Source organism: Entelurus aequoreus, linkage group LG04 (genome assembly GCF_033978785.1).
Source record: "Entelurus aequoreus isolate RoL-2023_Sb linkage group LG04, RoL_Eaeq_v1.1, whole genome shotgun sequence".
NCBI lineage: Eukaryota > Metazoa > Chordata > Actinopteri > Syngnathiformes > Syngnathidae > Entelurus > Entelurus aequoreus.
In genome coordinates this window covers 74,796,957-74,865,904 of record NC_084734.1, presented here as the reverse complement: position 1 = coordinate 74,865,904, position 68,948 = coordinate 74,796,957, and the positions used below count along the sequence as shown (strand labels likewise).

General features: G+C 38.9%; 2 protein-coding genes across 9 annotated transcripts in view; one reads left to right on the top strand and one right to left on the bottom strand.

Moving 5' to 3' along the window:
* Window positions 1-20,909: 20,909 nt before the first annotated feature.
* On the top strand, window positions 20,910-46,196 carry tnip1 (TNFAIP3 interacting protein 1). 7 transcript variants are annotated; one of them, XM_062045684.1, is made up of 18 exons: window positions 20,910-21,053; window positions 24,123-24,297; window positions 28,735-28,878; window positions 29,014-29,099; window positions 30,209-30,268; window positions 30,897-31,106; window positions 34,193-34,287; window positions 34,770-34,974; window positions 35,309-35,401; window positions 35,512-35,577; window positions 38,990-39,121; window positions 39,204-39,332; window positions 39,422-39,544; window positions 40,421-40,546; window positions 40,622-40,705; window positions 41,062-41,277; window positions 41,524-41,611; window positions 44,564-46,196. In XM_062045684.1, the coding sequence occupies exons 2-18, from the start codon at window positions 24,150-24,152 to the stop codon at window positions 44,797-44,799; spliced, it is 2,241 nt and encodes a 746-aa protein (XP_061901668.1). In that variant the 5' UTR covers window positions 20,910-21,053; window positions 24,123-24,149; the 3' UTR covers window positions 44,800-46,196. The 7 variants fall into 7 exon arrangements, with proteins under 7 accessions (XP_061901668.1, XP_061901669.1, XP_061901672.1 ...); XM_062045685.1 differs by having other exon boundaries at window positions 20,940-21,086; window positions 29,041-29,099; XM_062045688.1 differs by having other exon boundaries at window positions 20,940-21,086; window positions 41,152-41,277.
* Window positions 46,197-56,152: 9,956 nt separating this feature from the next.
* gpx3 (glutathione peroxidase 3) overlaps window positions 56,153-68,948 on the bottom strand; it is a 201,658-nt gene continuing 188,862 nt past the window's right edge. For both annotated transcript variants that reach the window (XM_062045681.1, XM_062045682.1), the window contains exons 5-8: window positions 67,448-67,598; window positions 65,333-65,450; window positions 64,906-65,005; window positions 56,153-56,625 (exon numbers count right to left, since the gene is read on the bottom strand). In XM_062045681.1, the coding sequence (XP_061901665.1) occupies window positions 56,404-56,625; window positions 64,906-65,005; window positions 65,333-65,450; window positions 67,448-67,598 (591 nt within the window). In that variant the 3' untranslated portion in view covers window positions 56,153-56,403. The remainder of the gene's footprint in view (window positions 56,626-64,905; window positions 65,006-65,332; window positions 65,451-67,447; window positions 67,599-68,948) is intronic.

The following is a 68,948-nucleotide window of genomic DNA, read 5'->3' as shown; positions in this document are numbered from 1 at the left end:
GGACTATAGACAGGAATTGTTGGCATCAGGAATCATCAGACCCTTGTCATGCCCCTCCTGGAGCTGGATTATTATTTCTTGAAAAGAAAGACAAGACCTTCGCCCCTGCATTGACTATCAAGGTCTGAATGATGTTACCGTAAAGAACTACCCTCTGCCACTCATCTCTACTGCTACTAAGCCCCTGGAAGGGGCCAACATCTACACCAAGCTGGACCTTCGCAATGCCTACCACCCCGTCAGGATTTGCAAAGACGACGAATAGAAAATGACTTTGACACCCCTACAGGCCACTATGAGTATTTAGTAATGCATTTTGGACTTACTAATGCACCAGCAATGTTTCAAGGTTTGGTGGCTGATGTGTTAATGGGCATGCTAAATGTGTTTGTTTATCTGGATAACATGCTATTTTTTTTCACAAGACACCCATGTCCAGCATGTAAGAAAAGTGCATTAAAGACTCCTTGATAATCAGTTGTTTGTCAAATCAGAGAAATGTGATTTTTATTTTGGCCGAAGGAGAGGTGAGGACCGATCCAAAAGAGGTGTCAGCTGTTGCTAAGTGGGCCACGCCCAAGTCACACAAATACGTTCAAAAGTTTCTTGGTTTTACACATGTGTATAGAATATTTACTAGAATTTTTTGTTCCATAGCCTTACCTCTTCACTAGCTCACTTTTCCCCTCAGGCCTTTCTTGTGGGCTCCTGAGTGTGATACAGCCTTTACGATCAAGGAGAATTTCCCCACTGCTCCAGTGCTCACTAGCCCCAACTCCGGTCAGCAGTTTGGGGTTGAGGTTTATGCCTTGGATGTTTAAATAGGTGCCGTGCTCTCTCAATTCAGTGCCAAGGATGGTAAGCTGCATCATTTGCATATCAGTCAAAAAAATGTGAGTGTATATGCACATGCACATTGTCCAGGGTGTGTGTGTTGTTGCGTCTATAGGCCTGGAGTCGTTCTGCAGGCGTTACGAGTAAAGTTCAACTCCCAGGTGTTGTTGAAGGAGGGAGGAATGTCAGAGCGGCTATCACTGTGATGTCCTCCAGGGATGTTTTCAGAACAGCTTTCTTCAAGGCCGATTGAGGGAGTCGAATTGTAGATAAAGATTGTTGTTTTCTGAGCGAGCAGACATTTTATTAGCTTGTCTGATTTAATCGTCCAATCTTTGCATTTCAGTAAGCCTTTCAATGATGTTGTCCAACTTACGGGCAGCCTTTGGGGTTCTTTAACGGCTGCCATCATATTCCGAATTTGTCGATACACACCAAAGCAATGCTCGGCCCAATCAGCAGATGCCCTGCAATCACAGTTCCAAATAGATGCTGTAAATGTCTTCCACGGAAAGCACAGAGAGGCACAGGACTCTCCATTTCTCCCATTAGTCCCTTACGTACCAAGCAGCAAACGTTACGTCAAAACAGCCAAATTACCCCGAACCTCTGCTCCTCATTGACGAGAAGATTTTGTCAATTGAGTCGAGAGTCCAGTTTATGAATTCCATGTTTAGGTGGAAAGAGGTAAGTGGGCAGAAACAGCAAGGGAGGGGATGCAACCGCCTTCGCCAAGTGCCAAGAGAGCCCTTCTGTCTGGTGCCAGTTCATTTGTACTTCATGTCACATATCGGCAGTCTCGTTCCTGATCATTCTCGTTATCGACCTCTGCCTGTTTTTGGCTTTTGTCTTCGACCTGCCACCTTTTTTGATACCTTTGCTATTTAGGACAGTCCTTTGTCTACCGACCTTTGCCTGCTAATAAACTCACCTCCATCTTGTCCCAACTGTGCTTTTGTATACTTCCTCTGTAAAGTCCCTAAATGTCGATCCTTGCATTGACATTTTAACTTTGGTAATACTCACGGGGTAAAACGTATGATATACAAACCCCGTTTCCATATGAGTTGGGAAATTGTGTTAGATGTAAATATAAACAGAATACAATGATTTGCAAATCATTTATAACCCATATTCAGTTGAATATGCTACAAAGACAACATATTTGATGTTCAAACTGATAAACATTTTTTTTTTGCAAATAATCATTAACTTTAGAATTTGATGCCAGCAACACGTGACAAAGAAGTTGGGAAAGGTGACAATAAATACTAATAAAGTTGAGGAATGCTCATCAAACACTTATTTGGAACATCCCACAGGTGAACAGGCAAATTGGGAACAGGTGGGTGCCATGATTGGGTATAAAAGTAGATTCCATGAAATGCTCAGTCATTCACAAACAAGGATGGGGCGAGGGTCACCACTTTGTCAACAAATGCGTGAGCAAATAATTGAACAGTTTAAGAAAAACCTTTCTCAACCAGGTATTGCAAGGAATTTAGGGATTTCATCATCTACGGTCCGTAATATCATCAAAGGGTTCAGAGAATCTGGAGAAATCACTGCACGTAAGCAGCTAAGCCCGTGACCTTCGATCCCTCAGGCTGTACTGTATCAACAAGTGACATCAGTGTGTAAAGGATATCACCACATGGGCTCAGGAACACTTCAGAAACACACTGTCAGTAACTACAGTTGGTCGCTACATCTGTAAGGGCAAGTTAAAACTCTCCTATGCAAGGCGAAAACCGTTTATCAACAACACCCAGAAACGTCGTCGGCTTTGCTGGGCCTGAGCTCATCTAAGATGGACTGATACAAAGTGGAAAAGTGTTCTGTGGTCTGACGAGTCCACATTTCAAATTGTTTTTGGAAACTGTGGACGTCGTGTCCTCCGGACCAAAGAGGAAAAGAACCATCTGCATTGTTATAGGCGCAAAGTTGAAAAGCCATAATCTGTGATGGTATGGGGGTGTATTAGTGCCCAAGACATGGGTAACTTACACATATGTGAAAGCGCCATTAATGCTGAAAGGTACATACAGGTTTTGGAGCAACATATGTTGCCATCCAAGCAACGTTACCATGGACGCCCCTGCTTATTTCAGCAAGACAATGCCAAGCCACGTGTTACATCAACGTGGCTTCATAGTAAAAGAGTGCGGGTACTAGACTGGCCTGACTGTAGTCCAGACCTGTCTCCCATTGAAAATGTGTGGCGCATTATGAAGCCTAAATTACCACAACGGAGACCCCCGGATTGTTGAACAATCAAGCAAGAATGGGAAAGAATTCCACCTGAGAAGCTTAAAAAATGTGTCTCCTCAGTTCCCAAACATTTACTGAGTGTTGTTAAAAGGAAAGGCCATGTAACACAGTGGTGAACATGCCCTTTCCTAACTACTTTGGCACGTGTTGCAGCAATGAAATTCTAAGTTAATTATTATTTGCAAAAAAAAAATAAAGTTTATGAGTTTGAACATCAAATATCTTGTCTTTGTAGTGCATTCAATTGAATATGGGTTGAAAAGGATTTACAAATCATTGTATTCCGTTTATATTTACATCTAACACAATTTCCCAACTCATATGGAAACGGGGTTTGTACATAACCGAGGCATCACTTTGAGTCCTCTCCTTTTTGGCAGTTGAATTTTTTTTGGTAGTGTGATTTATGTAACTAAGGTGTTTACTTCATATGCAGTCAGGAGTCATTTGTTCAACTTCTTCAGTTATACCTGTGGTGTTCCTTAACGTTCCATTTTAGGCACTGTCTTTTTCATCACTTAGGCTTTTCAACTGGTGGCAGACGAGTTCAGTTTAAACTTTTGCAGCAGATTCTTAAAACACCAGAATGCTGTCATGAAGATGATCTTTGACTAGCTGTTTTGCAGAAGTTCCTTAAAAACAGCAGTGCACTCCTGTAACTCTGATAAAACAAATAGACCACTATTAAATATTCACTTTAGAGGAGGCTGATTCAATGAATCAAATTATTGAATTTATATTTATATAGCCCTTAAGCACGATACAAAGTAAGACGAATTGTGAAGGGAGAAGTCCTGCCCCTCGGTCCATGGCTTTCCGGAAATGTGGCCCTCAAAATAGTTTGGTTGAATATCCCTGGATACTACTATAAGTAATGTAACTTGCATTGTAACAACTTTATGCACCTAATTTCATATGTTGACACTTCTGTTAATGTGTCAGTTCACTGCATCTAGATGTGTGAGTACAGCTGTTGTAGCCCCTAAAAAGAGGAAAGAAGAAGAAAAAAAACCGACACATGTGGCAAGGAAATCCCCTTCAAAATGCCAAAATCCAAGGCAACAAAAAGAACGCTGCAGCCAGTCACACTATGTTTTAATGGCACGCACAGCCTATGTATGCCACATTCAATAATCATTCTGAAAAGATCAGCAGATATCTTTATGATGCATTTCCCTCTGCCAAATCTGGCTTAATTTCTTCAATTTCCCCTTCTGGAAGGGATAAGTGCAATGAGACGTTCCATTGCAGTGGATTTTCACAATTTTATACAAAGTGATTTCATATTTTTTCTGAGTTGTGGTCACATGGTGTACGATGCATGTACAGTACAGTGTGTATATGATTTGTTTGTTGGACTTTTTCCTGGTCATGCACTTTTTAAGTGAGGCGCATCAATGTTTGCAGCATGGCATACAGGCCTCCAGCTAATACAAACAAGATAATTCAATGTTTTTCAATATTTCTCGTGTGTTTCACACAGTGTTGCATGCACACGTATACACACGCAAACACACACAAACACACTCGCACACACACATGCATACGCACACACACTGCAGCTCCTGTTCACAGTCTGAAGCCATTTTGCTTGGTTATGGGAATTCCCCAAGTCTCACCGTGAAATTGCTTCCCCTCTATTCATCAGTTTCCTTAAAAAGTGCATGGCTCTCCGACACAGGCCAAATTGAGTGGGTGAGTTTCTTGTATATACATGTTTTTTATTTGACTTTAAAGGCCTACTGAAATTAATTTGTTTTATTTAAACGGGGATAGCAGATCCATTCTATGTGTCATACATGATCATTTCGCGATATTGCCATATTTTTGCTGAAAGGATTTAGTAAAGAACAACGGCGATAAAGTTCGCAACTTTTGGTCGCTGATAAAAAAAAAAGCCTTACCCCTACCGGAAGTAGCGTGATGTCACAAGCTGGAGGGCTGCTCACATTTCCCTATTGTTTACAATGCAGCGAGAGAGATTCGGACCGAGAAAGCGACGATTACCCCATTAATTTGAGCGAGGATGAAGGATTTGTGGATGAGGAACGTCGTGAGAGTGAAGGACTAGCGTGCAGTGCAGGACGTATCTTTTTTCGCTCTGACCGTAACTTAGGTACAAGCTGGCTCATTGGATTCCACACTTTCTCCTTTTTCTATTGTGGATCACAGATTTGTATTTTAAACCACCTCGGATACTATATCCTCTTGAAAATGAGAGTCGAGAACGCGAAATGGACATTCACAGTGACTTTTATCTCCATGACAATACATCGGCGAAGCTCTTTAGCTACGGAGCTAACGTTATAGCATCGGGCTCAAATGCAGATAGAAACAAAATAAATAAACACCTGACTGGAAGGATAGACAGAAAATCAACAATACTATTAAACCCTGGACATTTAAATACACGGTTAATGCTTTCCAGCTTGGCAAAACTTAAAAATGCTGTTGCTAACAACGCCATTGAAGCTAACTTAGCAACGGGACCTCACAGAGTTATGATAAAAACATTAGCGCTCCACCTACGCCAGCCAGCCCTCATCTGCTCATCAACACCCGTGCTCACCTGCGTTCCAGCAATCGACGGAAGGACGAAGGACTTCACTCGATCATCCGTGCGGTCGACGGCTAGCGTCGGCTAGCGCGTCTGCTATCCAAGTCAAAGTCCTCCTGGTTGTGTTGCTACAGCCAGCCGCTAATACACCGATCCCACCTACAACTGTCTTCTTTGCAGTCTTCATTGTTCATTAAACAAATTGCAAAAGATTCACCTACACAGATGTCCAGAATACTGTGGGATTTTGAGATAAAAACAGAGCTTTTTGTATTGGATTCAATGGTGTACTAATACTTCCGTTTAGCTAGTGACGTCACGCGCTTACGTCATCATACTTAGACGTTTTTCAACCGGAAGTTTAGCGGGAAATTTAAAATTGCACTTTATAAGTTAACCCGGCCGTATTGGCATGTGTTGCAATGTTAAGATTTCATCATTGATATATAAACTATCAGACTGCGTGGTCGGTAGTAGTGGCTTTCAGTAGGCCTTTAAGGAACACCACAGGTATAACTGAAGAAGTTGAACAAATGAAATTTGGACTACAAACGTATATTACTGATAAAAAATGCTGCCAAATTTTAGGAGATGAAGTCATTTAAACTTAAATGTGCTCTTCTAGTTATTTCCTGGAATCTTCATCCAATGTTAAAGCAACCTTTGTGTGCTGTCGAAGAAACATCACGGATAATTCCTTTTAAACTATTGCGTTTAATATGCCAGTGGAACGTCATGTCCATGTTTACATATAGCATTGCAGTTTTTAACCCATTCCAATAATATGGAGGATCTTTTTAGATAACATAAAATGACATGAGGGGCCTGTTCAGTGAGGTTCATGTAACATCAGATTGTCTGCGGAGGACTAGGTACGAAAAGGTATGGAACAAGATATGTCAGATATACAGTGGTAGCAAATGTAGAGTGTCCTATCGCAACAAGACCTGCAGCTTGGACTTAAGGACGATCAGCTGCTGGTTTCTGCTGTTAGGAATCACATAAAAAAAACTGGCCTATTATATGTTTGTATGACACATAAAAATAGAATTCATACCATTCACTTGTTACCTTAACTGGTCATAGTATGATTTGTTTCTACATTTAAAATACTTCCTTGTAGTCTACATAATATGTAATGGTGGTTCTTTGGTCAAATACTTTGCATAGATTATGTTTTACAGACCGTTTTCAAGCTGCTTTCTGACCGTCTCTTAAGGATGTGCCGTTTTGTGGGCGGTTTTACTTACGTGCCTACATTTTGACATCGTCTTCTCCCCGTCAGCCATGTTGTAGTTTTTAGTGCTTCCATATGGGGTTTACTGACAGATATAAGTTAAAACTATACGCTACTTTGTATTAGAAATGGCAACAGTGTAGGATGCATGTGCATGTACGAGCCAGTCTGCCCCACAACAAAAGGATAGAGAAAAAGAAGGAGCTTATTGACTACAGTGTGGACCACAATGGCGGATTCGTGCAAAGCACCTTAGGTAAATTTATACAAATTCTTGATAATCCGCTTACGTCGGTGTGAAAAACGTCACAGGACAGAGGATATTCCAAATTGCTCGTTTAAAGGAAGTATGAAGAGAGGCCAGGTTGTTTTATAAATATCTCCGCAATGCCTCCATGGTTTGATTCCAAATATTCAAGACTTATGGATATCCCAAATACTAGGGGTGTGACGATTACCGGTAAAAGATATATTGATATATTGATTTATATGACTTAGATTCAACCACATTGATCTGTGCTTTGCAAGTTTGCCTTTTAAAACATAATTTTAAAAAGAAATCGATCGATTTTTATAGATAGTAGAAAAAGGAAAACATTGGATTTAAGAATGGCATACTTTATAAAAAAGTTTAACAAATTTAAAGATAATGACGTTAAACATTACTGAAGTCTGTTTGCCCGTCTGTGACATCATCGCCATCATCTGTCAGCAAACTAAGAATGGCTGATATCTAAGGTGGATCAGAAAGGTCACAACAACTGCAAACGCGAAAAGACAATATCAAAAATTGCGACACAACAACTTTCAGCTACAGCATGATTCCAAAAGCCACAACAAATACAAATGGCCCAACACAATAATATAAAGCTGCAACACAACTTTAAGCCTCAAACGACAGACGGAAGTGACAGCGGAGCAAGTTAAGGCGACAGACCAACTGCCTGAACATAATATATTGATATTATTGCAAATATAAAACAAGTAATTTATGACTAAAATGTAGTCACACTTCACTTACTTTTCCAAATTCGTTCATTACACCGTTTTCAGCTTTCCATCTCAGGAAGTCACTTTCGTTCCGTCTTTGTATTGTTATGTTTTGACTTATAGTTGCGTTATGACTTTATGTTGTTGGATTGTGACGTTTGCATTTGTTGTGACTTTTCTCTGCTTTTGTAGCTGTTTATCAAAGTGGTAGCAGGGTAGTAGCAGGTCAAACCACTGCGCATTAACCTGAAGAGATTTATTTGCACTCAATTTTTTATAATATTTTACATTGTATATGTATTATTTGTATGTCAAAAACAACAATAAACGTAGCAGGTGAACCTACTGATTATTCAACCTGCAGAGATGTTGGTTGCAGTGTTTTATGTTGAAAAACAAACGCAGAAGTAGCAGGTAAATCTACCGTTAAAATGTTGCTTACAGTACTTTTATTGAACATTTCTGGAATGTTGAAAATGAGAGCATAAAAGGTTTCATTTTGTTAATTAAGCCGAATGTGTTGGTTGCACGATATGTTGTGAATGCATTGGCCATTAATTGTTTATTTGCTTGTTTGTATCCATCATTTATTCATACTTAAAGGCCTGCTGAAATGACATTTTTTTATTTAAATGGGATTAGCAGATCCATTCTATGTGTCATACTTGATCATTTTGCGATATTGCCATATTTTTGCTGAAAGGATTTAGTAGAGAACATCGACGATAAAGTTCGCAACTTTTGGTCGCTGATAAAAAAGCCTTGCCTGTACCGGAAGTAGCGTGACGTCGCAGGTTGAAGGGCTCCTCACATTTCCCCGTTGTTTACACCAGCAGCGAGAACGATTCGGACCGAGAAAGCGACGATTACCCCATTAATTTGAGCGAGGATGAAAGATTTGTGGATGAGGAACGTGAGAGTGAAGGACTAGAGTGCAGCGCAGGACATATCTTTTTTCGCTCTGACCGTAACTCAGGTAAAAGGGCTCATTGGATTCCACACTTTCTCCTTTTTCTATTGTAGATCACGGATTTGTATTTTAAACCACCTCGGATACTATATCCTCTTGAAAATGAGAGTCGAGAACGCGAAATGGACATTCACAGTGACATTTATCTCCAGGACAATACATCGGCGAAGCACTTTAGCTATGGAGCTAACGTGAGAGCATCGTGCTTAAATGCAGATAGAAACAAAATAAATAAGCCCCTGACTGGAAGGATAGATAGAAGATCAGCAATACTACTATCAGGAGACACCGAACCAAACACTGGACCTGTAACTACACGGTTAATGCTGTGCCGTCTGTCGAAGCCTAGCAATGCTGTTGCTAACAACACCATTGAAGCTAACTTAGCTATGGGACCGCGTCAGAGCTATAATAAAAACATTAACGCTCCACCTACGCTAGCCCTCATCTGCTCATCAACACCCGTGCTCACCTGCGTTCCAGCGATCGACGGCGCGACGAAGGACTTCACCCGATCATCGATGCGGTCGGCGGCTAGCGTCGGATAGCACGTCTGCTATCCAAGTCAAAATCTTCCTGGTTGTGTTGCTGCAGCCAGCCGCTAATACACCGATCCCACCTACAGCTTTCTTCTTTGCAGTCTCCATTGTTCATTAAACAAATTGCAAAAGATTCACCAACACAGATGTCCAGAATACTGTGGAATTTTGCGATGAAAACAGAGCTGTTTGTATTGAGATACAATGTGTCCGAATACTTCCGTTTCAACCATCGACGTCACGCGCAAACGTCATCATACATAGACGTTTTCAACCGGAAGTTTCGCGGGAAATTTAAAATTGCACTTTATAAGTTAACCCGGCCGTATTGGCATGTGTTGCAATGTTAAGATTTCATCATTGATATATAAACTATCAGACTGCGTGGTCGGTAGTAGTGGGTTTCAGTAGGCCTTTAATTCCCTTACAAGAAATAACAGGAATATAGGAAACTTAACCTGCAGTGTCCAGTATCCAGTTTTTATTTCACAGTCTCACTATTTTTGGGGGTTTTTTTGCTAAAAAAGTTACTGAATTGATTTCAACTCACTGAGTCATTTCGGATTGTATCGTTCTAAAAAAAATTATATTGTCCCTAAATCATATCGGCAACCACAAATTCTGAATCAAATCGAATCTTTGTTCAAACAAATTGTTACACCTCTACAAAATACACAACAGCAGGTACAAATAGGTAAGAAAAGTCGTTTTTTTGAAGTGTTTTTTTAATTTACAAATTGTGGGGAATGGTAAAAATCAAGTTTGTTATGACCTTAACCATAATGAGTTCCTTTATGGACGAATTCATAAGTAGAAGTGGAACAAAAATAAGAGCGCTGGAAAAGAAACAAATACAGATCGACATGAAACACAAAACGAGGTCAGACCTGTACGACAGGTCATGACACTAACAATCAATAAGCACTAGTCTACAAATGTTATGTTTTATTTATACATGTAGCTGACATGTAAATAATGTAATATTTAAATACGGTATAATATAATGTTTAGATAAACTAGATCTATTAAAATCATTTCCACCAACTTAATAAAACTCAAGGAGAAATTATTTGAATGTTGAGGATCTAGGTACATATATTTGTGAATAATTCGTTTTAATGTTAATGTTAACTATAGATACTTTTTGACTGCAGAAAGATTTTTCTTGTCTAGTATTGGGATTGTATTTAAGTATTCATATTTCTGTTTCTGCCTGTGTGCATTAGGCCTTAAGATAAAATGCTTTAAAAAAAAGGCCCCGTATAGTTAAATAATAGGGATGAGTCCCATATCCTAAAGCTTTGTGGAACATTTTACGTGTAAATGTTCACAGACAAGTGGTTGTTTAAGGAAACATTTTATTGCATTTTTGAAGGATTCTGTATTAAATAGCAACAATCATTAAGCATTACAAAACCCAAAGGTCACCTGAAATGCTCAAAGATATTTGTCTTTAATTTAGAATGAATGTAATGGGGAAATCTGGGTTTTTCCAATTATGCTTATTCAATGACTCCTGGAAATACCGTCAACGTGTGGAAATGCAGTTATGAATTATTTACTCGCCAACTATTTCGACATATTCTATGATCACAATGGTTGCAATTAGCTTGTGGTAAAAACACCTTTAGAATCTGTCGTTCAATTGTATGCTGTGATGTGGTAGTCTGAAGTGCCAGTGGAATGAAAATGTCGACATCTGAACGAGACAGGGATATGAGCTGATGTGTTGTCACTGTTGCATGGAAAGATAAACGGTCACAATCGCATGATAGACAGCGCTGAAAAATCACATTGGAGCAGATTTTCAGTTTAGAACCCCGCTATCTAAAGGGGTTATGCTCCACCCCCCCACCCCTGTAAAAAATAGCGAATAACATATCAAAAGTCATAAAACACCCCATTTTGATGGTCTAAATCAGGGGTATTTAACTATGATTCAAATAGAAGAAAGTTTGTCAAGCCCAGGTTTTGGAACATCATGATGTCTAAGCTACGTTATAATTTAGTTGGCTATATACAGTGTTCACTTACTGCAGCCTCGGTGCATCGCCGGTTTTTAAGGTAGCATTGACTGCACTGTAATTTAAAAAAAAACATTTAAAGGCCTACTGAAATGATTTTTTAAAATTTAAACGGGAATAGCAGATCCATTCTATGTGTCATACTTGATCATTTCGCGATATTGCCATATTTTTGCTGAAAGGATTTAGTAGAGTAAATCGACGATAAAGTTCGCAACTTTTGCTCGCTGATAAAAAAGCCTTGCCTGTACCGGAAGTAGCGTGACATCACAGGAGGTAATATTCCCCACAATTTTCCTTTGTTTACAATGGAGCGAGAGAGATTCGGAGCGACAAAACGACGATTACCCCATTAATTTGAGCGAGGATGAAAGATTCGTGGATGAGGAACGTTAGAGTGAAGAACTAGAGGCAGTGCAGGACGTATCTTTTTTCGCTCTGACCGTAACTTAGGTACAGGTGCTCATTGGATTCCACACTCTCTCCTTTTTCTATTGTGGATCACGGATTTGTATTTTAAACCACCTCGGATACTATATCCTCTTGAAAATGAGAGTCGAGCACGCAAAATGGACATTCACAGTGACTTTTATCTCCACGACAATGCATCGGTGACACACTTAGCTACTGAGCTAACGTGATAGCATCGTTCTCAAATGCAGATAGAAACAGAATACATAAATCCCTGAATGGAAGGATAGACAGAAGATCAACAATACTATTAAACCATGTACATGTAACTACACAGTTAATAATTCTCAGCCTGGTAAAGCTTAACAATGTTGTTGCTAACGACGCTAAGGCTAACTTAGCAACTTAGCAACCGGACCTCACAGAGCTATGATAAAAACATTAGCGCTCCACCTACGCCAGCCAGCCCTCATCTGCTCCTCAACAGCCGTGCTCACCTGCGTTCCAGCGATCGACGGCGCGACGAAGGACTTCATCCGTGGGTTTGGCGGCTAGCATCGGCTAGGCGTCTGCTATCCAAGTAAGTAGTCCTTGTTGTGTTGCTACAGCCAGCCGCTAATACACCGATCCCACCTACAACGTTCTTCTTTGCAGCCTCCATTGTTCATTAAACAAATTGCAAAAGATTCACCAACACAGATGTCCAGAATACTGTGGAATTATGAAATGAAAACAGAGCTTTTTCTACGGGCTCCGAATACTTCCCTTGCCCTCGTGACGTCACACGCATACGTCAGCATAATAAAACGTTTTTAACCGGAAGTGTGGCGGGACATTTAAAATTGCATTTTATAAGTATTGGCATGTGTTGCAATGTTAAGATTTCATCATTGATATATAAACTATCAGACTGCGTGGTCGTAGTGGGTTTCAGTAGGCCTTTAAGTTTTCATGTTAACATTATGCATAGGTTTTAGAGTGTATGGACTGAGTGCATTGAGAGCAAGGGAAGTGTTTATAAGTGTGTGTGTGTAAGCTTTGTATAAAGACTTTAAATCTATGTAACACCATACTGGCCCCAGAGTTCAGTTCAAAACTTGGGGAACAATCATATTTGCAGCAAATTCTGTAAACACCAGTGTTCCTGTTGTATAGAGGAACTTGGAGCATTGTAAGTATATTAGCATACATTTTGTGGTCCAAACAACATAACTGAGGCGTTCCTGAAGGCACCCCTTTAAAGTCCTCTCGTTTTTGGTTGTTACAACTTTTTTTCAGTATATGATTTTTGTAACTAAGATAATGTTGTAGCTTGTTTATTTCAGATGCAGTCAGTAGTCATACGTTTCACTTCTAGTAGTGTTCATCAAGGTTCCATTTTAGGTCCTCGCTTTTTCATAATTTGGGCTTTTCAACTGGTGGTGGAGTTCAGTTCAAAACAACTTGTGAGAAACTCACATTTTTGCTGCAGATTCTTGAAAACACTAGACTTCTGTCTGACTAGACTTTTTTTTCACAGAAACTCCTTAAAAACAGCAGAGCGCTTCTGTAACTCTGACAAAATTAATAGACCAAAATAAAATGTCTGCTGTAGAGGACGCTGGTTCTCCGGAATATACAAAATAAGAATAATAGTGAAAGGAGAAGTCCAGTCTTTAGCTTTCTGGAAATGTGGCCCCCAAATCACTTTAGTTGAATATCCCTGTTTTAATCGTATGAATCATAAAATAAATAGCGTCCCTACTTTGCGGAAATCCACTTACCACTCGGGGGTAGCCCCCGTGATAATCGAGGGAACACTTGATATTGCTCGCCTTGTAGTTGTATTGGCGTCTGCATGTACAGTTAGGGCTGGGAATCGAAGACCGGCACTTGTTCAGAACCGGTTTCTAGTGTATCAGTTCCTTGGAATTGCTTGCCATTTTTTCCAAACGATTTCCTTAACGCAGAGGTGTCCAAACATTTTCCAGCGAGAGCCACATCGAGAAAAATGTAAGGATGCGAGGGCCAATTTTATACATTTTGTATATGAAAAATACTCAAACCAAAACAACGTAGGTGAACATATGCTAACATTTGAAAAACACTTCTACATCTTAGCTTTGTGTTACAGATAACAAAGCAATAAAATCATTCATGATTATTTTAATAATGATTTTATTTGCATTTATGTTAACTGTGCTCTAAAGCAGTGGTTGTCAACCTTTTTTCAGTGATGTACCCCCTGTGAAAATGTTTTTAATGCAAGTACCCCCTAATCATAGCAAAGCATTTTTGGTCGAAAAAAAAGAGATAAAGAAGTCAAATACAGCACTATGTCATCAGTTTATTAAATTGTATAACAGTGCCAAATATTGCTCATTTTTAGTAGTCTTTCTTGAACTATTTGGAAAAAAATATATAAAAATAACTAAAAACTTGTTGAAAAATAAACAAGTGATTCAATTATAAATAAAGATTTCTAATAGAGATCCATCTGGATTCATGAACTTAATTCTAAACATTTCTTCACAAAAAAATAAATCTTTAACATCAATCTTTATGGAACATGTCCACAAAAAATCTAGCTGTCAACACTGAATATTGCATTGTTGCATTGTAATGAATGGAATAGCCTACTTGATTTGATGTTCAGTTTATGAACTTACATTCATATTTTGTTGAAGTATTATTCAATAAATATATTTACAAAGGATTTTTGAATTGTTGCTATTTTTAGAATATTTAAAAACAAATCTCACGTACCCCTTGGCATACCTTCAAGTACCCCCAGGGGTACGCGTACCCCCATTCGAGAACCACTGCTCTAAAGTAAGCTTGTATTTACTAATATTGCTATTATACCGTCAACTGAAACGCTTTTGAGGGCTTTAGTAAACTCAAAAACATATCACGTCTCACAAGAAATGTGTAAACTTTTTCATCTTGACAGGACACACGGAAATCATCAATGACCTCATACAATAAGACGCTCAGGTTGTCGGCCATTTTGGTTTTCGGGTCCCATTTTGGGGGGATTTGGTCCCATTGAATTTTTCATACTTTTTTGTTCTAATTTGGGACCTGTTTAGTTTGTCTATAGAATGTGTCGCGGGCCAATAAAAATCGCGCTGCGGGCCGCACTTTGGACACCCCTGCCTTAACGGTTCCTTAGGGTGAGGATGACCTCATTACGCAACGTGCATGAGTCAGCAACATGGCGGTGCTCGGGCGGAAGAAGCACACCGGAGTTTGGCAACATTTTACAAGAAAATATTGCAACAGCGCTATTTGGAAAAATTCCAGGGTTGCTATTCCATCGAGAGGAGAACATACGAGCAAGGTGCTGAAACTTTTGAACATACAGCATGCATTAATGATGAATTAATTACGCGTTTTTGAACCGCGCAGATTTCATCCCAGGCTGCAGCCGTAAATACAACAGGTACTAATGTCGCCTATAATGTTAGCGCTATTACCTGTAAATTAAAATGAATGCCTTCTCATTTAGATGAGCATGAGGAGACATATTCTGATAGGTTTGGAGGCGGACAGTAATAGCTCCAGTTTACGTCTGCCACAAGTTTTCACCGCGGCAGGGAAGAGTGCCACTAGGCTAGGAACAAATAATATCACCGAGCAGTGACTAAGTTTGTGGTCAAAAGCTTACAACAATTTGCCACATAGATGCTCCTTCGGTAGGTGAATGTTCAATTGTAGTCAGAGAAAAATTGCATGTTTTTCTCCAACATATTGTGTAAAAGTATATTCATGTCAGCAATTCAACTTCAAATTAGTGTTGTCCCGATATCAATATTTTGGTACCGGTACCGGTACCAGTATGTATCTCGATATATATATAGGAGACCACAAAAAATTGCATTATTGGCTTTATTTTAACAAAAAATCTTACGGTACATTAAACATATGTTTGTTATTGCAATTTAGTCTTTAAATAAAATAGTGAACATACAAGACAACTTGTCTTTTAGTAGTAAGGAAGCAAACAAAGACTCCTAATTTAGTCTGCTGACATATGCAGTAACATTTTCCATTCTATTATTTTGTCAACATTATTAAGGACAAGTGGTAGAAAATGAATTAGTTATCTACTTTACTTACTGTTAATATTTGCTTACTTTCTCTTTTAACATGTTCTATCTACACTTCTGTTAAAATGTAATATTCACTTATTCTTCTGTTGTTTGATACTTTACATTAGTTTTGGATGATACCACAAATTTAGGTATCGATCCGATACCAAGTAGTTACAGGATCATACATTGGTCATATTCAAAGTCCAGTGACATATTTCCTGAGTTTATAAACATAATATACATTTTTAAAAAACGAAAGAAGATTTTGTTACGCTAAAAAATATAGATGTGATCATAGTAGTATCGACTAGCTGCACCCCTGTACTTGGTATCATTACAGTGGATGTCAGGTGTTTGTTTACATTCAGGAACGGTGTCATTAGTGGTGACACCAGTGAGCTATGGTGTGTAGTGCAGCATGTTTAGATAATCCTCGTCCTGCAGGGATGATACTTGTAAAAAACGTACTTTATTTGTCGCCATGGAGGCGAGGATTAGTGATTTAGAAGTAGCTAAAACACTGCAGACTGCGGATGGACTTTAGCCGCTAGCTAGCTAGCCATGTCTTCAAGCACCTCTTCCTGAGGGCGTTTTCAGCGTTATAACTTCACCTTTATTGTTAGTTTTTAAGCCAAAATGTGTCTGTTCTCCCTTTTCTGTTTACACACTGTGTCTGCTTGTAAGTACTCCTTGATTGTGCGCAGCCGAACACATACTTTTTAGAGGCGGTATAGTACCGAATATGATGAATTAGTATTGCGGTACTATGCTAATACCGGTATACCGTACAACCCTACTTCAAATATATAACTAATATACGGTATTAACTGATGTCAATCATTTATGTATTATCATTTTGATGATCATGGCTTACAGTTAAAAAAAAAACCCATATTTTCGGAGATTTTAAATTAAATGTCTTCACAAGCTGTAAGCCAGTAGTTCACAAAGTGTTTTCACCAAGTACCAACTCTGAAAAATACAACACTTCATTTACGTTCTGTAACCTGTATAATAATCAAACTGTAGCTTCATTGTTATTGTCTCTTATATTGTTCAAATTAGTAACCGGTAGTAAAACACCTGCTTTTCTCATGGCCCAAATAGTTCACAGTAGCACTATACATAATCACAATACCAGGGCATCCAGTGAGGGGCATTTTGTACTCCCTCGTCCCAGGAAGAATGCTTTGCGGAAATCTTTTATTTATACATCTTTATCGCTCTGGAATAACCTGCCTTAAATTCTCACCGGCATTGAAAGTAAACAGGTTTTTAAAAAGAGAGTAATATTTTATCTGAGTTTTTAAATTAGCTTGCTCGTTGATGATTTGTTTGGTTTTATATTGTGTAGTTATATTTATATGGTCATTATTATTCTGTGACTGTAAATTGTTTGCTTGTTTTCTTATTGATGCTTTTATTTGTATTTTTTTTTCTGTATTGTGTAGTTATAATTATATGCTTTTACTTGTAATTGTATTGAATTGTGGACCCCAGGAAGACTAGTGGGTTGTTGAGGCAACCAGCTAATGGGGATTCTTAATAAAAATCTAAATCAAATTGTAAGAGCGAACACTGAGGAACGGTTTTGCTAGCGTACTAACACAGCTAGCGTAGTAACACATCGGTGTGATACAGTATTAGCCGTAAAACCTAGCTACGGAAAGAGATAAGCTTCTACGTCAACACGAAACACGTTTGAGTTCGTAATGCACAACACTGCAAAAGGACACTAATTTGTACTGATTGAAAAGCATGAACAAACATATTACAGTATCTGTGAAGTATTTCATGTTTTGTTTGTACACAGCTAGCCAGACGCCGTATGCACTGTAGTTGTATTATGAATGACATTCAGGTGTGACTCACTCGACGGACAGTTTTGCGTTTGGTCCAGCTGGTCGGGGGACGTTTTTTTCCCGGTTTATTTGGGTAAGGTCTCAGTTAATGTCGAAATAGCATGGCTTCAAGTTCCAAATTTTGCAGCTTTGAGTCATGTGGACCTCACTCTCTTGGCTTTCGTCTGCTTCAACGTCTCCTCTTTCCTTCGGGCTCTCTTCTATAACACCATATATTCCATTTGTCCAAAAATAGTCGTCTTTGTTGTTTGCTACCGAGTCTACCAGGGTTAGAACATACACGGCTATGTTTCTGGAAGTAGGACACACATTTGTTGCCAGAGGGCAGAAATGCACTGCTATGGAATCGGAAATCAGTGTGCTGGAGAAATGTTAAAATGATAATTTTGCATCATATTATTATGAATGTGTTTGATACTACATTATTATATATACTTGCAGAGTGTATATAAAACGTTGATGGAGGGTTTTGAAGTTGTTTTAGAGGGCTTTGAAGGCTACTACTGTGACTCCAACTAGCCGCATCTTCCAAGCATTTATTTATCATCTTTAAAATCCATCCATCCATCCATTTTCGGGGTCGCGGGAGTGGCTGGAGCCTATCCCAGCTGTATTTGGGCGGAAGGCGGGGTACACCCTGGACAAGTTGCCACCTCATCGCAGGGTCAAAATCCTAAAAAAAAAAAAAAAAAAAGACGTGCTTTTGTCTCTCAAAATGATTGTGAACGATAGGCAAAATTAAAATGTAGAGATGCATTTATTACTATTTTGTTTATAAAGTCATAAAGCATGCAAAGACACAATAATGGCTCAAATTGTTTGATTTATTTATATGCACATTTTTTTTGCTAGAATCAATTAAATAGTCCAATGTAGTAATAGAACACAATTAAAATGCATTATTTATCAAATGCTATTATATTATTAAAAAAAAGTTAAATATTTTTCTACAGGGAATTTAATTTAAATTGCGCATGATTTCAGTTTATACAAATGCTGTTTTCTGTTAGGGATGTTATTAACCACAAAGCCGTTTATCGTAATTTGTTCAACGTTGACAACAGATATAATAAGCCGTGTAATTCAAACGATTTCCAAAAATAAAATATCCATCCATCCATTTTCTACCGCTGGTCCCTCTCGGGGTCGCGGGGGAGGCTGGAGCCTATCCCAGCTGCATTCGGGCGGAAGGCGGGGTACACCCTGGACAAGTCGCCACCTCATCGCAGGGTCAAAATCCTAAAAAAAAAAGAAAGATGTGTTCTTGTCTCTCAAAATGATTGTGAACAATAGGCAAAATTTAAAAAAAAAAAAGTGCAGTTTCTGTTAAGCATTAAAATATGCACCATGTAAGATGGATTTATTGCTATTTTGTTTATAAATTCATAAAGCATACAAAGGCACAACAATGGCTCAAATTGTTTGATTTATTTATATGCATTTTTTTTTTGGCGAAATCAATTAAATAGTCCAATGTAGTAATAGAACACAATTAAAATTCATTATTTATCAAATGCTGTTATATTATGTAAAAAAAAGTTAAATTAAAATTAAATTTATTTTGTTTTTTATGTTAAAACAAAAAAACAAAAAATTTATATATATATATATATATATATATATATATATATATATATATATATATACAAGAAATATAAAAAAAAAAATATATATATATATATATATATATATATATATATATATATATATATATATATATATATATATATATATATATATATATATATATATATATATATATATATATATATTTATATATATATATATATATATTTTTTTTTTAAATATTTCTTGTGCGGCCCGGTACTAATCGGTCCGCGGACCGGTACCGGGCCTTGGCCCGGTGGTTGGGGACCACTGCCGTAAATAATCCAAATTTGGAACACAGCATCACCGTTTTCACAGCTTTTTGCTTGTTAGAGGTAGAGAGTGTTTTAAAGGGGACAGCGTGGCGAAGTTGGTAGAGTGGCCGTGTCAGAATCAGTAATAGAACACAATTAAAATTCATTATTTATCAAATGCTGTTATATTATCTAAAAAAAAGTTAAATTAAAATTACATTTATTTAGTTTTTTATGTTAAAACAAAAAAACAAAAAATGTATATATATATATCTATCTATCTATCTATCTATCTATCTATATATATATATATAGATATATATATATATATATATATATATATATATATATATATATATATATATATATATATATATATATATATATATATATATATATATATATATATATATATATATATATAGATACATATATATATATATATATAGATACATATATATAGATATATATATATATATATATATCTATATATATATATATATATATATATATATAGATATATATATATATATATACAAGAAATATTTAAAAAAAAAAAATATATATATATATATATATATATATATATATATATATATATATATATATATATATATATATATATATATATATATATATATATATATATATATATATATATATATATATATATTTTTTTATATTTCTTGTGCGGCCCGGTACCAATCGGTCCGCGGACCGGTACCGGGCCTTGGCCCGGTGGTTGGGGACCACTGCCGTAAATAATCCAAATTTGGAACACAGCATCACCGTTTTCACAGCTTTTTGCTTGTTAGAGGTAGAGAGTGTTTTAAAGGGGACAGCGTGGCGAAGTTGGTAGAGTGGCTGTGTCAGCAATCGGAGTGTTGCTGGTTACTGGGGTTCAATCCCCACGTTCTACCATCCTAGTCACGTCCGTTGTGTCCTTGGGCAAGACATTTCACCCTTGCTCCTGATGGCTGCTGGTTAGCGCCTTGCATGGCAGCTCCCGCCATCAGTGTGTGAATGGGGGAATGTGGAAATACTGTCTAAGTGCTTTGAGTACCTTGAAGGTAGAAAAGCCTATACAAGTATAACCCATTTATCATTTATTTATTTATAAAGTAGAGTTCGAATTCTTTTTTAAAGGCACAAAAAAACAAGCCAGCTATTGAGAAACTTACATTTATGAATATAAAAATGAAAAAATATACCTCTATATATAGTTACAGACTTGATTACGTCCGTAAGGCACAGTGGCTCCACCCCTATGGCGCTGATTGGCCAATCCAACTGTCAATCATTGCTGTTTACATCAAACGTTGCAAGGTGGAATTTCCCATGTTACGGCATAGAGCAGCAGCAGACCACTTCCGCAGTAGATGTCTGGGCACACAGGCGAGAGGCCGCCGCTAGCGGAAAGGTATTCTGTCAGAGGACTGCGCTTTGTTTGCCGGTTAGTCCTACATATGTGCTTTGTGACGAGCGAACCGCTTCGGTAAAAGTGTCTGTAGAAATGGTTCAAACGAGAGGAGCGAGCTCCTTCCTGTCTCCCATTGTTATCCCGTGTTAGCTTGCCGACGGCTAACGAAATGTTGCTAGTCATTTGCGTGACAACAGCGCAAACTAATATTAGCCTTCTTCAGCCAATCATTGCAGCTATCATTGAGCTGGTTTGTACAATAGATACATGTTCGTTTATGCGCGTTAATGGTGTTCATATTCATTTTCTGTACCACTTGCATGTTTGAGTGATCCCTCTTTTTGTTGAGAGGAAAGATCAGCTTTGATACATGCAATGGTTTCATGGCATACTGTAAATAGTTGGGTGGCTTCATTAACAGATGCTATAATGTGTGTACAAGCAGCTAAGCTGTGCCTTCAATACATTACTAGTTAAAGTCAGTGACAACATGGTTATTGGTTCATCCTTACCAAACATGATTCATTCATTTTTATTTCATTATTTCAGACAATGACATAAAAAAGTACAAAGTTGACAACACATAATATCAATTAATATAGTGCAAAAGGTAATGTATAGTATGTAATGCATGATTGTCCAGTTTTGCTTGAAAGGGAGTGGGAAGAAGATAATGTATTTAATCCCACCCCCAGTTCTCCATTCAGTGATTATTCACATGAGTTTCACTGTTACTTTGTTCAAGGATTATAATACAGATGTTGTATCATAGTGGCATTACCACAGGTAACAATAATTATTACACTGTAACAATAATTTGTATCAACAATGTAGGAATAATGAACCTACCAACATTGGTAATAGACAAAATGCCAACAATGGTAATAGACAACATAGCAATAATGGTAAGGAAACATTGAACACATGTTAACACTTTGAGACAGAGTACAACAGCAGGTCAAATTAAAGACCCTCATCTCTATATTTGAACCAGACCCCATGTTTGTTTAAAAGTTTAAATTGATTAATAGTTTGGCATTGCTTGTGTTGTAAGTCCAGTTTGTTCCATAGTTTTACTCCGCATACAGACACACAAAAACGTTTACGAGTGGTTTGAGCTCTCGGCAATGAGAAATATCCAAAGCCTCTCAAGTTATGAGCCTGCACTCGTCTTATAAACAAACGTTGTAGATTAGGCGGCAATAATTGGTTAAATGCTTTATATAAGATTATTAATGTATTATATTTAACAAGGTCATCAAATTTGAGCAACTTTGATTGCATAAACAGATTATGAGTATGTTCCAAATAACCAACGTTGTGAATGATCCGCAATGCTCTTTTCTGTAATATGATCAGAAGATGAATTGTGTTGTGGTAAGTATTCCCCCATACTTCAACACAGTATGTAAGGTATGGGAGTACCAAGGTGCAGTATAGAGTACGGAGTGCATTTTCATTGAGGTATAGCTTTGCTTTGTTCATAATTGAGAGGCTTTTTGAGATTTTTGTTTTAATGTGTCTGACATGAGGTTTCCATTGAAGTTTACTATCAATTATTATCACAGCTATATCATTAAGTAAAGTTAAAGTACCACTGATAGCTGTGGTGAAATTACTCTCTGCATTTGATCCATCCCCTTGTTCCACCCCCTGGGAGGTGAGGGGAGCAGTGAGCAGCAGCGGTGGCCGCGCTCGGGAATCATTTTAGTGATTTAATCCCCCAATTCCAACCCTTGATGCTGAGTGCCAAGCAGAGAGGTAATGGGTCCCATTTTTATAGTCTTTGGTATGACTCGGCCGGGGTTTGAACTTGCGACCTACTGATCTCAGGGCGGACTATCACAACAGCAACGCGGTTGCAAACTGCTAGTTGCTTGTCTTGGGCTGCTTTTGAGTATGTGCACGCGGACAAAAGGGCCCGAAGTCTGAACGGCAGACAAATTCCTCGGGCTGACAAGACATTTTTATTTAAAACGTACTCACTGAAATCTGCGTTCCTCCCTCTTGTCCTCGGTTTTTACCGTCAATCCTAAGATCCCAGCCGGGGTGAAGTAAAGCAGCTCCTCAATGGGAGATGTTGCCATGGTCTTCTAGTTTTACTCACCCGGCTGGAATCGTCAGACGTGTTGGAATCTGGCTTCGAAGGACCAAGAAAATGTCAGGTTCAAACACTGATGACATCTATTAAACAGACAAGAAGCAAGGAATCATGCAGAGACAGAGTTACATTTTACTCATGAGGAGAGACGTATTGGGCTGTACACTTAGTTACAGTTCCAACCTACGCTCTAAGGTACAGTCCCACATGCTCCTCTATTTATTTGGGAGGTCCCTGGTTACATCACTAAGGCTGCTTCTGAAGGAAGGGGGTTAATTTCAGCAGCCCCAGTTAGACACAATATGATTATTCAGAAATGCAAATGTGCTGACACTCGTGGTAACGCCCTGTCTCTGCTTTGTCTGCGTCACGGTACTCGATGTTCGCCCTTGGCAGTCAGCCAAGGGCAAACATAGAAAAGTACATAGAAAAGTACAACTTCAGCACAATTGATAATAACTATAGCATTGGCCTTTAAGCATAAGAGTTGTGTGATAACTTATACATAATTATTCTAACATATTTAAATGGTAGCTTTTTGAAATATAGATATTTTAAATGTATATGTTCTGTTAAACCACTAAGGGTAAAATAACATAGCCAGAGCTGTTTTTAGATTTTTTGGGTTTAAAACATTTTACTTTGAACAAGTTGCAAACAGCCCCTTTAACCGACATATTATTTGGTCTGCTAACAAAAATACAAGTGTTATTGCAAACTGGACTGCACTAAAGTGTTTAAGTAACTTTTTATAGTATTTCGTCTTGACCAAAGTGCAACTACAAGTTTGAAGGTGCACACACAATCTAGTTTTGTTTTCAATCGGAGCTGAGTGAGACGAACTTTAAAGAAACCCTTTTTAAGTCTTAACTAATTGTTCTTCTGTCTCACAGGTACCATTGTCTGTAAAAATTTAAGACATAGATTATTTCCTAATGTGGTTTTCTCTGCTCTTTTTCATCTTACAGAACCATGTTTAGCAAGTGAACAAAACAATGGAAGGAAAGGGTCCGTACCGCATCTATGATCCAGGTGGGAGTGACGTCAAGACCAGGGATGAGTCTGGAGGAGGAAGCAGTTATCGACAGCTCCTGGAGGAGAACAACATGCTGAGGGAGAGGATGAAGGGTCTTAAGAGCCTGGGTAAGTCCTGTGGAAAGGGCTCCACAGCAGGGACACACTGTTTGACACATGTTTATGGTAGAGCCTCCAAAAGTGTCTAACAGCCAGGAAAATGTGTTAGATCTGTCTTTTTTTTTTTAAACAAAAGATGATCTAGAAAGGTTTAAATGAATCTTTAAATATAACAACAAAGTCACTTAGTTAGCATTAGGACTGGCGATATAGTGATATTGTTAATATATCTATATTTATTTTAAGCTCAATATAAAAAATAAAACAAACATCGTTAATTTCAATATAGATTGAGTTTGTGCTATCTTGAGGAGGAAGTCTCACTGATCAAACTCTCTGCACTTTGTGCTACGCCCCTCCTCCAAATTGTACAGAGGAAGCAACGTCTGGTTGTGGAACTGGTCAGTAAAAGACAGATTTTTTTTTTACCACCTTAAACTTAACATAAGGTGTGTGTGTGTGAAGCTGCGTGCTAAAGTGGCCCCTGCAGCACAAACTGCACAAAGCTCACTGCTAGCTTCTTTTTGCGCCGTTGCGTTCCATCTGTGTCCCATCACATTGCTAAAGACATGTTTCCAGTTGCAACAGTTTGAAAAAAAACACATTTTAAAAGCTGCTGGAAATAGTCAACTTGTTATATGAGCTTCCCAGTGACAATAAGCACTGACAAAACAAATGTACACAATCTGAAAGGGTGTTTAGCTTACTTACTGACTTGTGCCTACCGTCCAACTTTAGGCATAGGCCATGAACAAGAGCTCTCCAGTCATCACGGTCCTGGGCCAACTTCTCCAGCTGTCTCCATATATGGTCAGACCTCTTCACATCTGCATTTGGTCCCAGTGCCAGCTGTTCGTTAGTCTGCCTCTCCTTTAACTTTGTGGATTCCAAAAGAGGGCATGTCTTGCGGTGTTGGATGCAGGCTTGCAAAGAGTATGGCCAACCATCTCCACTGTCTTCTGAGGATTTCTTCCTCCACAGGCTGTGTCCTGTTCGCTTCCACAGCTCCAAATTACTGATAGTGTTCAGCCAGTGTGCACTTAAGATTTATCTGAGACATGTGTTGACAAAGGCCGGAATTTTCTTCAACATTGTTCTCCAGGTCTCTCTGCCATAGAAAAGCACAAGCTTGACCACAGAGTTAAAGATCCTGATCTTGGTATTTTGTGGCAGCTCAGATGATCCCCAAACATTCTCCAGCTGGTGCATAGCTGCCATGGCCTTTTCAATCCTAACCTTCACATCAGCATCTGTCTCCCTGATTATCGACTACACGACCAAGATAGGTGAAGCTTGTCCACTTCCTCTAATGCTTCTGCTAGCCTTTACTTTGAGAAACTTGCTCTTCCCTTTGTGTATAAAGAGGCCAAGACATGCTAAGTGACTTGCAGTGATAGTGGTCTTCTCCTGCATTTGTTGCTGTCTGTGGGAAATAAGTGTCAGGTCATTAGCAAAGTCTTAAGGTCATACAATTGTGTTCAATGGCCCTAGTGTGTGACTGTGAGTGTGAATGTTGTCTATCTGCGTTGGCCCTGCAATTAGGTGGCGACTTGTCCAGGGTGTACCCTGCCATTCCGCCCGAGTGTAGCTGGATAAGCTCCAGCAGTCCCTGTGACCTCGAGAGGGACAAGCGGTAGAAAATGGATGGATGGAAGGATGTAAATTCGATAACATTCCTCTTTTGGGCAGTTCATGTCTTCATTACCCAATCTATTGCCAACTGAAAGTGGAAGGGTGATAGTAAGCATCTTTGCCTCACTCCTGTTTGCACTTGGAGGGCATTGATTGGTAAGCTGCTGGCCATGACCCACTCTGCAGGTCATTCCTTCATATGAGTTCCTGATGATGTTCGTAATATTTGCTGTTACCCCGTAGTGTCTCAACATTCTCCAGATGATCTGCCTATCGACACTGTCAAACGCCTTCTCATAGTCAATACAATTCACATAGAGATGTAAGTTCCATTCCAAGGACTTTTCCAGGAAATCCCGCAGGGTTGTTACTTTGTCAATGCATGATCTACTCTTCCTGAAGCCAGATTGTTGATCTTGGATATGTGGGTCAACCGCAACTTTTATTCTGTTTAAGAGGACTCAATTGAAGATCCTAGTTGGGGTTGATAATCGTGTTATCCCCCTGTAGTTGGCACAGGAACTAAGGTCACCCTTCTTTGAGGCCCTCCTTCCACTCTGATAGAATGTCCTTCCCCCAAATGTTTTGGAATAGAGGATATGGAATTTTCACAGTGGTCACTTCATCTGCTTTCAAAACTTCAGCAGGAATGGTGTCTGGCCATGCTGAACTGCTGTTTCTTAATTGCTTGAGGGTTTTATACATTTCTTCCTTCGTTGGAACATCATAGACAATAGGGAGGTAACTATTTGCTGGTTGGATATTTACTTAACTTATCACTTCCTGAAATGTTGATGTTATTGCCTATTTAATGCTCTGCCACTTTTCATCCATGGTCTCTTCCTCGTTCTGCTGTTGCAGAATCTGGACCTTTTTTTTTTTAGAGAGTATTGTTTAAACTATGCCAGCCTGGCTTTTCCCAGGTGTGGCTTCAGCGAATTATCCATATATGGTAGAGATTTACCTAAAGTGTTTTGTGCAAGTCCACCACTTTTGTAAATAAACTCCTCCTTTTTCGCTATCTTCTTGTTATAGGGCAGACTGGCTCGTACTGTTGCCATTTCTCATACAAATTAGCGTATAGTTCGAACTTATATCCGTCAGTAGACTCGTTATGGAAGTGCTAAAAACTATAACATGGCTGATGGGGAGAAGATGCTGTCAAAGTGGAGGCACGTAAATAAGACCGCCCACAAAACGGCGCATCCTGAAGATACGGTCAGAAAGCAACTTGAAAACGGTCTGTATAAAATAATCTGTGCAAACATTTGACCAAAGAACCACCATTACATGTTATGTAGACCACAAGGAAGTGTTTTAGATGTAGAAAAAAATCATGATATGACCCTTTAAAGAAGATTGAAGATTGTTTCACTATTATATTTATTTTTAAAAAAAAAAGGTTTTTATTTCAAACATTTGTTATTTTTTTATAGCTTGCATTTATCTATGCATAAAACTGTAAAATGTCAAAAGTTACTCATGTTAAATATTTCTTTCAATAAAACAACTTGATACAACGCATAATCATAATATATCACCTAGCATTATGCCCCTTCTACACTAAGCCGGCTAAGATTATTCTAGTCTAGTCTCTATAACTGTTCCCTCCTGCTAGTATTCTCTAGCAGACCAGGTGCTAATGAGGTGTGTTATGATGCCATCTACTGTATGAAGTTGTAACAAAGAACTGCGTTCACATAATGTGTTTAACAGCCAGCGTATGAAGGGTATTTGTGGTAGGCCGTCACAAAAAAAGGAATGCAGGTGAAACACTGTCTATAGGCAGCAGCATAGTCAAAAATATGTCAAAATTGTTTACTGACCATAACAAAAATAATAGTCTTTATTTATAAAATGATTATATGCTTTGTATAGAATCAAAAGACAATCACTTGACACTTATTTGCACTGGCATGAGGAATTTTACCTTAAAGGGGTCTTGTAAATTTTCTTCCTGTTTTTTAAACACTTTATTTTGGTCTGCGTAACATGCAATGATGGTTCTTTGGTCAAAATGTTGCATAGATTTTGCTGTAAAAACCTATTCTTAAACCACTTTTTGGCTGCTTTTAGAACGGTTCGTTTTGAGAGGCGGTGTTGTTAGATGCAAACGAACCCATCCTTACCATGCCCCTTCACGCTGACTGGGCTTTCGTTCCCCGCCCCGACAGCCTTGTTTAGTAGTTGTTTTTTATGTTTAGCTAAGCCCTACTTCAGATGGGGTTGAACGTTTGTTTAGGGACTTGTGCTGGTTAAAGCAACCAACGGAGCTTTTTTTATTCATTGAGTTTTATTGTAGACATGTTCTACATAGATTAAAAATGGCTGTTTGGGTAAATTTCTACAATATTTGGATAATCCGCTGACGTCACAGGTCAGAAAACATCACAAGCACATTATGAAAGAACAAATGAAGGCATGATTGTTTTATAAATATCTCTGCCATACGTCCACGTTGTGAATTCACATTTTCGAGACTTATGCAGATCCCAAATACACATAAGCAGGTACCAGTAGGTAAGAAAAGTTGGTTTTGCCTAATAGGGCCCCTTTAACATATTTCCTCAGTCAAATTATGCACACACAGGAGCAAAATTGACTATGTACTATGTGATGTAGCAATACAATAAGAATCTAGCTAAACCTGCTTTACACCCAATGACTCATTGAAGGTGTGTTTCTTGTTCTTAAGAAATATTACAAATACTACTGATGCTCTACTTACTGTAGTTGTAGTGTTGTCCCTGTGTGTGTGTGAACCACAGATAATGATGCCAGATTTAGTGAAACTGATGCACCATCTCTATGCAGGCAGCTTGCTTGAAGAGTCCCAGCTGGAAGCTTCAAGGCTTCGTCTAAGAGTAGAGGAACTTGTCCGAGACAATGAGGCCCTCAAGTCCGCCAGCTTTGCAGCCAGTCTGTGCGTGGCAGGACCTGTTCGGACTGAAACACAAAGTAGGTCTCACTTAGTTGGTGATGTTTTGACACTTTTGGATTACTCCATCTGCTATGTGACAAGGCTTTTTTATGTATTCCACAAAACTCCTCCCAGATGGATTTGACTGTGTCTTTTTGTTATGCCACACACAGGTAAACCTTGTTTGTATCCCACCGCAGAGCCAAGGGAAGAAGAGGCGAGCTGTTTAGCAAAGGCCATTCAGCCCAACAGACTTAACGTGAGTGTAACTTTGAGAGGAGTAGAACATTTCAATTGTGAACAAATGTAAGCTGCAGCCTATGTTAAAGTCCGGCCGAATAAATTGGAGAATAATTTGTAATCAGCCTAAATTTGGACGATTGATACCGATAACACTTCATTTTTAGCAACTTTGGGGTTAATGCTCTATTTTCACTCTATATTTTTCTCTTCTTAGACGGCGCCATATGTATTTATTTTTCGTTGTATTTGACTCACTTGTCTATCTGTCCTCTCCATTGTTTTTCTTTTCTTGTATTCCTCCTCTATCATTTGTTTCTATATTTTTTCTTAGTATTTTTTTCTGGCTTTTGTCACATGCTTTTCTTGTCTGCTCTTTCGCCTCTATTTGTATGTTAATTGCCTGGAATAATTGGTGTGATGTGAATTGCTTACTTGAACACACTAGAAACAACAGCTTGCACCAAAATAGGTTCTCTTTTTATTTTCTTTAGTAGCATAACACCAAACTAATTAAATAAGCTTTGCTTCTTCCTACTCCTTTTCGGGCATGATGTAAAATGAAATGATATGAAATTGTGTGATGTATTATGATGTAAGTGTGTTCATGTTCGAAATAAACTAAAGAAAGGAAAGGAAACTTCTTGTACCTTCGACAACAATCTTGTATCTAATTTTCCTTCTGGTCTACTGTGCTAAGACTTTTGGGTAATATAGTAACTACATTTGCTGAGAGGGCATGTAAAAGTAAATGTCTTTAAAATATTATTTTATTTCTCAGAAGTTCACTGCTCTTTTGCATACTGTTTTGTATTTATTTTATGTTCAGATTATTGTATGCAGCTGCTTGTTCCACACAATTTCAGATACAATATTTGAAAATAGTTAAATATTCTCCCTTCACTTTATATAGTGTTAGGAGCTATATTTAAGCCATCAAAAGTAAATGTAATCCTTTTTTTTAAATAAAATTTTTTTTTTTTTAAATTTATTTATTTAATTCGCTATTATTGGAATGGGCATTGACCCGTAAAATCAGTCGGACACTAGCCCACATTATGAAATCCTGACGCTGTCAACTGGTGGAATTTGAATTGACAACTGCCTTTTTTTTATTGACATTTACAGAATGCCTTATCAGAGTTTGAAGTGGTCAATATGGATAGAAGGACTTCAGATGTGTTGACTGTATGTACCAACCATCTTTTCAAACTTCTATTAATATTTGTTTTACAACTAACATTTATGTTTCCATTTGAAGTAAGACTTAAATTCCCTTGTCACAATGTTGGTATGTCTCTTAGTCATCATTCTGTGTACCGGTACATGCGTCCTTTACTTAATTGCCTTTTCCTCAACTTTAGAAACCTATCTTGATGAAGTAAGTTGGCAACACTTTCAATTTTGGTGCTTCTAGCCTTTGTCAACCAAGGGAAAGTGCAGGATTATTACTGACTGGAATCATTGTGATGATTCAGTCACATGTTGCATCCAAAGGAATGTGGTCATAGTAGGATACTATGTCAGAGTATTATCGTATATTATTGCCATATATGATAGAAAAGTAGTCACCTTCTAAAATTAATGGTGTAAAATTTGACCAGTGTATTTGTGATCATTGATGAGTTCATTCGATATGGTTATTTTTCGTTGTTCTATACTTTGGATCCAACGAGGTCAACTGGTTTGACTTATTAGGCTAGACAGACATAGTATCACTATGACTGTTATAGTGTGACTGTCTTTCTTTTTGACATGTAATATCTTACTGAGTCACCTTGACTGACTGTCAACATGTGGGTGTGTGTTTGTCCAGACCAGGTCCATGGCAGGAGTAATCCCTCTGCTGCCTCAGGAGAACATTGAGCTGGCAAGCCAGTTGAAGAAATTGGAAAGCTCCTTTAGCATATTCGCAGAGGAGTCCAACCCAAACCAGCTTTTAGCTCACCTAGGTCGAATGGCTGTGGAGTTTCACCATCTTTCCTCTAAGGTCCAAAAGAATGAACAGAGGACTTCCCTCCTGCAGGTATGACGCAGTCCGATAGTTAGAGATAATAAACAATAATGAAGCAGTGGGAGCCAAGCAACGTTCCCTCTAAGGTGCGCGCCTGTGCAATTGCGCACTGCTCAAGCGTCCTCTGCGCACGGCAAATCTATGCCACGCACAAAATCAAATAAAAAAATAAGAGCATAACAATTTTCGACACACGGACACAACAGAGAAAACAGTTTTCGTCATCATTGTTCAAATATTGTAACGTCTGTTGAGACGCTTTGAGGACATGAATTCCATCCATCACTTTACTGAGCAAAACTCTTTATTGTCGGCCATAAACACATCACCAAAACATTAGTAAAAAAAATTATATGTAGCAAAACTGGTCATTTTCTGCAGTACAAACCAGACCAAAAGCAACTTTGTTATATCAACAGCAGCCGCTCGCTCTTTCTCACTTGCGCCAACACATGCACATATGGCACTTAGCTAGTGATGCGTTTACAGCCACACAAAAAGTCGGACAACTCCAACACGACACATAAAGTGTCATTCCAGGTCGTTACACTATGATTTACCAATCAAATGTGTGCTTATTCTAGTGTCATTTATTAGGAATCTTAATTTATAAATATTAATCATGAAATGCTGTTAGTATATTAATTAAATACTAATAAAAATATATTTTTTACAAACAGGAAGTTGCAGGAATGTACACATAATCCCCTGTTACATCTCATTGTGCAACATGTGAATGTTTTAATGGGAACTACAAACCCAGTTTCCATATGAGTTGGGAAATCGTGTTAGATGTAAATATAAACGGAATACAATGATTTGCAAATCCTTTTCAACCCATATTCAGTTGAATATGCTACAAAGACAACATATTTGATGTTCAAACTGATAAAAAAAAATTTTTTTTCAAATCATTAACTTTAGAATTTGATGCCAGCAACACGTGACAAATAAGTTGGGAAAGGTGGCAATAAATACTGATAAAGTTTAGGAATGCTCATCAAACACTTATTTGGAACATCCCACAGGTGAACAGGCAAATTGGGAACAGGTGGGTGCCATGATTGGGTATAAAATTAGATTCCATGAAATGCTCAGTCATTCACAAACAAGGATGGGGCGAGGGTCACCACTTTGTCAACAAATGCGTGAGCAAATTGTTGAACAGTTTAAGAAAAACCTTTGTCAACCAACTATTGCAAGGAATTTAGGGATTTCACCATCTACGGTCCGTAATATCATCAAAAGGTTCAGAGAATCTGGAGAAATCACTGCATGTAAGCAGCTAAGCCTGTGACCTTCGATCCCTCAGGCTGTACTGCATCAACAAGTGACATCAGTGTGTAAAGGATATCACCACATGGGCTCAGGAACACTTCAGAAACCCACTGTCAGTAACTACAGTTGGTCGCTACATCTGTAAGTGCAAGTTAAAACTCTCCTATGCAAGGCGAAAACCATTTATCAACATCACCCAGAAACGCCGTCGGCTTCGCTGGGCCTGAGCTCATCTAAGATGGACTGATACAAAGTGGAAAAGTGTTCTGTGGTCTGACGAGTCCACATTTCAAATTGTTTTTGGAAACTGGACGTCGTGTCCTCCGGACCAAAGAGGAAAAGAACCATCCGGATTGTTATTGGCGCAAAGTTGAAAAGCCAGCATCTGTGATGGTATGGGGGTGTATTAGTGCCCAAGACATGGGTAACTTACACATCTGTGAAGGCGCCATTAATGCTGAAGGGTACATACAGGTTTTGGAGCAACATATGTTGCCATCCAAGCAACGTTACCAAGGACACCCCTGCTTATTTCAGTAAGACAATGCCAAGCCACGTGTTACATCAACGTGGCTTCATAGTAAAAGAGTGCGGGTACTAGACTGGCCTGCCTGTAGTCCAGACCTGTCTCCCATTGAAAATGAAATGAAGCCTTAAATACCACAACGGAGACCCCCGGACTGTTGAACAACTTAAGCTGTACATCAAGCAAGAATTTGAAAGAATTCCACCTGAGAAGCTTAAAAAATGTGTCTCCTCAGTTCCCAAACGTTTACTGAGTGTTGTTAAAAGGAAAGGCCATGTAACACAGTGGTGAACATGCCCTTTCCCAACTACTTTGGCACATGTTGCAGCAATGAAATTCTAAGTTAATTATTATTTGCAAAAAAAAATAAAGTTTATGAGTTTGAACATCAAATATCTTGTCTTTGTAGTGCATTCAATTGAATATGGGTTGAAAAGGATTTGCAAATCATTGTATTCCGTTTATATTTACATCTAACACAATTTCCCATCTCGTATGGAAACGGGGTTTGTAAATGCAATGTCTGAAAGGGGTACAAATTATTTCCAAAGCAGGACCTCCACCCAGACAAACAATATAAGTACACAGTTCATGAAAAACAAAATTTTTTGTTATTGTCATTGTAAGTGGGCCTAAACACTTATATTAGAAAATAATCTCATAGAAATGACTGCTGTCATTTGATTATAATAAAAAGAGAATGTTGTCTGTCTATCTGTGTTGGCCCTGCGATAAGGTGGGCACTTGTCCAGGGTGTACCCCGCCTTTAGCCCGAATGCAGCTGAGATAGGCTCCAGCACCCCCCGCGACCCCGAAAGGGACAAGTGGTAGAAAATGGATGGATGGATGGAGATAGAACTTGTTATTTAGTCAGGTTTGGGACAGGTGTGCTGCTGGTGTAGCCACAGTGTGCACGTCTGATGTTGCTCACATGGGCTCCACTGAATGCTCAGGGAGTTTTTGCGTTTGCTCACACACATGAAAAATTAGAGGGAACATTGGAGCCAAGTGGTTCACAGTAACTGTCAAGAAAGTAAATGAAACCAAGAAGGGTTAGGGTTTGTATAATAAGGTGCTTACCGGTACATGAACAGGGGGTTGTTCATTCTCATTGAATAAATTATATTTTGTAGTTCAATATGTGCACAAACAAAATGTCATATGGCATTTTATAACAATTCTTTTCAAACATAATTTCATTGCTTTTTGTCCTTTTTAGAACAAACTGTACAATGAAAAGCATGTATACATTAAATTCTGCCTAATATAGTTTTTTTGGGGTGGGGAATTGCAGACTCTGTGTGAGCAGCTCAGACAGGAGAACAATGAGTTGCGGAAGAAAATGGAAGAGGATCATCATATCAGGAATCGGGACTTAGAACAGCTGAGGTAATGTTTTTGTTTCTATTTGAACATGGCAGCTCTTCGTGGTGTTTTATTGGTTAAAAAAAAAGTCCTCAGTGCAGCATGAAATGCTAGTCAAAAAAACAAATCATTAGGATAGGTAAATTATTAAGCAGTTTAATGAATACAGAGTCAAATTACTGTTCATTATTTTTGCTTGTATTTTGATACGTGCCAGCTACATTGAGCTTTTTGAAGGGAAAAATCAAAATTGAACAATATCCAATCCTTCAAAAATAAAGGATATGTGCGCTGCAGCTCTTATCATGACTCCTCCCTCATATATATATTTTTTTTGAGGGTGTTGGCAGTTGCACATTCTTTCACTTTAGGAAGGGAAATATAGTCGCACCATGTGCAGGCGTTCTACAACGTACTGTAGGGTTTCCTACATCCTGGAGCTGGACCAAACTCTGGAATAAGTCCTTCTTTACTAATCCAATCTAGCACAATGTTAACTTTTCTAGGCAAGAGAATCAGAAACTGAAGGAGCTTGTAACTGGAGGAACATCAGCAGCATCAACTTCTGCAGTGGTAGCTGCAGCATCGTCGTCATCATCATCATCATCTATGGCAGCGTCTGACACTGAAGCTCCCGACACCAAAGATGAACCAGTTAAAGAGGACTGTGCGATGGTGAGACCAAAAATGGAAGCCACTACGCCGCAGAAGGTATTTTGAAAATGAAACAACCATATTTTGTACTATATACAGTAACTGTCCATTAAGGACTGCAAACTTATAATGAACAGGACAAATAAGTTAACTAAAATTCTTCAAGTGAAAAATGTTTTCAAAACAATGTCAACTCATTTGTAGCTTGAAGAAGTGGGACTCGAATGTATATTTTTGTAAATGCCTCTTATCTTATCAGATCTACTATTTGACAGTTTTCTAAATGACTCGATCACAATTTTCTAAGCTAACTTGTGATTTTAAATGCTCAGTATGAAGCCTTCCTACCGTTTTTGCTGCGTAATATTGGGGGTGTTCCGTGTGCCCCCAGAGTGGAAAAGCTGCAGGGAAAAGCCCAAACAAACCTTGTGATGTTGAGTTTTACGAAAAGAAGATCAAGCTCCTGGAGAAGCAGAGGAAAGATGTGAGCCTCTTCCCCTTTTGAAAGTTCAAAACCATTATTATCAATTATACTAGCATGTCATATTTATTTTCTTATATGCCGAGATGTTTTACTCTGTGTGCTGCTCTCAGGTACTTGAGGTGAATAAGCAGTGGGACGTTCAGTGGAACTCAATGAAGTCGCAGTTTGAACAGAAGGTACGGTAATGACTAAGTTTGTTACAAGGGTTTAAGGAAGCATTATGGTGCCCTCTATTGAATAGCCTGTTACTGCAATATTTATTTGTTATTCAGAGTATTTTACCCCGCTCCCAAGTAGAAAAAATATTAGTGACTGTAAAATTTACGGCTGTAATGAAAGTACATAATACTGATTAAATTAGTGTATTGTAAATGGATAGGAGTTTTGTACAGCCTCGTCTAATGAAAGCTAAATAAACAACTAAAAGGTAAAAGCTACCTTACAACAATAGATTAACTTCATTGGCTTGTCAACAATATTTAATTTTAAACAACGCAAGAGTCTTATTTAACATTATTAGTAATGTCATAGTGCTCGATATAGAACAGTTAAGTGAATAAATGGCGCACTGTTAAGATAACAAGTGGCAGTGGAGTGCTTATAGTGTGAAAAAGATGCAGTTTTGCAAGCTCGCTATCTAAAGCATCTTTACCACAAGGGTTGTCAGTGAGAATTCCCCTCACCACTCTGAGTACCTGCTGACCTCCTGCTGTGGTGCAGCCAGTGGGGTAGCAGGCACATGCACCAACACACAGCCCACACAATCACAAACATAAATTTTCTCCACGATTAGGACATGATGTTACCTTGGGTTAAACCACAAAAACCTAAATATACCTATTTGCGTCTACGGACTTGCTGTTATTTCACACATACATCTAAATGGCATATTGTATGTTTGCAACTGTTCTCTTCCTGTGGTTTTATTTAAATAACAAAGTCGACTACTTAGCTAATGTTCCTCTATTTCAGTAGCGCAATTAAGAATCAACCATGATATGACACGTGCCCCTCACAATAAAATTTTTCAAATCAGGAGTGATTTTTCCAAAAAAATCTGCTTTTCTGAACTGAAAATAAGTCTTTTGTGAATCATGACTATCCTCTTTTTTTGTTTGGCAGAGGTGGGGGTTTCGCAAGAGCGCATTTCAGGTGCACGGGCCCTTGCAACTTTATACATTTATAACGTCTTGACATTTGTCTACTGAGATGGTCACTCGTAAATTGCTAACTTTGTTAGTGTTGCCAGGTAACGCCACTGCTCACTAAAATGTTTTGTCATCTAATTTTTAGCACAATACCATCAAATTATTGAATACAGGCTGTAAAGTGACAACACGCTGAGTTGTCAGTGAGGCACTAAGCTTGTGTATGTGTTGTATTCACCTGACGTCACGTCCGGCTGGCTCATTAACTATGCGAGGCTCGAAGTGGTGGGCTGTTGTCATAGCGTTCTGGGTGGCATTTTGCATTTCTTGAAGAAAAATGCCCCATGCTTCCTTTGTTTGGCTCTTAAAACCGTTGAAATTGCAAAAAGGATAAACTTTTCTTCTAAGTTCCTTGAGAGGTAATCAAGAAGGGCGAAAGAATGCACATTTTTCCTTCCAAGTTTTCATCGGTTTTGCCGTGTTGAATGACGTCTCGAGCATAGTTCGACATGTCTGAGAACGCGACTGACTGATAATGCTTGGTCACTGGACAAATCTTTTTCTGATAATGTATAGAGATAGATTTCATTGCATAATCAGTTTTTTTGCTCATCTTCTTTTAGTAGTAAGAGGGAGACCCCTTGCGTACTCAGATAGGTCGCACTCTGTTTGCTGCAAAGTAGCCATATTGGTTTGGTGGCCCACAAAAAGTCACGTGACTCGATACAACCTATTAAACGTGAAAGGTATCACTCCTATTTATTTTTGTCGGCCAAACTATTGCACTGATCCACATGGTGTTGTTGGAGAGGAATAAAGCATGTCTATTAGATTTGTATCTTCATTGGCCAAACTGCTTTTATTTTTTAAATTGACATTAAAGAGTGGACGATTAGTTTCTCACCTTATTTGTGTTTTTTCATGTCAGAAAGTGGTTTCTGTAATATTTATAGGAGTGACATATAAAATATTTATTCTACTAATTTTTACAACATTGGAAAACATTAGTAAAACAGAGGCTTCTCAGAGGTTGAGCTAACTATTGGAAATTAATTGCTTAGAATGGCCAAAGGTATAGATGTGTGTGTCCAACTTCTTCTAAAAGATTTATTACAACTTTTGCAAGCTGGGTAATGTTTGCTGTGGACTGTCTGGAACAACACAAACTATCAGAAATGCAGCCAATATTACTTACAGATAAAGTGTCATGAGACATGCACATATAAATTAAATACACAGAGAACATAAGTAAAATAAATTTAAATGAGCTCAAATATGCTTAATAAACAATGAATAATGATGCAATATGTACATACAATTAGCCTAAATAGCATATTAGCTTCGATTAGCTCTCAGTCATGCACTGACCAAATATGTCTGATTAGCAGTCCACACAAGTCAATAACATCAACAAAGCTCACTTTTGTGCATTTACTCACAGCATAAACGTTTGGTGGACAAAATGAGACAAAGAGTGGCTTACAAACAATTTTTTTGGCAGCGTTGGAGAAAGTTCTACATGTAAACAAACTGTTGGTTGCGTCATAGTCCACACACTACTATTAGTTGGACAAAACGGCGCTCGCCAAATACTCTCAACAGTGAAGTATTAATACAGACATATTAAACAGTGGGCTTTCTAACAATTAGGGCGGTTTGTGTCATGTTTGTCCTCCTATAGAAACCATATTAAAACAAAACATTTAGTTTTTTCCCCATCTTTTTCAATTTTCACACATTTTTGAAAAAGCTCCAGGGAGCCACTAAGAGGGCGCTAAAGAGCTGCATGCGGCTCTGGAACCGTGGGCTGCCGACCCCTGGCTTAGCAGTAAGCAAGCTATGCTAAATGGTAACCAGCTCTATACATTGAAGTTCAATAGCGTGAGCTGGATTCTCAATAAAAGTCATGGAGTCTAATACAAGTCATGGAGTCTAATACAATCCTTTTTTCAATTAATTTATTGTAAACACCATTGAACATTTTCTTGAAACATTTGTTACGCTATAAATGATGTTGGTTAAGGGCTTAAGCCATTCCACCCATCTTAAGACTAGACCAAATATGTCAGTATGTGTCGAGGCTGCCTCAGACTCAACTTGGGCCCAGAGCAGAATTATATTTTGAGGCTCCAAGGCCCCCATAACAAACTATTTTCATAGTTGTTTTTTTTATGTTAAAAACTATTTTATACTTTTTTAGTCAAACCTGAATTTATAGTTTTGTACAAACATTTTTTGAATTAAATAGTTGAATATTTTGTTTTTAGTGCTAAATAACAAATTTGATCAAAAACAAAGTTGCACTTGTTTCTGGCACAAGCCCGACCGGGATTCAATTCTGAATATGAAATGACCAGTCCAGCACTATAACGGTGCGCCACTTGAGACGCTGTTAATTTTTGTACTTTTTGTCCTTTGCCAATTACACCTATGAACTTAGATCACAGATCTTAGACAAAGGCTTACTGAATCCCAGAAGTCAGTGCTTGAACTGGAAGCCGAGCGAGAGCAAAGGCAGCGCGACTACGAAAAGAAGCTGTTGCTGGCAAAGTCCAAGATTGAAAATGTGCAGGTGAATATGCCGTCTAATCAATTCAAAAGATGAACACAAGTGGAAGTACAGTCAGTTTGAGAATGATGGGGACATGTTTCAGGGTGAGAAAGAGTGTCTAAATACCGAGAACACTGAGTTGAAGCAGAAAGTTCGCTACCTGCAGGACCAGCTGTTGCCACTGAGCAAGCAACGAGAATACCAGGAAAAGGAAATTCAACGCCTCAACAGGGTGAGTGAAGGCAACACTCCGAGGTCATTGGTTTCTGTGTTAGAACCTTTTACTTGATTTTAATTAATTATAATTTCTTATAATTCTAGGCATTAGAAGAAGCCTTAAATCTGCATGCCCCTTCATCTTCCCAACAACCGCCTGGTCAGGACGCTGCCAATAACCTGAGGAAACAGGAACTACTCACGCAAATTGCTGTTTTAAAAGAGCAGGTCAGACATGTAACAAAACACGTATAGTGGGTCCTTGGGTTATGAACAAGTTTAGTTCCTTATTCTGAATGAGGTGTTGTCGATAATCCAAAACCACTAAATGACGGCAAAGGACAACTGGTTTATATAAAAATATAATACATAATAATATAATATACATCCATCCATTTTCTACCGCTTGTCCCTTTTGGGGTCGCGGGGGGTGCTGGAGACTATCTCAGCTGCATTCAGGCGGTAGAATATATCAGTATATAGTATATACTGTATATATAATATGTAAATATTACATATGTTATATTTTATATTGCTACTAAGGTACTTTTTTAGTCTACCTTTTGTTTTCGCCCTCTTTTCTTTGCCCTTGTGTGCATTATATTTTCCATCCTTATCCTTTCCATCCTTTGTAACTGAGCTACTGTGTGGAACAATTTCCCTTGTGGATCAATAAAGTTTGTCTAAGTCTAAGTTAAATCCTCAATCTTTGACAAAGCAGCTCAATTCGACAGAACACCAGCATGCAGCCATTGTTGATTTCTTTTCTGACCAGTTTTAAAATGTTAAATCTCACTTCACTTTTTACTTTTACTCTCATTTTGTTTGGCACGATGCCCCCAAAAAGTTAACAAATTATGTGTTGCTGTGGTAGAATAGTGTGTGTAATGGATGGGCACAATGTATGCTAGCGCCGTGTATTGCGCACACAGGCTGGTGTATTTTTTTCGCTCCAAAATTATGTTTTTTAAACAATTCTTGGATTTGCTTTTGAAACCACGAAAAATAACACAGAACATCGTAAACCAAGGACCACCTGGGTACAAAACTGACGTTTTGTGGCAATTGTGATTTCATTTTATAAATGTTTGTTTTGTAAACAAGGTAAAAATATTTGAAGAGGACTTCCGAAAAGAACGCAGCGACCGGGAGAGAATGAATGAGGAAAAAGAAGACTTGAGACGGCAAGTGGAGCGATTACAGATTCAGATTACGAATATGACCAATCAGGTAAGTGGATTGATGAGGGTGCTAAATCCCTATATTCTGTATGAATTATATGAACTGGGTTTGTATGTCTTACAGCTTCATCAGGCACAAAATGAGTGTCAGCGAGAACACACAGAGAGATGCAAGCTGGAGAGACTACAGATGCAGCATCACAAGCAGGTACTAGGATTGTGTGCGTCTTTGTGTGAATGGCAGTGCTTAATGAAAGCATTGGGAGCTGATGCAGTATTTTCAAACGGTGGAAGAATTAGCGGATAATTGATGGTAAAACTAGCATACTAGCACCCTCTTGTGACCAGAGACTACTGGTACACATTTTGTAAGTTTACTGAGTCTCGACAAGAGCCTGACTCCAGTGCATCCGGGGATCAGCAGTGGACCATATTGTCTGCTCAGTGGGGTTAAAGGTCAGCTGTGTGCTATGCCACGCCATAGCCTGGCCCTCCTCTGTGCTTGCTGAGTTAAGTGTCCGTGCACTAATTAGGGATCGCATGTGTACTTGTGGACCCTCGTAGGGGCAGCAGCAGAAAAGACGTACCTCAGACCCTACGTCAGGCTCAATGAACGGCCCGCTGAGCCCCCCCTACTGTGGTCCCTTTGTGCAGGTGGGACCGCAGGGCCTTGAGGGCCGACGCGTATACATCCCCCCCCGGATGCCCAATGCAGCAGGGGCCACAACCGCAACCGCCGCGGCACCACCCCCTGTACGAGACTTCCAGCCTGTTACCCCGGTAAGGGTCCTCCAAGGTCCCTCTGTCTCAGGAGTGTTGTCTCTGATTCCCTGACAGAACCAGACTGTTTTTTGTGCTTATACACCCTTTTAAGTTAGGAGGAACAAATGGATGTAATTAAGTCCATCTAATCAATTCTGAATAACAAGCTTATGCAGACATCTAATAATGCATTCCAATATAGACCTAGGGCTTTGTGTTTGTCGTCAATATTCATATTTCTAATGGCGCTTTGTCTCTATTCAGGGTTTTCCATGGCAGTCTTCATCATTTCTTCAACCTAGAGGACCTAGAGCAGTGGGCGAGAGTTCACGACCAGCAGCAGATAATGCAGGTAAACATTTTTCACCAATGTTTACCTGCTCATAGGTCAAGCACATTCCTCGCCCCTTCACTTTAGAATTGAATCTGTAAATCAATATGCTCTGGGTTCAACCTGAAAAAAATGAAGGATGTTAAATTAAAGCACGATTTTAGAAGCTGTTTTGCTTTCACAGCATGATTAGCGGTAATCCAGCGTGTACTACATTAGACATCAGCATGTGCTCTTACTGGCTGATATTTTTTTAATTAGAAGATAATGCCACACAATGGTAGTCTTCATAATACATTACTACCTCCGCTTACTAGCTTGATTGGTTGTGTTACTGAACTCTTAACTCAAAACGCTTGTATCTCAAATCAACGTCTCCTTCAAAATTGGTGCTTGTGCCCCCGCCCCCCAATTTTAACGTATAACATGCCTTTTTCTAACAAAACTTTTATATGAGACATATTGTAGTAAAATAATACAATAAAATGTACTGTAAACAATTACAGTTGTTTTATAAAGTAATGTAGTAATACTAATAATGTACAGCATTTACCTTGAAGAGTGAACATCTGTCTTTTCTTTAGAGCGGTTTCCCCGTCAAACACAATCAGCATCTTTTCCATATTTGCATGAATAAATGTCTGCTGTTTAGATATTATTTCACATTCTTGGCTGGTGTTCGACTCATTCTGCTTCAGAATGGTGCAGACGAGCAGTTATACTCAAGAATTAATTCGCCAAGTTGGCCGCAGTGCACATCTGATTTCTGGCAACAAACGTTTGTTCTTACCCTTGAATCAAACACACGTGTGTTTTGTAATCATGGCAGACTTAGTAACAGACAAAAACAATGGCTATTTTGGGATAAATAAGGATTCCCTACCTCTTACTTCAGAAGCTAAATATACTGCTTCTTATAGAAGCCAGCATGAAGGAAGAGTGAGACGGAAGCCCGGAGAGAGAGGTGAAAGCGATTTTAACGCTGTACATATGCAACTTGGAGACGAGGTATTTCGACATAAATGGCGTGCTTACCCAAAATCAACAGGAAATGTCCCCGGCCAGCTGGATCAGACAAACAACTGTCCATCCAGTGAGTCACTTTATTATCGATCATGAAACACGAAGCACGTAATGCGTGTTATTACAACTACAGTACATACGCTGTCTGGCTAGCTCAGCTGTGTACAAACAAAACATTAAATGTGGGCTAATACTTTACAAATACTGTAACATTTCAGTCAGTACATTTTGGTGTTCTATCGCAGCGTTGTGCATTACAAACCCGAACGTGTTTCGTGTTGACGTAGAAGCTAGTTTATCTCTTGCCGTAGTTAACTTTGAAGGCTAATACCGTAGCACGCAGATGTGTTACTACTAGGGGTGTAACGGTACGTGTATTTTGTATTTGTACGGGGGTTTCCGTTCGGTTCGGAGGTGTACCGAACGAGTACACATGCTAGCAGCGACCGGGCTACGACAACATGTAAAAGCCAGAGCTGGAAGACCCTCCTGCCTTGTTAAGATCTCCCGTTTGGGAACACTTTGGCTGCGCGATACAACAATGGAGGACGGAGGTTTGCCGACATTGTTCAGCAGCTGCTTCTGACAACACGTCAAACATGTGTTGTACCTTTCCTGCTTCCGGCTCCCAGACCGTAGTCGCGGAGCGCAGGGGAGGCACTCCTCCAGGGCCGATGTATTCTCGGGGGCAACACCCTTCACTCTACCCGGCAGTGGGTCTCCACAGCTCCGGACTCCAGGGTAAATGACGAGTCCGGCGATTAGTTGCAAATCGTGGCTTTATTGAGGTCTTGCACACAGCCAATCCAACAATACACTAGCCACTCATGCTACCGCTCGCTCACCTCGCTCGCCCACACACTCACCTCACATGCTGTCACATATTAAAGGACCACACAGACACATACGCTTCTCTCATAACACATGCTAACCCATTTGAAGCGTCACCACCGCATTCAAGCAGCCTCTCCTCGGCGAGTCAGGCAGGGCTAAAGCAATAACAAATGTTTTTATAGCAGCAGATATAAGTCCATATTGCATTAAAAACTAGATTTTGACCCACTTCTATGGTGGAAGAACAATAAGCCCATATATCCTCTTACTGCCAAGTTAGCCAAGCTGGGGGGGGGAGTTAATCTGAGGCTGAGTTGACTTGAAAGTGTTTAATGTTGCACTTTTTATATGTAGAACAAAAGTTTTGTCATTTTATTTAATCTGAGCAACAACTTGAGGCAGTTTAATGTTGATTAACGTGGACCCCGACTTAAACAAGTTGAAAAACTTATTGGGGTGTTACCATTTAGTGGTCAGTTGTACGGAATATGTACTGTACTGTGCAATCTCCTAATAAAAGTCTCAATCAATCAATCAAAAAAAGCACTTTATATGTAGAAAGGTTTTGTTAAGAAACCATTCTGAGCCTTATCTTATTCAGTTTTTATTTTATATATGTTGACCACATTAACCCTGGCAATGGATCCCGTGTGTATATGTATGTTATGCCATTGTTTACAAATTTGGTAAATAAATAACCAAAAAATTTATATTTTGTTGTTTTCTTACTGTACCGAAAATGAACCGAACCGTGACCTCTAAACCGAGGTACGTACCGAACTGAAATTTTTGTGTAGCGTTACACCCCTAGTTACTACGCTAGAAAAATAGTTCTGCAGTGTTCGCTCGTACAATAACAATGTCGCTACAGCTTTGTTATTATGCAGGTGGCGGAACGTAAATGAAGTATTGTTGACGGTTTTTTTTAATGCATTTTTAAAGTAATTCAGAGGTAGAATTGATTGGTCCCATTAGCTGCATTGCTAGCCACCTTATGTTAGAAAGCGGAAAGAAACTAAACAACTTTTGTCTCTCATAATGATTGTGAACAATAGGGAAACATTCCTAAGAAAGTGCAGTTCCCCTTTAAGTTTAGGTATCCGTGTACTTCTGCAGATCAGTCTGCAGCATCTTCAGCAGCAGCAGCACCCTCAGCAGCAGCAGCAGCAGCAGCAGCAGCATCACCATCATTATCATCCTCGGCAGCAGCAGCATTAGCAGCAGCTTCATCGTCGTCGTCGTCAGCAGCAGCTGGAGGAGGAGGAGGAACAGCAGCAACAGCAACAGCAGCAGCGGGAGGAGCAGGATTTGGAAAAAGGGAGCGACAGAATATAGATCCTGGAAAGCACTAAAGTGTCACCACCTGATGTAAATTGGGTTGTAGCATGAAACCAGTTTGTTTTGATTTGAAAAGGTGTTATTTGATCTATAATTTTCCTACTGAACTGTAGATATCCTATTGTAATGTTGTTTATACTTGCGTTTTATAAGGCAATTTGTGGAACACTTGGCTTTTCTGAATATAAACATGGACTATTTAGATTTTTTTAATACCATGTGGATCATCAGACACTTATACACTTTGTATCCAGAAAATACACCTTTTTGTGTTCCAATCTGCAACAACTTTGTTACTTGTAAGGCTACAGGAAGCCATTCCCCACTATGCCTATTCCCATTCCAACAATGGCTAAAAACTCCATGGGTAAATCCAATGAAGTGAATGTTGATTGACTCACTGAGAATTCCACAGTATGTTGATGTGATAAAAGCGTCCCATTTGTGTAACTGGTCAAAATGTGGTTGTTGCATACAAACATTATTTGGGTGGTGGTCAGGGTATTTTGATGGTATCATACCAAAAACATAATTGTGATTGATAATTTATTTATGATCTGCTGTTTTGATAGTTGCATTGACTAAGTGTGAATCATTGTCTTTTAGTAATGCTGCTCTATGTTGTTATAGTAACCTGATATATTGTAGCTACACATTGTATGTTTGTGTCCAGACACAGTACACGGCGTGCGAACAGTACACAACCTTTTACTTTTCACCATGATGATGGACCTAATCTCATTAAACACCGCACTCAGACAGCTTATTTGACCCCTTAATGTCGCCGTATCTTGTGATCTCGCGTACATTTTACCCCGGCGCAGTATTTAGCAGTTATGCCATTCGGATAACATTGTCATGACGCATCGGATCTATCTTTAATCAGACGGTGTCACAGCAGTGCAGCTGCCTCTGCTTTTTCTCAGAATCACCTGCCTTGCCAGCTGGCCTGTGAATTGCTGTGACCCCAGCTCAAGAGTCCCAATATCACACATAGGAGACATAACTTTAGATCATAACAATGTTACATTTTTTTCCTTTGAAGTCACTCAGTCTCAAGTCACACACACACACACACACACACACCGATGTCTGAACTGAATACTCGCTAGGGTCTCTTATTTATAGGGTGTAAAATGTAGTCAGATGAAGGGCTTCTAAAAGTGGTGCATAATCTGAACAAAAAAGGCTTCATTCCGAACTAAGTTAACCAGGAACCAAATCCTATCGGTCGGAACTGAAGGGAGATGTTGGTGAAACTGCACTTTTTAAAAAAAAAAAAAAGGTTTTCTTTGATTCCTAGCAGTTGTATTTCTTTGGTTTGCAGCCTTTTTTTCTGTTTTGCTGTAGGCAAAAGCACATGTGAGACTTTTGTATTTGACTGGCTTAATAAATCTATTCTAAATGTTTAGATTGTATGTCCACATATTTTGTGGTTGAACTACTGAAAGGCCCCCGTGTTACACGTATTTATTTGACTAATTCAAATAAAGTGTCAGGTGTTTTAGTACATTCTACCGCCAACACACTTATGTGTCTGTAGCTTTAATGCTAATGACCTATGTTTGTATCAAGAAGTTGCAATTATCCACTTTTTACATACATATGGCTGTTCAACTGGCGGGCAGTTCAAAAACTTGGAGGCAAAACATTTTGTCAGCAAATTCCTAAAAAGCATTAAGAGTGTTCCTGTTGTTCAGAGCAGTGTTTCTTAACCATAGGGCGCCCCCTAGATGGCCGTCAAAAAAACATGTGTTTCTCAGTTGTAATACACGTTTCCACCACTTGTGGCGGTAATGACAATATCAAACAGGAAATGTGGAGCTAAAATCGCCAAAATTATGACTAAAGTAATTAAACTATTTTAATTTTACAGTTTATTTAAGAAACATTCTTATTTACCGTTAATTCAAATGTATTTATGTTAGCACCGTGTATGTATGTAGATTTATTTTTTATCAGTTTTTATGAGTCCCTTCTTTTGCAGTATTAAACTTAGCCTGACCTACTGTAAACTTGATCATCTCTGTGATTGACACATGCTTTCGTAACATTTGACAAGGTTGTAAACCGCAAGTACGTTAGATATAATCATTAAATGCGATTAATATCAAGAGAAAAAATTCTAGGTCAACGATAATACAAACCCCGTTTCCATATGTGTTGGGAAATTGTGTTAGATGTAAATATAAACGGAATACAATGATTTGCAAATCTTTTTCAACCCATATTCAGTTGAATATGCTACAAAGACAACATATTTAAAGTTCAAACTGATAAACTTTTTTTTTTTGCAAATAATCATTAACTTTAGAATTTGATGCTAGCAACACGTGACAAAGAAGTTGGGAAAGGTGGCAATAAAAACTGATAAAGTTGAGGAATGCTCATCAAACACTTATTTGGAACATCCCACAGGTGAACAGGCAAATTGGGAACAGGTGGGTGCCATGATTAGGTATAAAAGTAGATTCCATGAAATGCTCAGTCATTCACAAACAAGGATGGGACGAGGGTCACCACTTTTGTCAACAAATGCGTGAGCAAATTGTTGAACAGTTTAAGAAAAACCTTTCTCAACCAGCTATTGCAAGGAATTTAGGGATTTCACCATCTACGGTCCGTAATATCATCAAAGGATTCAGAGAATCGGGAGAAATCACAGCACTTAAGCAGCTAAGCCCGTGACCTTCGATCCCTCAGGCTGTACTGCATCAACAAGTGACATCAGTGTGTAAAGGATATCACCACATGGGCTCAGGAACACTTCAGAAACCCACTGTCAGTAACTACAGTTGGTCGCTACATCTGTAAGTGCAAGTTAAAACTCCTATGCAATGCGAAAACCGTTTATCAACAACACCCAGAAACGCCGTCAGCTTCGCTGGGCCTGAGCTCATCTAAGATGGACTGATACAAAGTGGAAAAGTGTTCTGTGGTCTGACGAGTCCGCTTTTCAAATTGTTTTTGGAAACTGTGGACGTTGTGTCCTCTGGACCAAAGAGGAAAAGAACCATCCGGATTGTTATAGGCGCAAAGTTGAAAAGCCAGCATCTGTGATGGTATGGGGGTGTATTAGTGCCCAAGACATGAGTAACTTACACATCTGTGAAGACGCCATTAATGCTGAAAGGTACATACAGGTTTTGGAGCAACATATGTTGCCATCCAAGCAACGTTACCATGGACGCCCCTTCTTATTTCAGCAAGACAATGCCAAGCCACGTGTTACATCAACATGGCTTCATAGTAAAAGAGTGCGGGTACTAGACTGGCCTGCCTGTAGTCCAGACCTGTCTCCCATTGAAAATGTGTGGCGCATTATGAAGCCTAAAATAGCACAAGGGAGACCCCCGGACTGTTGAACAACTTAAGCTGTACATCAAGCAAGACTGGGAAAGAATTCCACCTGAGAAGCTTAAAAAATGTGTCTCCTCAGTTCCCAAACGTGTACTGAGTGTTGTTAAAAGGAAAGGCCATGTAACACAGTGGTGAACATGCCCTTTCCCAACTACTTTGGCACGTGTTGCAGCCATGAAATTCTAAGTAATTATCATTTGCAAAAAAAAAAAAAGTTTATGAGTTTGAACATCAAATATCTTGTCTCTGTAGTGCATTCAATTGAATATGGGTTGAAAATGATTTGCAAATCATTGTATTCCGTTTATATTTACATCTAACACAATTTCCCAACTCATATGGAAACGGGGTTTGTATTTTGAGTGGGCTCCTGGCCCTTCTGTAGTGGACAAGTTGCGCCTTGAAGTCTAAAAGGTTTAAGAGAAACCTGGACCACTAAACATATATTGGCTGATCGATTTTAACCATTTTAACCTTGAAAGCAAACATAAAACGCTGGGGTCCAAACTAGTGATGTACACAACTGAGGTGTTCCTCAAGGCACCCCTTTAAGTCCTCTCCTTTTTTTTAATCAGGGCTTGAGAGGGCGATGTAGAACACTGTAAGGGCCCTATTAAAACTGCTTCTTTTTTTTTCAATTCTTCTTATCCACGTTTCGACGTGTCCCCAAATTTCAGGTATGTCCAAAAACATTTATGTAGTATACTAGGTACTACACATATATAGACAATGATAAATTGCACACAGTTTTTGCCATAATACATTCAACTCTTAGCTGCCCGGGGTGCACTCAACTAGGGGTTCCTAGACTTTTTGTCCTCTGGGGCCCGACTTTTCCACTACAGGGGGATCCGAGACTCAAATGTTAACACTGATAGCTCAATAACTATAGCTAACCTGCTCACAGTTTACCCGGATAGACCTTGTCAAAAGTTTTGAAAGCATGTGTTGATGACAAAGAAAGAATTAGGTCAGGTTGATTACAAAAATAAATACTAATCAAATATACTGCAAAAGAAGGCACTCCAGAAAAATGATAAAAAATGTATTTACATTCTACTCCGCAGTGCTAATGTAAATACATTCTAATTCAATTAATACAATAGGTTTGTTAAATAAACTGTCAATAACATTTAATTGCTAATGAAAACAATCATTACTGTTATATAAGTTTTGTGCTATTAGGTCCAGACTTCTTCTGTTTGTTTGAGATTGTCATTACTGCCACAAGTGGTGGGAAAGTGTATTGCAACTGAGTGCCGCTATGGCCCATACAGACCACAGCTAAGAAATATATTTTGGGCCCCATGGTTAAGAAACAAAGCAGTAAACTACACTAAACTATGAGGTGAGGTAAAGTAATATTGTACATGGTAATTGAAATTTGTTATATATTGTATATATTATATACAAATATAATATATACTGTATATATCAGGGGTCCCCAAACTACCGCGGGCCGCCAGCGTCCAAAATCAGGCCCGCGGGAAGTCCCAAGTATAAAAAAATAAAATAAAAAATAATTAAAAATAAAATTATTTTTTTCTGTCTTTTCTTATCCACTTTGTACCGCTTAATACTCACAGTGTCTCCTAGCCGCTCAGGCAAACCATATTGTCTAAAAATGCATTTTCTCATCGATAATGTGACATCATCGCACGGAAAGTGCGCTATATATATCTAATATATATATATATATATATATATATATATATATATATATATATATATATATATATATATATATATATACATATATATATCTATATATATATCTATATATATCTATAAATATAGATATATATATACATACATATATATCAATATATATATATACATACTGTATATATAGATATAGATATATATGTATGTATGTATATATAGATATATACTGTATATATATATATATACTGTATATATATATATATATATATATATATATATATGTATATATATATATATATATATATATATATATATATATATATATATATATATATATATATATATATATATATATATATATATATATATATATATATATATTTTTTTTTATATATATACAGCCCGGCCCCCGGCCAAATTGTTTTAACCCAATGCGGCCCCCGAGTCAAAAAGTTTGGGGACCCCTGGTATATACGCATAGTATGTAAGTATTACATATATGTTATATTTTCTATTGCTACTATGGTAAATTTTTTTGTCTACCGTATTTTTCGGACTATAAGTCGCTCCGGAGTATAAGTCGCACCGGCTGAAAATGCATAATAAAGAAGGAAAAAAACATATATAAGTCGCACTAGAGTATAAGTCGCATTTTTTGGGGAAATTTATTTGATACATCCCAACAACAAGAATAGACAATTGAAAGGCAATTTAAAATAAATAAAGAATAGTGAACAACAGGCTGAATAAGTGTACGTTATATGACGCATAAATAACCAACTGAGAACGTGCCTGGTATGTTAACGTAACATATTATGGTAAGAGTCATTCAAATAACTATAACATATAGAACATGCTATACGTTTACCAAACAATCTGTCACTCCTAATTGCTAAATCCCATGAAATCTTATACGTCTAGTCTCTTACGTGAATGAGCTAAATAATATTATTTGATATTTTACGGTAATGTGTTAATAATTTCACACATAAGTCGCTCCTGAGTATAAGTCGCACCCCCGGCCAAAATATGAAAAAAACTGCGACTTATAATCCGAAAAATACGGTACTTTATACCTTTTGTTTTCACCCTCTTTTTGTGCCCTTGTGTGCATTATCCTTTCCATCCTTATCCTTTCCATCCTTTGTTACTGGGTGGAACACTTTCCCTTGTGGATCAATACAGTGTGTCTAAGTCTAAGTCTCAAAAAAGGGAGGTTGCAGGTATTTGAAAAAGTTGCAAAATAATACACATGAAAACAAATGTAAAATAAATTTGTGCAGCCCTTTGAGACACTTGTAATTAAGGGCTATATAAATACATTTTGATTGATTCATAGCCTTTCCGAGGTCACGCATACTTTGCGGGGATTGGCTGAATTTGCGTGAATTGTGGCGGTCCTGGAGGGACTGATTAGACTCCTTTTTAACATGTTAGGTTAGCATATTTCCAGAGACAAAACTAAATGATCAAACCTACAGCTCCCACGTCTGCAGCTGACTCTAGACTTTTTTTTAAAGATTCGGAGCTAAGCTTGCTTTTTCACATTTTGTCCTTGTACGGATAACAACAGGTGCTCCGTGTGGCTTTTTTCGTGGTAGTTTGTCGGTGAGTCACGTGCCTGAATCTCCGAACCAGAAATGAAGCATACATACAGTCGTGGTCAAAAGTGTACATACACTTGTAAAGAACATAATGTCATGGCTGTCTTGAGTTTCCAATCATTTCTACAACTCTTATTTTTTTGTGATAGAGTGATTGGATTACATACTTGTTGGTCACAAAAAACATTCATGAAGTTTGGTTCTTTTATGAATTTATTATGGGTCTACTGAAAATGTGACCAAATCTGCTGGGTCAAAAGTATACATACAGCAATGTTAATATTTGGTTACATGTCCCTTGGCAAGTTTCACTGCAATAAGGCACTTTTGGTAGCCATCCACAAGCTTCTGGCAAGATTCTGGTTGAATTTTTGACCACTCATCTTGACAAAATTGGTGCAGTTCAGCTAAATTTGTTGGTTTTCTGACTTGTTTCTTCAGCAGGTGAGGCCTTTAATCCCGGGAACACCATCCCTACCGTCAAGCGTGGTGGTGGTAATATTATGCTCTGGGCCTGTTTGCTGCCAATGGAACTGGTGCTTTAAATGGGACAATAAAAAAGGAGGATTACCTCCAAAGTTTTCAGGACAACCTAAAATCATCAGCCCGGAGGTTGGGTCTTGGGCGCAGTTGGGTGTTCCAACAGAACAATGACCCCAAACTAGGGATGTCCGATAATGGCTTTTTTGCAGATATCCGATATTCCGATATTGTCCAACTCTTTAATTAAGTTAAAGTTAAAGTTAAAGTACCAATGATTGTCACACACACACTAGGTGTGGTGAAATTTGACCCATCCCCTTGATCACCCCCTGGGAGGTGAGGGGAGCAGTGGGCAGCAGCGTAGCCGCGCCCGGGAATCATTTTTGGTGATTTAACCCCCAATACCATCCCTTGATGCTGAGTGCCAAGCAGGGAGGTAATGGGTCCCATTTTTATAGTCTTTGGTATGACCCGGCCGGGGTTTGAACTCACAACCTACCGATCTCAGAGTGGTTAGAGTGTCCGCCCTGAGATCGGTAGGTTGTGAGTTCAAACCCCAGCCGGGTCATACCAAAGACTATAAAAATGGGACCCATTACCTCCCTGCTTGGCACTCAGCATCAAGGGTTGGAATTGGGGGTTAAATCACCAAAAATGATTCCCGGGCGCGGCTACGCTGCTGCCCACTGCTCCCCTCACCTCCCAGGGGGTGATCAAGGGGATGGGTCAAATGCAGAGGACACATTTCACCACACCTAGTGTGTGTGTGACAATCATTGGTACTTTAACTTTAACTTTAACTTAATTAAAGAGTTGGACAATATCGGAATATCGGATATCGGCAAAAAAGCCATTACCGATACCGATATCAACCGATACCGATATATATAGTCGTGGAATTAACACATTATGCCTAATTAGGACAACCAGGTATGGTGAAGATAAGGTCCTATTTTAAAAAAATAATTAAATTAAATGAGATAAATAAATTAAAAACATTTTCTTGAATAAAAAAGAAAGTAAAACAATATAAAAACAGTTACATAGAAACTAGTAATTAATGAAAATTAGTAAAATTAACTGTTAAAGGTTAGTACTATTAGTGGACCAGCAGCACGCACAATCATGTGTGCTTACGGACTGTATCCCTTGCAGACTTTATTGATATATATTGATATATAATGTAGGAACCAGAATATTAATAACAGAAAGAAACAACCCTTTTGTGTGAATGAGTGTGAATGGGGGAGGGAGGTTTTTTTGGGTTGGTGCACTAATTGTAAGTGGATCTTGTGTTTTTTATGTTGATTTAATAAAAAAAACAACAACAAAAAAACGATACAGATAATAAAAAAGACTATACCGATAATTTCCGAATTTACATTTTAAAGCATTTATTAGATATTATCGGACACCTCTACCCCAAACACACGTCAAAAGTGGTAAAGGAATGGCTAAATCAGGCTAGAATTAAGGTTTTAGAATGGCCTTCCCAAAGTCCTGGCTTAAACAGCTCAATTTTTGTTTCATCTGACATCAATCAATCAATCAATCAATGTTTATTTATATAGCCCTAAATCACAAGTGTACAGAGCCCACATACGGGCATAGGACAAAGATAAGACCTTCTATACAAGTATAACCCATTTATCATTTATTTATTATTCTAGAGGAAAGTTCTGTGGTCAGACGAAACAAAAATGTAGCTCTTTGGCCACAATACCCAGCAATATGTTTGGAGGAGACAAGGTGAAGCCTTTAATCCCAGGAACACCATCCTACCGTCAAGCATGGTGGTGGTAGTATTATGCTATGGGCCTGTTTTGCTGCCAATGGAACTGGTACTTTAAATGGGACAATGAAAAAGGAGGATTACCTCCAACTTCTTATGGACAACATAAAATCATCAGCCTGGAGGTTGGGTCTTTGGCGCAGTTGGGTGTTCCAACAGGACAATGACCCCAAACACATGTCAAAAGTGGTAAAGGAATGGCTAAATCAGGCTAGAATTAAGGTTTTAGAACGGCCTTCACAAAGTCCTGACTTAAAGGCCTACTGAAATGAATTTTTTTTATTTAAACGGGGATAGCAGATCTATTCTATGTGTCATACTTGATCATTTCGCGATATTGCCATATTTTTGCTGAAAGGATTTAGTATAGAACAACGACGATAAAGATTGCAACTTTTGGTATCTGATAAAAAAAAGGCTTGCACCTACCGGAAGTAGCGTGACGTAGTCAGTTGAACATATACGCAAAGTTCCCTATTGTTTACAATGATGGCCGCATGAAGTGAGAGAGATTCGGACCGAGAAAGCGACAATTTCCCCATTAATTTGAGCGAGGATGAAAGATTTGTGGATGAGTAAAGTGCAAGTGAAGGACTAGTGGGGAGTTGAAGCTATTCAGATAGGGAAGATGCTGTGAGAGCCGGGGGTGACCTGATATTCAGCTGGGAATGACTACAACAGTAAATAAACACAAGACATATATATACTCTATTAGCCACAACACAACCAGGCTTATATTTAATATGCCACAAATTAATCCTGCATAAAAACACCTGCGTGTTTGTTACGCTAGCTCCTAGCTCCTATGCTAGCTCCTAGCTCCATAGAACACGCCAATACAATTCAAACACCTGATCAACACACACAATCACTCAGCCCAAAAGACCGTTCACCTAACCCAAGGTCCATAAAGCCTATATATTTTTAAAAAGTTACGTACGTGACGCGCACATACGGTCAAGTTATCGAATGTTTAGCAGCCAAGGCTGCATACTCACGGTACCTGATATTCAGCTGGGAATGACTACAACAGTAAATAAACACAAGACATATATATACTCTATTAGCCACAACACAACCAGGCTTATATTTAATATGCCACAAATTAATCCTGCATAATAACACCTGCGTGTTTGTTATGCTAGCTCCTAGCTCCTCTGCTAGCTCCTAGCTCCATAGAACACGCCAATACAATTCAAACACCTGATCAACACACACAATCACTCAGCCCAAAAGACCGTTCACCTAACCCAAGGTTCATAAAGCTTATATATTTTAAAAAAGTTACGTACATACGCAAAAAAAAAGCCAAAGCTGCATACTCACAGTAGCACGTCTGCGTCTTTGTCATCCAAATCAAAGTAATCCTGGTAAGAGTCTGTGTTGTCCCAGTTCTCTACAGGCGTCTGTGTATCCAAGTCAAAAGTCCTCCTGGTTAGAGTCTCTGTTATCCGAGTTCTTCCATCTTGACTGCATCTTTCGGGAATGTAAACAAAGAAGCGCCGGCTGTGTACTGTTGTGGCTGACTACGTTCGAAAAATACGTCCATTTCGCACCGACAACTTTCTTCTTTGCTTGCTCGGCTTCCTTCTCCATAATGCAATGAACATGATTGAAACAGATTCACGAACACAGATGTCCAGAATACTGTGGAATTATGAAATGAAAACAGAGCTTTTTCGTATTGGCTTCAATGTGGAAGGCATACCCGTGTTCGCCGGTTTACGTCACGCGCATACGTCATCCTCAGAGGCGTTTCGAACCGGAAGTTTAGCGGCAAATTTAAAATGTCACTTTATAAATTAACCCGGCCGTATTGGCATGTGTTATAATGTTAAGATTTCATCATTGATATATAAACTATCAGACTGCGTGGTCGGTAGTAGTGGGTTTCAGTAGGCCTTTAAATGTGTGGGCAATGCTGAAGAAACAAGTCCATGTCAGAAAACCAACAAATTTAGCTGAACTGCACCAATTTTGTCAAGAGGAATGGTCAAAAATTCAACCAGTAGCTTGTGGATGGCTACCAGAAGTGCCTTATTGCAGTGAAACTTGCCAAGGGACATGTAACCAAATATTAACATTGCTGTATGTATACTTTTGACCCAGCACATTTGGTCACATTTTCAGTAGACCCATAATAAATTCATAAAAGAACCAAACTTCATGAATGCGTTTTGTGACCAACAAGTACGTGCTCCAATCACTCTATCACAAAAAAAATAAGAGTTGTAGAAATGATTGGAAACTCAAGACAGCCATGACATTATGTTCTCTACAAGTGTATGTCAACTTTTGACCACGACTGTAGGTCATGCAGTTTGCTGCTGCTGAGACAAACTAAGAATGAACGTTTAGTAATATGTGTGCATGATTTCAAGATAGGAAACAATCTGCCACATCCTTCCTCACCCTCATCTCACACATCAATCAGTCAGTCCAGTAAAAGATTGCAAGCAAGTGTGCATTTCGCATGGATTTATTAGAAGTCATCGACACTGAGACTGTAAATGGCAGCAGATGCTTTGAGAAGACAACATGATGCTGGGGGCCTCACAGGACAGCTTGAATGCACTGAAGAGCTGAGGCCTGGAGGCCCAGACTCCAAAGAGGCTCCACAGGGTTTCTGTTTTCGAACCTCTTCTTCATTTAAAATGCTATCTTCACGTGTCGCAAACTGCTTCCATATACGCCTCGGCAACAACTGCATCTGTCTAGTTGAACACTTCTTGCGTGTAACGCTGGCGAAGGTATTTGCGAACGTCCGCTCGCACTTGGGAGACATCGATGCGCGGGTGCCATCTCATCACCGGCTTCCCGTGTGGGCCCACCAGGAACTTTTCAAAGTTCCACTTGATGTCGTTGAGCTTGAGCGGCTCCCAGAAGAGCCTGTTGGTGGGGGTACCAAAGCTGTCTCCTACCGCAGGGCAGGAATTCTATAGGAAAGTGAAATGGGACTTTGTGTTTAATTATGCACCTCTCGAATTTACAAACCCCAAAACCAGTGAAGTTGGCACGTTGTGTAAATGGTAAATAAAAACAGAATACAATGATTTCTAAATCCTTTTCAACCTATATTCAATTGAATAGACTGCATAGACAAGATACTTAAAGTTCAAACCGGAAAAATGTGCTATTTTTTGCAAATATTATCTCATTTGCAATTTGATGCCTGCAACATGTTTCAAAAAAGCTGGCACAAGTGGCAAAAAAGACTGAGAAAGTTCAGGAATGCTCATCAAACACTTATTTGGAATATCCCACAGGTGAACAGGCTAATTGGGAACAGGTGGGTGCCATGATTGGGTATAAAAGCAGCTTCCATGAAATGCTCAGTCATTCACAAACAAGGATGTTGCGAGGGTCACCACGTTGTGAACAAATGCCTGAGCAAATTGTTGAAGAACAACATTTCCCCAACCAGCTATTGCAAAGAGTTTAGGGATTTCACCATCTTCGCTCCGTAATATCATCAAAAGGTTCAGAGAATCTGGAGAAATCACCCCTCAGGCAGTACTGCATCAAAAAGTGACATCAGTGTGTAAAGGATATCACCACATGGGCTGAGGAACACTTCAGAAAACCACTGTCAGTAACTACAGTTGGTCGCTACATCTGTGAGTGCAAGTTAAAACTCTATTATGCAAAGCCAAATCCATTTATCAACAACACCCAGAAACGCTGCCGGCTTCGCTGGGCCCGACAAGTCTACATTTCAAATTGTTTTTGGAAACCGTGGACGTTGTGACCATAGAGGAAAAGAATCAACTGGATTGTTATAGGCGCAAAGTGTAAAAGCCAGCATCTGTGATGGTATGGGGGTGTATTAGTGCCCAAGACATGGATAACTTACACATCTGTAAAGGCACCATTAATGCGGAACGGTACATACAGGTTTTGGAGCAACATATGATGCCATCCGAGCAACGTTATCATGGACGCCCCTGCTTATTTCAGCAAAACAATGCCAAGCCACAAAATTCAGTTTCTCAGTTCGAACATTAAATATCTTGTCTTCACAGTATAAATTGAATTGAATATACGTTGAAAAGGATTTGCAAATCATTGTATTCTGTTTTTATTTACAAATTACACGTGTCAACTTCACTGGTTTTGGGTTTTGTAAAAGACATCCAACATTTCTCAGACATATCTTCAACATTAGGAGTGCATACTGTAGATGCAAAACAGCAGTTATGGACAAATTGCATATGCGACACTAACCGAGTGATTCCCAACTACTGTGCCGAGGCATTATCCGAGTCCAATCAAACTAGTCCAGAGGTCTTCAACGGGTAGTGCAGGATGGTCGTGGGAATTTTTGGTTGGTTAGACTTTTTTTTAATATAAAATATTTCTCGATATTCCCCCCCGCAATTTTTCAAAACACTTAAAAAGGTCTTTAAATTTTCATGAACATTTATTCAACACACACTGCAGTGTCACGGCCATCCTACTTACCGTACCGTGTAAGTTTAAAATAAAAACATAATTTAAATAAATACTATATTCATGCTTGCATTTCAGGTAGCTAGTGACTATCAGCGTTAGTTTCCAGCTAGCCATTAACAGTGCTATACTGTATGGTTTAAATATCTTAGTATCGCACAATAGCAAGGTATAGGACAAGTTTAATTTAAAAGACAATTTTATATAATGTAAGAAGAGCTGGCCTTCCCAACCCATGGCTCCCGGTTTCATGCGGCTCTAAAGATTCGACATCCATCCATCCATCCAGTTAGTGCTGCAAAGGGTTTTGGGTATTTGTTCTGTTGTGTTTATGTTGTGTTACGGTGCGGATGTTCTCCCGAAATGTGTTTGTCATTCTTGTTTGGTGTGGATTCACAGTGTGGCGTATATTTCTAACAGTGTTAAAGTTGTTTATACGGACACCCTCAGTGTAACCTGTATGGCTGTTGATCAAGTATGCCTTGCATTCACTTGTGTGTGTGCGTACGGAAGCCGCACACATCTTGTGACTGGGCCGGCACGTTGTTAGAATGGATGAAAAGCGGACGTGACGACAGCTCGTAGAGGACGTTAAAGAGAATATGGATGCCCGGGAGATTTTCGGGAGGGGCAATTCCCGGGAAATTCGGGAGGGTTGGCAAGTATGCTGTACCGCCGTGTGCGCACAGTTTGCTGAAAAACTCAGTGTACTCGGCGCTGAATTAAGCCGGCGATTTGGCGACTTTGATGGTCAGAAATGTAGATTTGAACTCCTTGGTAATCGCTTCGCAGTTGATGTGGAAAAAGCACCAATTAACCTCCAAGTGGAGCTGATTGAACTCCAGTGTGATGACACGCTGAAGTCGAAGTATGATGCTGTTGGCGCCGCACAGTTTCCACAATTCATCCCTGACACAATGCCTCAGCTCCGCACCCCAGCTGCTCAATTGCTCTCCATGTTCGGCAGCACTTATCTATGTGTGCAACTTTTCTCCTCAATGAAGATGACGAAAACGTCTCACAGGATACGTCTGACTGATGAACTCCTTCATTCGATAATGAAGGTTGCCTCAGCTCATTAATGAACTAGCATCCAAGAAAAGGGATATCTGGCTTGGGCACATCAGATTAGATCAGTGTGTTGCAAACTGAGCAGTCTAAAGTCCTGAATGGTTGGTTTATTCATTGTTATTTTATTTTCAAATTTATTAGCCTGTGGAAGAAGTTAATGTTGATATTTACCTCAGAAGGCTGCAAATAGAAAAGAGGCATTACATTTTTATTTAAATTGTATTTGATATGCCATTGATATTTTTGTATTATTATTATTATTATTTGAAACTCGATTTTGTATGTCACTATAAAGTTATATAAGCCTTGCTTGTTCAATATTTAATGCAAAACTTGTTTGGGTCCCTATTAAAAGGTTCATTTGTTCAACCTTGGCCCGCGGCTGTGTTCAGTTTTAAATTTTGGCCCACTCTGTATTTGAGTTTGACACTCCTGCACTAGGGCGTAGGAGAAAGAGGTCTCACTTTTTGCATTGTAGAATTACCTGAAGGCAGTGAGCCCTCCTTTTACTCATTCACAATCTTTATCTTAGTGGGCAGAGCACAGGTCACCGTCTTATCACACACACAGGGAGCACAGGGAGCCTCCCTACTTGCGACTCGCCAATGAATAGTGCTTCAAAGTAACAAAAAAATGGGAGTAGAGTCAAAAATGTGACATTTGGTCTCTGACTGGTTGGGCGCTCTTAAAGTAGAAGGTTCCTGCTCCATCAGTTTGGAGGTACTTGGCCTGGAAAATGTGGAAAACGCCTGAACTAGTTTTGATTTTATGACTGCAAAATAAGCCACCATGGGACCAAAGAAATAAAAAGGGGTCCGTATTTCGATAAAGAAGGTGAGAAACACTATTGTGGCTCTCTTTTCTTCTTCTCGACATCTTTGCCAACAAGAGTCTTTAATTTAAAAAAGAGGTAAAAGTCATTTATTCATCATTTCACATTTCAAGTGTTTCAGCCGGTGCCGAATCTGCAACCGGACATTATTGACATACGGCAACGTTTAATTATGCGTGAATCGGTTTATATTTCCAAAGAATCTGAGGCTTCCAGAACTCGATCACTTTAGAGCAGTGGTTCTTAACCTGGGTTCGATCAAACCCTAGGGGTTCGGTGAGTCGGCCTCAGGGGTTCGGCGGAGGTCAAGACACACCCGACTCATCGTGTAAATAAAAACTTCTCCCTATCGATGTATTACGGATACGGCAACAGCAGAAGTCACACTGATTTGCAGGTGTGTAATTTGTTGTGAGTTTATGCACTGTGTTGGTTTTGTTCTTTGGACAAGGTGATGTTCATGCACGGTTCATTTTGTGCACCAGTAATAAAACATGGGAACACTTTAGTATGGGGAACATATTCACCATTAATTAGTTGCTTATTAACATGCAAATTAGTAACATATTGGCTCTTAACTAGTCATTATTAAGTACTTATTAATGCCTTATTCGGCATGGCCTTATTATAACCCTCTAAACCTGGCCCTAACCCTCTAATCCTAACCCTAACCAAATAACTCTAAATTAAGTCTTTGTTACTTAGAATATGTTCCCCATACTAAAGTGTTACCAAAAACATATAACTTTGTCTTGAATTTGAAAAAAAACATTTTATTTTTCACTAAAGAAGGGTTCGGTGAATGCGCATATGAAACTGGTGGGGTTCGGTACCTCCAACAAGGTTAAGAACCACTGATCTAGAAGGATCTAAAAGGATTGAGAAACTGGTTCTATTGGGCAAAATACTTGTTTTTAATTTGTTTTTAGATGTTACTGAATCATTTAGGTTTTACCTATTGTGTGTTTTTGATGTTCATGTTGGAAATATTTATTTATTTGATTTATTCATTTATTTACAGACAGACATCATTTTGTATTACATTATTGTTTCTTTTGTTAACAGGTTTCATGGTACATAAAACAACAGCAGTTGCACACTATAATTAAAAAAGTCATAATGAAAAAATACAAATAAAATTTAAAAAAAATACACATTTACACACAAAAAGAAAAGAAAAAGATGTTGCTGTTTGTTACATTTTTGTTGTGTTTTGCTTGATTGTAAAATATGTCTATGGAGAAGCTGGTCTGAGAAGTAAAAGAGAAGCACACAGTTTATGGACAGGGACCCACAGTTAAAATATACACAATACAGTACAATGCAATACATTTCAAATCTGCCCACCAAATACCCATTTACAATTTCATTTATAAATAAAAAAAGGAATCTTTAAATCCACCAAATCAGTCTCAATATCCTATTATTCAAATCTGATTAAAAGGTTGCATCTTGAAGCTCTGCGATAATCTCATCATACATTCAGAGGTCAAGACCAAAATGATGCAACTAATGTGAATTCCTCAACAACAAGGGGTGTGCTAAATGTACCAAGTAATTTGTATTTTACATTTTTTTAAATTTTATTTGTATTTTTGTATTATTACTCATTTAATTATAGTGTGCAACTGCTGTTGTTTTATGTATCATGAAATCTGTTTTGCTGCCCTATTTGGCCAGGTCACTCTTGTACAAGAGATTTTAATCTCAATGAGTTTTTACCTGGTTGAATAAAGGAAAATGAAAAATGAAATGAAATACCCGGTCGTACTAATGGACTTCACCAGTAAATGTACCCAAATCGGTACCCAGCCCTAATTTCCGTAGATAGATTGTGGATCCGATTTATGTGTTGTGTTATTTACTGAATATACCAGACCTGGGCAAAATACGGCCCGCGGGCCACATGCGGCCCATTAAGATTTTCAATCCGGCCCGCCGGACGTTCAACATCATTTTTTTAGACCTTTAACGTCAAAACCGTAGCAGTGCTGTTTTTAAAGGCCTACTGAAATGACATTTTTTTATTTAAACGGGGATAGCAGATCCATTCTATGTGTCATACTTGATCATTTCGCGATATTGCCATATTTTTGCTGAAAGGATTTAGTAGAGAACATCAATGATAAAGTTCGCAACTTTTGGTAGCTGATAAAAAAAAGCCTTACCTGTACCGGAAGTAGCGTGACATCACAGGGGATAGGGCTGCTCACATTTCCCTATTGTTTACACCAGCAGCGAGAGAGATTCGGACCGAGAAAGCGACGATTACCCCATTAATTTGAGCAAGGATGAAAGATTCGTGGATGAGGCACGTGAGAATGAAGGACTAGCGTGCAGTGCAGGACGTATCTTTTTTCGCTCTGACCATAACTTAGGTACAAGGGGTTCATTGGATTCCACACTTTCTCCTTTTTCTATTGTGGATCACGGATTTGTATTTTAAACCACCTCGGATACTATATCCTCTTGAAAATGAGAGTTGAGAACGCGAAATGGACATTCACAGTGTCTCCACGACAATACATCGGTAAAGCTCTTTAGCTACGGAGCTAACGTGCTAGCATCGGGCTCAAATGTAGATAGAAACAAAATAAATAAACCCATGACTGGAAGGATAGACAGAAGATCAACAATACTATTAAACCGTGGACATGTAAATACACGGTTAATAATTTCCAGCTTGGCGAAGCTTAACAATGCTGTTGCTAACGACGCCATTGAAGCTAACTTACCTACGGAGCGGCGGCGGGCGTTGTAGCTTTCGACGACACCCCGGCCGCCATCAGAGTCGGAAAGAAACATATATTTCCCCAAAGTTACGTACGTGACATGCACATAGCGCCACGCACGTACGGGCAAGCGATCAAATGTTTGGAAGCCAAAGCTGTACTCACGGTAGCGCGTCTGCTATCCATCTCAAAGTCCTCCTGGTTGTGTTGCTGTAGTCTGCCGCTAATACACCGATCGCACCTACAGCTTTCTTCTTTGCAGTCTCCATTGTTCATTAAACAAATTGCAAAAGATTCACCAACACAGATGTCCAGAATACTGTGGAATTTTTCGATGAAAACAGAGCTTTTTGTATGGTGACACATTGGGTACCAATACTTCCGTTGCCGGCGTGACGTCACGCGCATACGTCATCATACATAGACCTTTTCAAACGGAAGTGTGGCGGGAAATTTAAAATTGCACTTTATAAGTTAACCCCGCCGTATTGGCATGTGTTGCAATGTTAAGATTTCATCATTGATATATAAACTATCAGACTGCGTGGTCGGTAGTAGTGGCTTTCAGTAGGCCTTTAAATGGCCGTAAGTCTTGAACTATAGAAAGTATTTCAATGGCTGAGTGCTATACGATATATTACGGTAATCTACGACACGGCAGCTCAGACGAGGAACAAAGCAGAGTGGGCGGGGTTTGTTTTCAGAGCATCAAGCCCCAAACGCATGTGTCAGGAACAGATGCAGAAGCAAATTTTTACGACAAATTTCTGCATAAAATTGATAATATATCATATTGTAGGTGTTTATCACCTTTTGCATTCATATGAATGAACGAATAAAGGAAATAAGTTTATTCCGGTTATATGATCAACCATCAACCATTTTGTGTGACCAGTTTAAAAGATGTTGCTGTTTGTTACATTTTTGTTGTGTTTTGCTTGATTTTAAAATATATCTATGGAGAAGCTGGTCTGAGAAGTAAAAGAGGAGCGATGTTCATATGTTGTTAATATTCAGTGTTTTATTGTTCATAGATAATATTGTAAATCCCACGTAAAAGAAGAGCAATGTTCATATGTTGTTAATATTCAGTGTTTTATTGTTCATAGACTTAGTTAATATTGTAAATCCCCCTTTCTTTGTTTGGGTGTCCCATTCGGTAAAAAAAATGTTTAATTCCATTCCGTTTTTTGAGGTGGTCTGTCATAACTTTTATAGAATTCTATCGGACATTGTGACATTTGGTATTAGTGTTCATGAAAAAAAGGGACCCAAACACACATACTGTACAGCAGATTTTCATAGCTGAATGTGTATATGTCATTTATAATACACATTGGTTCCTGTGAGAAGGACATATTTTAAAGCGTTCTTTTTTTTTAATCCATAGTCATGTTTAAAGCAGCTACTATTTTCCCATGTGTACACTTTGTGTTTTTTCCTTATGCTCATTAGTAAAATCTGTGTTTCACCTTGAAGGCCTGGAATGTCTACTGGGAGTAAAATGTACTCCCTTTTTGTGGAGAAAGCCTTATCAGTTTAGAACAAAAAGACTCTATTTCTTTCTGGGCAGGAGGGGCTGGTTTCGCACTAAATAAGATGACTCTTTTCGTTTGACCCCGACTTAAACAAGTTGAAAAACTTATTCGGGTGTTACCATTTAGTGGTCAATTGTACGGAATATGTACTTCACTGCGCAACCTACTAATAAAAGTTTCAATCAATCAATCAACTGAGTTTAGACCGCTTCTTGATGCTGCTATTATCGCATTGTACGGGCTGGTCTCCTAAAGCTTTAGTAAAAATTGGCCAAGTACTATTCTGTCCTGGTGGTCCTTCTTACTCAACGTATATGTCATCCAAAAGAACTTGGGATTGACGAATGTTCTCTCAATGTGGCCCCCCTGAGTCAAACTATTTGCCCAGCTCTGGTCCATACAATAAATATTCTGCATTCATTTGTTCATTGTACAACGTATCTGTCAGTTTTTACTCCTCGAACTCAGGCATCAAATAATCGCTTCTTTTTCTCTCCTTTTCAGATATGCGCAACATTGACAAAAGAAATGGACCGAAAACAAATGTCCACTGCAAAGGACGTTGGTTGTGAGGAGGCTCTATAGAAAGCTTACCTTCAGGAACGTAAAGACCTCTTGTTCGTCTTCGCCATTCACATCACCTTTCTCAAACAGCAAGAAGTTTGGAACAAAGTTGTTGCCGGGTCTGACATGCCTGGAATCCAGAAGGAGGACGCTTATCAGTGGTTATATTATTTCTTTTTATCTTTTTGCTTCATAAGCTGCGCCTTGGCAGCCAGCCCACATTCCCTTCAACTGCCCCCCCCCCCCCCCCCCTGCCTACAAGCTGACTGATTCTGAGCAATGGGATTTAATGAAGCCCCATTGATGGATTGCAATGCACTTGACATTTTTTTTATGAGGTATTGCACAATATAAACTGCCTGACTGGAACACTCCACACGTTGACATTTTTACCAGTCTGCACTTTTAGCCGTCTTGAAGTAGCTTAACCAAAAAGTGCCAAAGAAATATGTCGTACTTTAGAGCTGGCAGGATTTCATTCCTTTCGCCTGGTTCCTGTTTCCCAAACTGATTGCAGGGAAAGCCAAGAACAGTCAGTCCGAGGGTATTCATCTCCGCGTGCAGTGCATTCAACTCTGCAGGACAGACAATGCACACTTAGCACACCTCAGTAGCGTTACAGGAGAACAATTTGGTGTTCAAACCGTCATTTTGTGTGACATTGCGAATCTCGCAAGGGCATCTAAACAGTGTAAAATTTACCAGGATTGCACAGCATTTAGCAGTATTTATTTATTACAGTAAATATCTGTAAGAAAAATGTATTCCAACATTACAACAAACGACTTTAAAAATTACAATACCCTTACATTTCACAGAAAATAACTTATTTCCACGGTAATCATAGTCATTTGTAAAAAGTTCAAACTGACTTGTCCCTTAAAGGGTTCAGTCGACCAGTTATTCTCAAACTGTGGTACGAGTACGGGCTCCATCTAGTTGTACGCCAACAAATCACTTAATTAAATATTCAAACACAGTGTTACTGTTCAGACCTACTCAGGTAGGCTATGGGTTAGAGTGTCCGCCCTGAGATCGGTAGGTTGTGAGTTCAAACCCCCGGCCGAGTCATACCAAAGACTATAAAAATGGGACCCATTACCTCCCTGCTTGGCACTCAGCATCAAAGGTTGGAATTGGGGGTTAAATTACCAAAAATGATTCCCAGGCGCGGCCACCGTTGCTGCCCACTGCTCCCCTCACCTCTCAGGGGGTGATCAAGGGTGATGGGTAATGCAGAGAATAATTTCGCCACACCTAGTGTGTGTGTGTGACAATAACTTAAACTGTGTGTGAGGTTACAGTGGCCAAAAATATTAAATATACTTGTTAAATAAAACCTCTGCCTTGTTTTTGATGAATACTTACTTTAATGTTGGTCATTATGGTGGTACTTGGAGAGAAAAGTTTTTCCCAGAGGTGGTTCTTGGTTAAAAAAAAAATATATATTTTGAGGAACCTCTCCAGTAGACTATGTTCTACACTCTTAGAGAGTGTAACACATTACAATGGTGAAGATGCAACCCATAGTTGTAATATTATATTATATTATATGAGAGTGTGGAAATATGACCATATCACACCAATTCTCAAATCCCTTCACTAGCTTCCTGTTCCACTCAGGATTTAATACAAAGTCTCCCTTCTAACCCACCAGTGCCTCCATGGAAATGCCCCCGTCGACCTCGAAGAACTACTCACCCCCAAATCCTCCACACGACACCTCCGCTCCGGACAGGCTAACCTCCTCCAACCTCAGACGACAAAGCTACGAAAAATGGGAGACGGGGCTTTCTGCTCCGCCGCTCCCAGTCTGTGGAACGCTCTCCCTGACCACCCGAGGGCACCACAGACTGTGGATGCTTTTAAAAAAGGCTTAAAAACCCTTCTTTTTAAAAAAGCCTTTTTTTTTAATAGATATATGCATACTAGTTCTAGCTATTCTGTTCTAGTTTGTATTTTTTTTAAATGTTTTATTATCTTTTTATTTAAAAAATTTTTAATACACTGTAGCTCTTTGAGGGTGTTTACTCAATGTAAAGTGCTTTTTAGAAATAAAATCTATTATTTTTATTATTATTATTATTATTATTATTATTATTATTATTATTATCGGTAGCTAAAATTACAACTGTTGCATTTAGTTGTAACTTTATTATAATAACCGTAAAAAAAAAATCACAGCTCCGCGGTTACAGTACATTGCTGTAAAGATATTTCACAGTAAATGTTAGTGTGAAAGCAAGGCATTTATGAGCCAGTCATATGCTGTGAATTCACAATGATTTTGTTTTTTATTGTGAAGGATTAACGGGTGTTTTACTTATTTTGCATGATGGCAGCTTTTTTGACGCATACTGGAATATGAACAATTCAATCAAATATTGAAACACATACAACAATTCATTTTACCGACGTATAAACTACCTATGACGCACCACAGCAATACGGTTAAATCACTATTAGATGACAGTATCCCAATAGGGCATCACCAACAGGGTGAATGGTTTTACTTTAATTGTGTTTTTCTATAGAGATGTTCAGTTGTCTTCATACTTGTACTGCAGCTTACCCACATACTGGAAGGTGTACCCTCAGTAGGTGGCCACGTTGACAACGAGCACACTCCTTCCTGCGTAGTCACTGAAGTTAACAGTGCGACTACCGTTCAAGGTCTTGGCCTGGTATTTGTAGATGGTACCATCTGTGGATGGGTTGCACCGCTGGAAGTCCGACACACACACACACACACACACACACACACACACACACACACACACACACACACACACACACACACACACACACACACACACACACACACACACACACACACACACACACACACACACACACACACACACACACACACACACACATTATTTGTTGTTGTAATGGAGCACAAATTGTAATGTTTTGTTTTGTAGGTAGGATACAAACATTCAATGCCACACAGGCCAATTTGTATTTTCAGAAAATGTGCAGATAATCATGAGGGATGGGTACCGAATTCCGGACTTCTGTAGGCACTGGCCGAATTCTGTCGGCGCTACCGGTTGTTGATTAACGTAAAATCAAACAGTGCCATATTTCAATACTTTTGTTGCGCGTGACGCGGCGTCCGGTTGCAGACCGGTCACCAGCGCAAACAAGAGGAACACTTGGAAAAAACACTCAAGTAACATTCGTAACAGATTTAGCCTGACTGTCATGCCAACAAAGCAAGTATGCTTGCTAGAAAGCGGTCATAAGTACAGAAAGGTTTTACTTTTCAAAATGTGATAGCTCAATGCTAATTTACACTACCGTTCAAAAGTTTGGGGTCACATTGAAATGTCCTTATTTTTTAAGGAAAAGCACTGTACTTTTCAATGAAGATAACGTTAAACTAGTCTTAACTTTAAAGAAATACACTCTATACATTGCTAATGTGGTAAATGACTATTCTAGCTGCAAATGTCTGGTTTTTGGTGCAATATCTACATAGGTGTATAGAGGCCCATTTCCAGCAACTATCACTCCAGTGTTCTAATGGTACAATGTGTTTGCTCATTGGCTCAGAAGGCTAATTGATGATTAGAAAACCCTTGTGCAATCATGTTCATCACACATCTGAAAACAGTTTAGCTTGTTACAGAAGCTACAAAACTGACCTTCCTTTGAGCAGATTGAGTTTCTGGAGCATCACATTTGTGGGGTAAATTAAACGCTCAAAATGGCCAGAAAAAGAGAACTTTCATCTGAAACTGGACAGTCTATTCTTGTTCTTAGAAATGAAGGCTATTCCACAAAATTGTTTGGGTGACCCCAAACTTTTGAACGGTAGTGTACATTGGATTTGCCATAGACATGCTACTGACTAGCATCAGCAACTTTACATGGCCATTTCAACACCTACACAGAAGTGCAGTAAGGTTGTACTTTACAGCAAAGTATGTACTTACTGTACATGTATACATCATTCTAATGCTTTTCTTGTTGAAACGACTGCCAAATTTATATGCCGATTTCAAAAGGCAACGGCCCCCTCACACCCTTTCTCAACTGTCTATGCGACGTCAAGGCTTGGTTAG

Coding starts and splice junctions, on each gene's coding strand:
- tnip1 (XM_062045684.1), top strand. CDS start 24,150: ATGGAAGGAAAGGGTCCGTACCGCATCTATGATCCAGGTGGGAGTGAC. Junction 30,269..30,896: donor GGACTTCAGATGTGTTGACT/GTATGTACCAAC, acceptor GTGTTTGTCCAG/ACCAGGTCCATGGCAGGAGT. Junction 40,547..40,621: donor TTACGAATATGACCAATCAG/GTAAGTGGATTG, acceptor TATGTCTTACAG/CTTCATCAGGCACAAAATGA.